The following is a 72,089-nucleotide window of genomic DNA, read 5'->3' on the forward strand; positions in this document are numbered from 1 at the left end:
GTTGTTTTCTTTCAACCATATCCATTCAGAAAGAAGTTACTAGTCACAAGGATTCGTAGCTTTAATGTTAGTGGTTGCTTGAGGCAGTCAAAAGCCACCACCAGAGCAATAACCATGAGAATATATAAGAACAAATTTTACGAGTTCCAAACCTCCAACCGAATAAGATCAAGCATGAGGATGGCAGCTGGTCTTATTAACCCTGTGATCTTAGGTGTATAATGTTTTTTTTTTTTTTTTTTTTAAGTAGCAAAATTCAAAGTAATTAGTAATTTATGGTGACAAAATTCAAAGTAATCTTTACATTGAATACATATTTCTTTAAATTATATTATTAATTGAATTTAGGAAGATACCAGCTGACAGGATCAGGAAAGTGATGTTTTGCAATTTTTTCTACTCCCCGCAGCTATGGACCATCATTATTGATGTTTTCAATGGAACCAAGTTCCGAATAAAAACATAATTAAATACATTATTTTAGTTATCTAGAAATAAAGGGCTACCTTTATTATTTTTTTTCTTTCGGATAAACGGAAACCTTTACTTAGTTCGAGGAAGATTTGAAGAAGTTACATGTTTCTACGCCATTGAATATTTCTACAGAGGTCATCAAAGAGCACAAGAGAATTATATGTATGGAGAAAAACTAACCCCCACCTAATCTCATTTGGTTACCTTGAGGCATCTCTTCCAAGGGAATTAAGTTAAAAATAACAAAATGTGGCTGTAATTCTTTCTTCTCTTTCCTTTTTTGAGAGAAAGGAAACAAGAGCATTTCTTTTCAATTCATGCTTAAAAGATACACAAGCCCTACTCTACTACAAGCCTACAAGAACAACATTCTAAGTTCTAACTTGTAACACCTAATATATTCACCGGATAAGCATTAGTGGGTGACGGGAGTGGGGGTAGGTAAGAAACCAAACAGGAAGGGAAAGTCATGTACAAGTTTTATTGGTGGTGGGCGGCGGCGGTGATAGGCGGCTGTCAACATGAGTTCCAGACAGACCAGTTGGCTGAACTACCAACACGTGGCATGCTAGTGTTCCTGGAGAATTTATCAACCTTAAAGATGGCCCCACACATGACACCTTCACTGTCCACCCTCGGCATTGCCTTCAACTTGTTCATCGGATGCTCGAAGCTCGTCAACCCTCCTTCACTGTGAAACATGCAACCTGCAACAACCACGAACCCAAACACACACTTATTATTAGGTTAAACGGAAATCAGAACCAAAAACCCTCAACTTCTGATGTCTTCTCTAACATACCAGTCGGAAAAGGTGCGAAGGATTTGTCGCAGCTTGTTTTGATGATCCCCAGATCGTCAGAAATCACAACTGAGTCATCTTCTGCGATGCCCCAATGCAACTTTACTCTTCCATCTGAACTCTGCCAAAGAAACACAAACAATTATGTTCTCTGTCATATTATTTACTTAACAAGATTCAGATCTAGAGAGAGTGGAAGAAAATTGAACATACGAGAGCCGCGAAGACGGTGCCTTCCTTGCGATCAAACACGACAAAGCCAAAGCTTCCATCGAGTTCCTTAACGACTTGATCAGCAGGGTAAGGTCCCCTGTCTCGGAGAGTGCGGTAAGCCTCAATCACCAGCATCGCCTCATTAGCATTCTTAGACAATCCGTACTGCTTGATCAGACTGCAGAGATTGTTCAAGCTCCCAAGAAACACACAGTATATCTCATCATATCCACAGAACAACCTGCAATTTCGATTTAATAAGCTGTTCGTTTTCAAATCGATCTAAACTCGAAGAAAGAAATCAAACAGAATGAATGAATGAATGATTTCAACACCTTTGGTTAGTCAGAGAGTAGACTCGATCAGGACGAACGTAAGCTAGAACCGCATCATTGTTGAAGGACATGGAGAAGGCATTATCTGGATGTGAAGAGATGAAATCCTTGAGAATCTCCTCAGGAAAATTAGGTCTTATAGCCCTCTTAGATGAAACAGGGCTGTTCAGCTCCTCTGGTGGATGTGCTACTGCCTTGTTGAAGATCGCCAACATCTTCGAATTTCTTTGATTGATTTCTAGGGCTAAAATTGGAACAATCGAATCGAAGTTCGAGGAGAAACTAAAACTGGAAACAGTAATTCTGAAATTTAAGGAAAACAAAGCAAGGATCGATGAGATGAAGGAGAAAGGAGATATGTTTAGTGTATTTATAGATGGAAAGAGGCGAGGAGGTTTTAGATTTTACTGGAAATGGAAGGAGGCACATGAAGAAGAAGATATCCAGAAATGGAAAAGTTAGTGATGGGATGACATGTCAGACATTATCCAAATACTTAGATCTCCGTGCAAGGTAAATAGATGCAAATAGATAAGATTCTAATCTATTAATTCTCCCCCTTTTGTTTTTGGTCAAAGGAAAGATTAGATGGTTCACCACTTATGAAAGATGAGCATGTGATCACCGCCCAGTTTTCCTAGATTCACATATGTCACCAATCAAATGGCTGAGAAGCCTCATAGCTGAGGAATCTGGATCTTCTTCCCGTCGGGAGCACTCTGTGCTCCCCCATGGCTTTCTGATCACAAAAACCAGTCAGTCGAGGTCGCTGATCCAGACTCCATAGCTAAGCATGTGATCATCGTACAGCTTTCCTAGATTCACGTATGTCACCAATCAAATGGCTGAGAAGCCGTTGAAACTATTTCATTATTAAATAAATTGGAGTGAAAATCCAGTGGAGTGGCTCAATTGATAAAAGCCAAACTTTTCACATAAGAGGTCAGAGTTTGAATCTTATACCTTTTCGTCATCTATCGATTAACCTTCATATAGAATAGTACACTTTTAATTATATTTTTTGCGTTAAAAAAAATAGTACTTTTAAATTAATCTTAGATTTTTTTTTTTTTTTTTATAAAAATCTTATAACTCTTTACCCTCTTAGAGATTTACGTTAACTCATAACTCTTTCCCCTCTTTTTCTATTAAAACTAAATATTGTCTAAAGAAGATGATTCTATTTCCTACAAAGAAAACTCCGAATGGATAAACATATTTTACTTTCCATTAATATATAACGTTGAGTAGAAACCTGTATCCTCTGTACCATCCTCATAATCCTGAACTTTGATATGGTGGGTCAAAGGTATCATATTCGTGTATTACCACTATTTCACACTAATAAAAGAATGTAAAAATAATATTATCCAGTATCTTGCACGTAGAGGATCTAAGCATATAATATTCGGTGAAAAGAATTAAGCCTTTTAATATATGATTTATTAAGACAAAAGGAATATATCACCTCATTAAGTGGGGTCAGAGTCCATACCTTTTAGTCAAATAATCATTTTTTTTTTTGGGAAAAAATAATCATATTTTGTAGCATATTTAATTGGAAGTTGTCAAGTTTTGGAAAGTCTAAGCTAAGGTATCTAATCAATTGATGAGAATTCGTGGTCCCACAGAATTATAGGTTATTATACTAGTGTTAGTGCCAAACAGGACCCTAGGGCAGGTGAAGACCCAAGAGTAATTTACATCCACAAAAGCACGTAGCCACGTAACGGTGGAAGAAATTAAATTTCCAACTAAGTGTAGCTGACAGTGATCCGAGTCAGCAACCCCGTGTTTTGATCTATCTACAGAGTCTAATCTAGTAGTCTTCAATCTTGGTCAAACGTGTGGATAGGATTAAACATACACATGTGCGTGACAGAGATTAGCCCACTCGACTCTCACTGTCTTCAGATGTCTCACGTGTCTCACTCACCTAATCTAATCACACCCAAAGTCTCCAAGTCTCAAACGTTGAATTCTGTTTGGGAACTTTCTACGTTAGCAGCAGCGTGTAGAACCGTTCTAGAAATCTGTTCTTGTCAGTTGTCCCTTTCTTTCAATCCGGTGGGCGTTTTGGGTAGCAGTAGCACATTGTTTTTTATTTTTATCGAAAAGTAAAAACAAAACCATGGTTTTACCGCACACGGTTCAAATCGGATATTGATCCATATAAATATCACCAACGAAAAAAATGAAAAATTACATGATTAACTATTTTTAGATTTTTCTTTACAAAAATAATTATTCAATGTTCCACTTAATAAAATCAGCTAAAACTAAGTTTAAGTTTACAAAACTAGTCAAAACAGTATTTTTTTCATTTCTTTGACATTTTTAACTCCCTAAAACTAATCAAATTAAAAAGGGAAAATCACTATTTTGTTTAAAAGGGGAAAATCATTAATATTTCATTTTCTTTGGACATTTTTACCCCATATTGGTATGATTAATTTTAGAGGTAAAAACATCTAAATGAATGAAAAATCACTATTTTGACTAGTTTTACAAATCCAAACTCAGTTTTAACTAGTTTTATTAAATGAAACTTTGAGTGGTTACTTTTGTAAATAAAAATTTAAAACTAACTAATCAAGTAATTTTCCCAAAGAAAAAAAAGGGTATTGATCTGTTCAAAACCAATAGGTTGTAACAAATTGACAGTGTCAAACAAATTTGTGTTGATTTTTTTTTTTTAATTTTTGTATATTGAGAATGGAGATATATATTACATAATATATCATGAAAGAATCAAATTCACGACTCTTTCATTAAAGAGGTGTTGGTCTTACCAACTAAGCATCCTATGATGGTACTCTTAATTTTCTTTGAAGGAGATATTCGTAGTGTTCTATAGTGTTCCTGTGGTGTCTCACATTACCATATAGATCACCTTTAAAACTATGTAGTATGATATATGATGGACCAATTCAGATACCGTGCTCATATACAAATTTTTTTTTTTTTTTTTTTTTGGGTAGAACCATGTACCCACATACATGTGAGAGTTATGGAACCTTTTTTGAAGGGTGAAATATTAACAACTTTTGGAAGTTATCCTAGTTTTGGTGTGGTTGGGTTGTCAACTAAACCCGCTTTACTCTTTTCTATACACATTTTCTTTATTCCCGTTCCTCCTTTGTCACTCGATACGTACGTGGTTGTACCTCTCTTCTATTAACCCAGTCGCTTTCTCATTTCATTTTGTCCTCCTATCTTTTTTAAACCCAGGCGCCCTCCATTCTTTCCTCTCGTTCCTGCTTCATCTGCTCTCTGATAATCATTCTTCTTCCTACGATGTCACAGGCATTTCTCTCCAAACTCTGTTTCTTCTCAATGCAACTGAAGTATCCTATATGGCTACTGCATTTGTTTTCCCAAACCTGCCAAGGAAGACCTATGTTCTGTACTATCTGGTTGTGGTTCAATAAAGGCAAATTATGCTGATTTTGGAACTTTCACCCTGTTTATAGATTCCCTTCTCTGACTTAACTTTCTCTGAGCCATCCATGGAGCGCTATAGAATGGATGGTTAGGATTAGATCCTTCTGTGGCTTTCAGGCTTGACCCCATATCTAGTTCAAACCATTGGTTAAGACCGGTCGATCCAGTGGAAACCGGGTCTTGGGTGATTTATTCACAATACGAGCCCCCAAGCTTGCTAACCAGATTGAAATCAAATTGAACCTCCGGTCAGGAGGTTTAAGTCTTTTCTCTGGTCATTTTAACTAGCCTTTGTCTTATCAGCTTTATTTATTTCTTCACTTGATTCGGGCGTCGAGAATTCTTCAATACTTGAGCTCATCTCTAGTCAAGAGAATTTATTCAAACACAAAGTTCATCTTTCAATTGAAAAAGTTCATCAAGAATTCCGAGCTCATTTTTCAACCTATAGAGCTCATCAACAACTCCAAGATCATCCTTTGACCTGATGAGTTCATCTATTGATTTATAGAGCTCATCAAGAATCCTGACCTCATCATTTGGTCGATGAAGCTCATCGGGTGTCACATCCACCCAGCCGGTACCCTACCTGGCATACCTCCCCAAGATCGGTATCGAGGAAATCAACCTCCCACATTCACAATAATATAATCAAGAACAAGACTAAATAAATGTTAACAATATTAATTAATAGATCAAAGCAAAGTAACGAAATAACATCAGAGTGCGGAAATGATACTAATATATAAGTATAGTCAAAATGTAAAGTGAGGCGGAATCTCACTCTATGAATACAGCGGAATGTAGTTCGAATGTCAAAAGAAGATTACAACAGATTCCAAAGGAAATGAAGAAATAATAAAGAAACTAAGCTAGAGTCTATTCTACTTTATAAATAACGTCTTCATAAACATAGACTTCAAAAATTAAGCTCAGACGTTCCCACTCCACGGTAGGGCTAATCATGGTACATAAAATGAGCACTCGAGGGATCATCACCGAGATCTTCATAACTGCCAACACCTTGCGTGTAGTACGCTTCTTCAGCTTGCGCTTCCTCATATTGGCCTACATAGTCTTCTATACCTGTAGAATAATCTAACAAAAGGAGTGAGTTCAAGAGAACTCAGCAAGAGAAGTCATTCCATAACAACATAAATAACATGATAACAAAAACATAATATGATGCAATATGATATGAGACAGACAATGCATGTATGAGTCTAACTCTATGTATGATGGTCTCTAAAGGCAGACATGCTTTAAGTCATAGTACCATACTTCTTTGGGAAGGTCATTTACTCACCCTCAACCATCTTGGTATCTTGGGTTCTGCCGATGGTAGTTGGGTCTTGCATCCCTCTCAGACATTCCATGGCTGGGGTTTAGGTCACCTCTCTCTCACATCACCATTGGTCTAAGTATTGGCACATGTTAGGGTAAAACCTAGCCAAACGCGAGTCATCTACTTGGTTATATCAACTCAGATCCAGATACGTCCATTCCTCGCCCCGACTGATCCTTTCCGGTATCTTTCACACTAGAGTCAGTGTATCCTATGACTACAACCAACTCGGACTACAGACTCATTAACCCTATTGGTCATCCACAAATAATAGACGGGAAGCTCTCATGTCCTCTCACGGGTTGGCTACCGGTCTTGAACGCCCATGAGCCCAAGTCTACTAAATGCGACCCTACCAATGAATGGCCTCTCACGAGAGTATCCACAATGTGATTTATATCCCCTCACGGATTGGTTACCGGTCTTGAGCGCCCATAAACCCCTATTGCTACCACGGGTTACTTAGTCTCAATACCCTTTCGAATTGGGTTTGATATAACAAGGAGTCTTAGCCAAACATTGTTAGACAAGTCCTAGGTATGACAACCAATAATCCGGGAAAGTGTCAAAGGGACCATCAAAAATATCTCATATTATTCCCACTAATGTCCAAGGACAGAAATGTCAAAAGGACATTCCCCAATCCCAAATCATACCTAAACAATCACATTCCCAATTTAGTCATATCACACACCACTGATATCTCATCAAATGAAAGAGTATATAAAAACAAGATCAAATGAATAAGCAACATACATGAGTAAGTAATCATACATGATCAAGTACATAAAGGAAATAAGAAACTAAGATCCTATTGTACTTATAGCATTCATATCATAATAGAAACTACAATATCAATAGCAAATCTAGGTGATTCCCAATTTAGAAACTAAGATTCATGCAATCTATGTTAATATGGTAACAACTATCCTTACTTTAAATAGATTCGAAGATATTCTGGACAGAAGAGAATGGATCCAAGGTTAGCAAACAAACCCTAGAATAGCATCATACAATCATTAGGAAGCAGTCCTAAAAGAATAAGCATCAAACAAATCGAAACGGACGAAGAAATCCCTTGCTGTCATGCCAGATAGATTGGCTGGGTAGATTGATCCAATCGACCCGGCAGTCTGCCCAATGAACAATACAAATCCAAAATCAAAATTTTGGTCCGAAACTTATTCTACATGATCCGGAATGCTACGAAACTTGGAGGGAATGTCTAACACAGTAATCTAAGACTTTCTAGCATATGTTAGACATCAAACGACGATAAAAACCAATACTTACTAATTTAGAATCATACTTTCTAATTTGGTAGAAAACATAGTTTTCAATGAAAACATGCTATAAATGAAAGAGATGAACTAGAGATGATGAGATCTCATTCTAGTAGACTAACACAGTAAATCAAGAGTATGAATGACCATGGAGATGCATCTATAATGCTAGAAGAAATCAAAATAAGAATATGATCATAGATGCATGTAGAAAACATAAGAATCATAGCTAGAACTGAATATGAATTGCATAAAAGAATGAATAGAGATTGTAGAAGATATGAATGCAAGGATGCAGCATCTTCTTCATAATCTCAGTTCAAAGAAGAGAATGATCATAGTAAGAGTGAATCAATAACATATTAGAGTGATTACTAACCTTTGATTGAAGAACAAGAGAGAGAACTTGAATGTTGCAAGGTTTGATCTTCTTCAACACTCTTGGAGGCTTTGAGAGGAGTTCCTTTCGTTTTCTAAGTGTTTTGGAGGCTAGGGATACTAAAAATACGAAGTCCTATGGTATATATAGCAATATAACCTAAACAGAAGATTATGCTCGAATTCTGTCTACTTATGTCGATTGGCTAGGTAGACTGACCCAGTCGACCCAGGCTGTCAGCAAAGCCTGAATCAGGGATTTGAGGGCCTTTCTCTTATCGAAATCAAATAAGATTTTAAACACATAAACTATAACTTACCTAGCATGGAGAAATGCCTTCAAATCATGCAAACCATGCGCTAAGGTCATCAATCAATCTTATCTTCATCAAGGTGTAGTCTCTTTCCCAAATCCAACAAGGTCTTCAAGTATGGGGCATCATCGTCAATCTCCATGGGTTTGGAGTTGAACACCATGTCTTCTACTGATATGGCCCATAGTTGACTTTACTTCTACTTCGGGTCTTCGAATCTACAATCAATAGAGTATTCGGGTTAAGGTTAGGGCCGGAATTCACATCGGGTATCGACAAATCCTTCTTTGAGCTGGAGAGTTCATCAATGAATATTGGATTCATCAGAGCCATCTTCTACTTTTGGAGTTAGTCATTCAATCTTGAACGATGATTCTAAAATTGTTTATCTATGTGGCAAGATCTAGATTCGTCAACATTTGAGTTTCCGAAACCACCAAATTTTATTTTTCAAAACTAGAATTTTGGCTTACAGCTTGAACTCATTTGGAAATGGATTTTCCTTGCCTTGGGAAAACACTTAATCTTTGTAATCATTTCAAAAATAAAGTTCAGCCCCCGAAATCATCTTGAATATCTAATGAAGACCTCAGCTTGTCAGCCTTTTTCCATCTACTCATAAATGCTAACCTTCATTTTCCGCAAATATGGTCTATCTTCTGGCGTACGATTTCAAGACCTTTTTCTTGACTTATCCATCTTCTCCACGTGTTCAATTGCGTTGTTCCAAAAATTAAGTGATTCGACTCAAACGTCGATTCGAATCAATTACAACCGTCGATTTGAATCATCGCATATTTTCCCTCCAAAATTTAAGAGTTTCCAATCACGTCGTTCTACCTCCTATACTTACTCCTTCTTTGTTGCCTCTTTTCTTCTTCATCTTCTTCTCAACTTTGTCTTTACGTTCTTTGTTTGTCTGCAACTTGCTTCATTATTCTGTTAAATACTTTTCGAACCTCCCATTTCATCTTCTTTCCTTTCATTCCCTCATGGATCATCCTGATAAACCTATTGGTTCCAATCTTGTTCCTGAATCGGAGACCCCTTCAAAATCCATTCCAAAAGGAGACTTTGTTGATCCTTCCTCCAGTGAAGCCCCCAACTCAAATTGGGACCCCGTTCCATACGCTCATGATGAAATAATAGTCCCTACAAACCTGTGGATACTAAGAAATAGAAGAAGAATCCAAAAACCACTGGTCCTAAGTGGTACCCTACCAAGATCAAAAAAGCCAAGCTATCCTCCTATCTGTGAGATTATCGTTTTCCTTCTGAAGTCAAGGCTTGGGCTCCTGAACTCTCTGACAGTGCTCACCAGACTGCTCCTAGTGTCATAGCCATTTACATCAAGATTTGAGAGGCCTAGTTTAGGATTCCCCTGAATCGCTGGGTTAAATCTCTTCTCAACTACAATAAAATATATCCCTGCCAATTGACCCCAAATAGTTGGAAACTTGTCAACTGTTTATGGGCATTTGTTTGGAAAATGGACGCAGTCCCTCTGTCAATCTTTTTAGGAACTATTATACTCTGAAAGTTGGAAGCGAGCATGATTTTCTACATTTTTCAAAGAGAACTGGCATCAATGCCGAATTGGATGATCGTTCTAACTTTGTTGAATCGTCCATTCCACATGACAACAAAGGCTGGAGAGAAGAAAAAAAATTGTGCTATCCGCTTTCCAAATTACCATTCCCGATGGGATTTCCATACCATCAAAACCTTGGCTCCCTTTAACCAAAGGCCTCCTCTTGATGAATATGATCACCAAACATGGACTTGTTTCCCTCAAGAGTTCAAATTGATGTAAATAAGTTCAAGACTGAAGATGGGTTAGCCCGTTATGGTCTCCTGCCATGTACATTTCCTTTCTTTTCTTTTGTGACCCTCACACCTTATTTAGGGGTCAGAATTTGGAAAGCCCCGAGCATTGCTAACATTCAGCAAGAAGTACAATCTGACATTCAACAAGAGGTACATGCTAAAAAGGAAGCCAAAATTGCATTTGAGAAGAAAAAAAGAAAGAGTGCCGAAGACAAAGAGTTTGATGAAGATGACTCTAATGAAGATCATGATCATGCCAAGTTGAACAAGAAGAGAACTAGAAGTAAGAGAATAAAATCTGTTGGAAAAGAGAAAAAAAGCTGATGAAGAAGCTAGAACTGATGAAAAAGCTGGTGATGATGTTGAGGTTGAAATTACAAGAGTGGAAGCTGATGAAAGCCTTGCTCTCAAATCAAAAAGGACAAGGACTTCGAAAAGAAAACTTTGATCAGTGGGACCTTCCTCAGGTCAAGAATTAACTTCCTCTAAAAAAAGTAAGAAAATTCAAACTCCATCTTCCTCGAAGGAGAATCTTGAGGAAAAGAATAGGAATATTGTGAAATCCCTCAGATTTATAACCCTTTAACCCATGGTTAAAAGACCGTGAACCCGAAACTTGAGTCGAAGACAATTGTGGGCCATTCGAGTCAAACCCAAAGGTTCGGTAATGGACCCAATGATTGTGGATGACCCTTGTGATGACTCAACAACTCTCCTAGAGTTTAAAAGAAGAGGGAAGATTAATCACGATGATGTAAAAAGGGCAATTTTGGCACGTCCATAGACCGGCGACGGAGAGTTTGATTGACGAGAATAAGGTATCCAAACGAAGAGCATCGAAAGACCTTTCCACCAAGCTAAAAATCACCAAAATTGGACTTTGGTTGGCCCCTCAACAAAGGTCGGTTGAACGGCCAGTTGACCGCCCCCTGCCCAATTCAGGGCAAAATCAGGCTTTTCCTCCTTAAAACCCTACTTTGAGTTCCTATTCTCTCATACTCGCATTTTAAAAGGCTAGTACGAGGCTGAGGCAAAAGGAGGAGGAGAAACCAAGGGAAGGAAAGGATTCTAACCATTCAGAAGCGTGCCAACACCCAAATCATAGTGAAATCGTTAGAAAATGTGAGAATCTTCAAACCCTTTTCTTTAAGCTTGGTTTTATGGGGTGTTCTTCACAATAAATGATAGATTTGGGTAGTTGATGCATGTTAGGTTTAATGAATGCTTGTATTTAGTTATACTTATGCTTCGTTATATTTTAGAAGTGGTTTGTGCAAATCGTTGCGAAAGATTTTGCGTTTTGACTCTCTGAGACGCCCGCGAGCGATTCGGAGAGCCAAATTTGAGGCTTTTTGATCTAGAACAAATTAGATCAAATTGAAGGTATTCAATTCGACTTCGATTCGATGGCAAAATATTGTTTTTGACCAAAACTAAGTTGAGAATGGCGGGGTCAAACCTAGTTGGCAGATTAGCCTTCTGTTGGGTGATTTTGGGAACTTTATTAAAACCCCAATTGACTTCTAATTTATGTCTATTGATCTTCTTACATGATTAGATTTATTTTGATTATACTCACCAACTCGTGAGTGTGACTTTGTGAAACTTTGGAGAGCTTATACTAACTAGAAAGGTGAGGAATATACTTAACCTTATCTTGCATGTTTAACTATGTCAATTAAAATTTATTATTGTTATATTGCCGTGCTTTAGTATTTATTATCTTATGATTATGTGTGGGACTTTGCACAAATGAAAGTTAAGAAAGTATGTTTGCTTTCATTTCAATATTCTATGAATGATGATATGAGAATGTGTGTGGGATTGGTTTTGAGACTTAGATTCTCTTATATCTATTTACCAACTAGGGTTATGGGTTCACCCATTACCCTAGTGAATTTACATGAGTATGCATCTAGACCTAAGTACATGAATGCTAGGTGTCTAGAAGTGTTTAGCTAGATAACCTCATGAATACTACTACCCTTCCGGCAGGGGTATTGAAGCTGGTTAACCTGTGATGTTAGTGACTGGGTCCTGAGTGTCAAGCAGGTGCACTATCATCATAGAGAGATAGGGTTGCATATAATAGATAATGGCTCCTAAGCGCTCAAGATCGTCAACCAACCCGTGAGAGGACATGGAGAGTATCCTGTCCATTATATGTGGATGACCATTGGGTTAAGGAATGGGGTCCAACAGATGCCTCCCGTTGAGGATTCCATTCATAGATGGGAAGGTATCAAACCAAAAGGGCACTAGGCATGAGGGGAGATATCCAGACCATATGTAGTACAAGACCGTATGACTTTGCACTGGGCTAGGATTATCCTTGACACGCACCAAATCTCATACCAAACGGTGATGTTAGAGAGTGGTGACCTATACCCCAACCATGGCTTGACAGGACTTTATCCAACAACTGCGGAGATCCCAATAGACGTCTCTTGTTGAAGGAAAGTGACTGAGACCGCCCAAGGGAGATTGGTGTACAAACTTAATGTGTGTCTACCATAGAGACCTCATGATAGAGTTAGGATCATAATATCATAATCATTCATATATCATATCATTATCATTAATTACATTATTAATATTCATGCTATATGTGTGGTGTGGAATCCTGTGAACGAATGCATGATATGATGTGGAATCTTGTGAACAAATGCATGATATGATGTGGAATCTGGTGAATGAATGCATGATATGATGTTTAGTTGACCTCACTGGGTTCTGTTGAACTCATTCTTTTTTATATGTCTGTTTCTATTAGAATATACTGTAAGTTATGAGGACTCCTTCCAAGTGGAGGATTCGTCGCCGACAAACTTTCTTGAAGGAGTGACTAAAGAAGATGTAGAGTCGCATGGAGCTTCATGCCCGTTCAAGGACTGTTCTTATGGGGTTGGATTCATTAGGGATCAATTTAATTTAAATTTCGCTGCAACAATCTATTCTTCCTTCAAACTCTAATGTCCATTTTGATTAACTTAAGATAATGGATGATTGTAACCTTTTTATAATTCAAATTTGATAATTTTATATTTGAACTTGATTTATTATTGTCCTTTTAATTATGCTATATCATGTGTTGTATGGAATTGTCACTAAACCTAGGTCTTGCGATGTATCACCCCCACGAGTATTTGGGTATGACCGAATCCGACTGGGTGGGGTGTGACAAATACGAAGGGGATAGTTAAGTCAGTCCAGCCATCCGAACACGAAGTCTCCACTCTTCCTTTCTCAATTCATCCTTCCGCCAATGAAACTGAAGTTCTAGCAATCCGCTCTTTAGAATTTTTGTCAAAAGTAAATGTGTCTGATTTTCCTCTTTTTGATGAGGTTGTTGGAGAAGATCATATTTCTACTGAAAGAAATCCCAAGCAAGAAATGAGGGAGTAGGAGATAAGAGGCGAGAACCCTTTAGTTAGTCAGATTGATCAAATCAAGAAAATGGCTAAAGAAATTGCTACTTATGGTGCAGGTGAAGTTATTGAGCAAATAGCTTATCAGCTATTTGATAAGGAAAATCTTGACCGATCACCTCTTGTTCCTAACCACATTCCAGAAGATGCTCTTGTCGATGCTCCAAACATTCTTGTTGATGTCCCAGTCATTCCTGTTGATGTCCTAGTCATTCATTATATCCCCCCCCCCCTTTCCAAATATGCAAATCTAGCCTCAAGTTCAGCCCTCCATAGCTAAAGTTGTTGACTTCCAGGTTGCTTCTAATGATGTTGTCTTAGCACTTGATCATCAAGAAGTTGTTGATGTTGCAGTTGATCATCAAACTGGTCCTGCTCTTCTTAAGGATACCTAGAGTATTGTTGATTCTGGAGATCATTTCAAGCCTGTGTGGAATATGAAAGAAAATCATACAGCTAACTGGAATTGGAAAGTTGCCCGTGAATGGGGAACTAAAGGCAGAATTCCTCGTGATAAAAGGGAAACTGCCGCCATGAATGATTTTTCTCTTTATTCTCATGCCCAGGGGTAAAAAAATCCATAAACTTTTCCTTTCTTTTTGTTAACTGATAATCCATCTTTCATTCTGATTTAACATCCCCAATTGATCTTCCAGATCTATTTTCCTTTTCCTTATGCAGATGTTTTGGTGCGGCTTTCAATGCTTTCTGAAGTTCTAGAAAGAGAATAAGTTCATTCCATTGAGAACCAAGAATTGGTCAAAGAGGAACTTTGAACTAATTCATGAGGTACAAGATCCCAAAAATAATCTAAGTATCTCAAAGAGAAGACTGGAAGCCGCCAAAATGAAAGAAAAAGAACTATATTCTGAAATTGATGGTTTGCAAGATGATTTTGTCTTGTGTTCTGACCACTGTGTTGAATTGCAAGAGGAAAATTCTAGTCTGAAATCTTCTATTCTGAAGAAAAAGAGTTGATTCAATTGGAAGCCTTGAAAAATGATGCTTTGGAGAGGGCCAAGCTTGCCACTAATGAGAGGGAAGAGAATCGTTGGAGATTGAGCAGGGCTATAGTGTGGCCAAGAAGTTTTGAAAAAGAAAGAGATGAACTGTTACTTAAATTCCACAAGATTGAGAAAGAGAATTCTAGCTTGGAGAAGGGAAATAAACGACTGTGAGAGATCGTCGATTCTCTTTCTCAAAGGAAAGCTTATCTAGAGATTGAAAGGGACAACCTATATGTTAACCTAAATAGTACTTTTCAAGAGAAGGCTGCTTTGGAGGAAGAAAAAAGCAAGTTTGAAGAAGAAAGGGAAAAACTGTGCAATGATTATGAAGATTCTGTCAAGGCCATTGCTGAAGTTATTGGCCAGGCAAAAGATAACCCTGCCTTCATCGGATTTTGCAGAAACATGTTAAAAACTTGTTGTGATGAAGTTTGGGGTGAAGTACTTAAAATTCATCCTGGATTGGACTTCAAAAAGGTTCCCCCTCGCTTTCTTCCAACAAAGACTCTCTTTTCTCTCCAAAAAATTCAACATCCTAAAGATGACAACTCTTCAAAAGAATCCGAAAGTGAAGATACCTCTAAGGATGGAAGTTCCAGCTCTGGAAGTTATGAATCTATCAATGAAGATCTTGCTAAAGAAGGAAAGAATGACGATCCCCAGCCATAAAACCATCTTTTCATGATGATACTCTCTCTTTTTTTCTTTTTCTTTTTCTTTTTCTTTTATTGAATCCATTGGAATCTTCCTTTTTATTTACTGTAATTTTGCTAAGATAACAATAATAGCTTAGTAATACTTTATTCTCCTTTGATAAATCTACAAGTATGAAAGTGTTCCTTCTTTGGAAAAATTAACTGAACATGGTTGATGAGAAGTCATTCATGAAAATTGGCTGATAAGAAGCCTTCGTGGCTGATGAAAAGCATTTTGTAAAAATTGGCTAATAAGAAGCCTTCGTGGCTGATGAGAAGCATTTTGTAAAAGTTGGCTGATAAGAAGCCTTTGTGGCTGATGAGAAGCATTTTGTAAGAATTGGATGGTTAGAAGCCTTTGTGGCTGATGAGAAGCCTTTCATAAAAATTGGCTGATAGGAAGCCTTTATGGCTAATGAGAAGCCTTTTGTAAAAATTGGCTAATAAGAAGCCTTTTGTAAAAATTGGCTAATTAGAAGCCTCTGTGGCGGTTGATGAGAAACCTTTTGTAAAAATTGGCTGATTAGAAGCCTCTGTGGCTTATAAGAAGCTTTTTATAAAAATTGGCTGATTAGAAGCCTCTGTGGCTTATAAGAAGCCTTTTGTAAAAATTGGCTAATTAGAAGCCTTTGTGACTGATGAGAAGCCTTTCTTAAAAATTGGCTGATAAGAAACCTTCGCTGGGGTTAAGAAAGAAAAACTATTTGCCCTTTTCCTCCCCCTCCCCTTCCATTGGCTATATAAACAACATGTTTGGTGTCTATATACGTTCCCTATTTACTCAGACTGATAATCCCGCAACATTGTATTAAGATATGTGTTGGTGCAGAATTTGTCGGAGCTATGAACCACAAATCACACCAAACTAACCAGATCTTGCTCAATCCGGATTTGAATCCACTCTTACCTACAAAGTTGACGAAGAACATTTAGAAATGGAGCTGATCAGCTGGATTGGTGCTCCGTCTCCAACAATTAAATCAGTGAACGTAGAAGGATTAGGGATGCAGAGCTCCAGAAAGCTCAAGAATGCTTGAATGCTTAAAGGCGAGAAAATGCAGGTAGTTTTTGAGTGAATCCGAGTGTGTTATCTTCTATCTATGCTTCCACCCTATTTATAGATTCCCATCTCTGACTTAAGCTTCTCTGAGCCATCCATTGAGCGTCGTAGAATTGACGGTTAGGATTAAATCCTTGTGTGGCCTTCAGGTTGACCCATATCTGGTTCAAACCATTGGTTAAGACCGGTCGATCCAGTGCGAACCGGGTCTTGGGTGATTTATCCACAACAATATGCTTTACAACAAGTATTCTCTAACTTCATCAACATCTACTTCTGCTTTAGGACCTAGCAACCCTGATCTAATGGTGCCATCTTCAAACACCTCTAACCAAATAATTGGGATTCCTGAAAAAAAAGTTTCTTCTAAATACTTGGGTACCTATTTGCTCAAATCCCGGTCTTGCACAAGGGGATTTTCCTTCTTGATTGACAGAATGACTTCCAGATTAGGCAATTGGAAAGCACATATTCTCTCTTATGCAAGTAGACTTGTACTAATCAAACATTGTTCTTTCTTCATTATCTACCTTCACAATGGGCTTCTTTTACTACCCATTGGTGTTTGTGACAAACTAGATAGCATAATATATAGATTTTGGTTAGGCAATATCTCCTCTTATACAAGAGGTTTTAAACCAAGAAAATCCCTTTCTTTTAAACCAGCTGAGAAGGAGGATTGGGTATCTGTCTCTAAGACTCACAATCAAGCACTTCTACTTAAACAATGTTGGGCGTTTGAGATCAAAGTTGGATTCAATCTGGGCTAGATCATTAAGAGAAAATATTTTCCGCAATCATCTGCTTTTGACCTAACACTTCGAAAAAGAAGGGATCGAGGATTTGGAACAACTTAGCTTCTAATCTCTCAAAATTAAAACCTTTTGTCACCAAAGAAATAGGAAGTGGGACACATATCTCTTTCTGGTGGAACCCTTGGTTACCTTCATTAAGGAATAATACCCTTCCTCTAACATTTCATGGACGAACTAATATTTGATGGGTTTCTCAAGTCATCTCAAATGGCACCTGGAATACCGATCTATTATTATCTTTTCTTCCAACTCACTTTGTTTCTGAGATTGTATATCACAGAATATCTGATGACGATGATACATGGCATTGCTCCCTTACTCGGGGTTCCAAATTGTCCACATGGAAAGTTGTTCTATACCTTCTTTCTCGTTCTCATCCTACTCGAGTTAAGTATATTAAGTGATGGTGTTTCTTTCATAAAAAAATTGAAATTACATCCAAGATATAAACTATGTTAATACAACCTAGAGGGGGGTGAATACGTTGCGAGTAGTGAATTTGCCCAATTTTTTTGTTTAATTTCAAATACAAGATTAAAAATGCAAATTTAAATATAATTGAGCACATTAAATTGAACTTAATCAAATATGCAAAGACACGACCCACAACACAAAGATTTTATAATGGTTTGACTATTCAAGTTTACATCAACTCCTCTGTTGGCCTCAAGAGAGATTTTCACTAGTGATTCTCTTTCAATACGATGGGTTGAAAATCAAACCCTCATAATCTTTGTTATAGGGCAAGACCACCCTTTTATAATCTTTGTTCATGGGTAACTTTCTACAATCTTTATTCATTGGCAAGAGCACCGTAAACCAATTCTAATATATCTAGACTTATAATTGAAAATAACCAAATACAATAGTATGGTTGGAGATTGCCTAACAAGGGGTGCTTGTGTGCGAGTGATGCAAATGGAGTGAATGCACATGAATCACTTGCAACAGCAATAACCTTCAAAAAGCCTTCTATCACCTCAAGTTTTGCTATAATGAGCTTGCTTAAACACCTTATTATGTTCTTCAATGGTCTAAGTAAGGATGAGAAGCAAAACACAATTGATCTCTTGTAGTTTGAGAGCTTGAGAATGTCATAGTGTGGGTGATTAATAGACAAGGTTAAAGCTCTCAAATGGGGTGAATTTGGCTTATATAGATGGCCTTCAAGTGCATTATCTCAACCCCCAACATATAGAAAACAGTCAAATTTTAGCCCAGGATAAGCGCGTCTTCTTATCAAACGGAGCATCGTCACTCAAAAACTAGCCATCAAAAAATTAGCCGTTGTAGCTCTTTTAACCAGACGGATCACCACTTGAGTTAGGCGACACGCCTTTTGATCAAGCAAATTGATCCGTTTGCCCTCTATAATCAGACAATGCGCCAGTTGGGGCTAGACGACACTCTGTCTACAACCTAAAGTGGGATTTTTAAAGGGATTTAAGTTCTCCTAACCAACCTTATGTCCACACACATTTTTCTAACATGTCATAGGTCATTTTAATGACATGATGCATATGGTTTTGATGCAAATGAGTGTAATTACATTTGTATGTGCAAAGAGGTGTCCGAGACCCTAATTTGCTAAATCTTCTTGCTTGAGTTTGAGTTGATATTCATTGATGTTCTTGAGTCTTCTTGCACTCAATCCTTCATGCTCATCTTCACTTAGATTTCATGTTCATCTTCACTTGGTCTTGACCTTGACTTAAGCTTGAGCATCCAGCATTGACTCAGATGTGGTCTACTTACTCTCATATTGAACTAAACATACACAATTCAATATCATCATTAGTAATTAATGTTTGTTACCATCAAAACTAATGGAGTCTAATGTGGCAATATTGGAATGATATTTTTCCAACAAATTGTTTCTACGGAGAGTGCTCACAAATTGTATCCCTGTTAATTCAATGATAGGAAAGTGGAGTTTAGCCCCTATCACCTACCCAGTTTGTTGAAAATATGATGAAACTACTTGGCATGTTTTCTTGAACTATAATTTTTCAAAGCATATTCTAGCTAAACGAATACTTAACATCCATTATGAACACATGGTTGAAAAAGCTAGCAGACGTTGAAATTTTCCTAAATCATCTCCACAATTATTAGGTATTTACTCTTTTTCTCTTTTGTAACAAAGGCACTTTAGTTATAGAGAAATTGGGGATGGGGATATTACATATGCTGCCAGTAAGGGTTAAACCATAACCTCTCCACTAAGAGGTGAGGTTCTCAAACACTCCACTAACACTCCATTGGCAGGTATTCACTCTTTGTTTCTCAAGGAGAAAAAAAATTCTTCTCTCTTGCAATTTTTTTACCATTCTTTCTAGAAAACCTTAAAAAATCATGACCGCATGAACCAATGGAAAATTTTTCAATTTTATTATTGAACTATTTTATTTTTTTTACATTACATTGAACTAATTATTTAAGTAATAAATATTTTCTCTCATTTTATTCTTTTAGAAAACGAGGAGATAACTTTTTATTTATTTAATTTATTATTCAACCAATTGAATTAATTATTTTTTTCTAATATTGTATATTTGTATAGTTGTACTGAACTAATTATTGAAATAATTATTCTATTAAAAAAAATTATTGAAGTAAATAAACTATTTACTTGGAAAAAAAACTGACGGTGTTGAGATATTCATTTTGCTGTTGAAGTAGATTGATTCGTTTGCTGGATGGAGGATACAACTGAGTGGTTTTGACCTATTTAATCCAATAAAGAATAACTTCACTCAATGAAATATAATGTAGAAGAAGGCAAGGAGGACGACACTGCGTATCGATATCCTCCGGTACCGACACTCCTGATGAGCCGTTGCGTTGACTTGTAGAGAAAATCGTAGCGTTGGCTCGGATCTCCCTGGGACGCTGACTTTCTTTTCCAGAGAAAACCTCGGTTGGGGCATCCTTGAACTTTCAATAGACCTCAAGCCTTCAACACATTTTAAAATTTGAACACTTAAAAGATAATGGTCAACAAGTATAGTTGGGTTTTTTATAATATTTCAAAGTTCACTAGTATGGGTCATAATTAGTTATTAATTGTCATTTTAAAATGAATGGATTGGAGAAAAGTAACTCTTACCATTTTTTCGGATGCAAGAAGACTGGGCCTTCACTTCTCTGTCTTTAGTGCTGCTCCTCCACAAAAAAAATTTTGGTGTCCTCCTGCTGCAGGTAGGGTTAAACTAAATATTTATAGGTCTTTTTTAGGCAATCCAGGAAGGTCTGACGATATAGGAGTATTTCGAAATGAAGTTATTGTAGTGGTTTTCAATTTCAGTATTTTTTTAGATGTTAAAACCAACTTTAAGGCTGAATTGGAAACTTTCATTCACGGATTACGTTAAGCAAGGCATTCACAAATTACAAAGCTTTTGGTAAAAAGTGATTCAAAAGTTGTGGTGATTTTAATACAGCAGAAGAAAATACATTGGTATATCTTTCATATGTGGAGAGAGTTACAAGAATATTTGTTGACTATAGATTGGAAGATTTCATATTGCTATCGTGAAACTAATACTGTGGCAGATTTTTTGGCAAATTGGGGGATGAACTTCGTTATTAACATTCATTGGTCAGCTTCAATCCTTAATGAACTTGATGTCTAGACGTCCTAGATTTCGTTTTATAAATTAGTTTTTTTCTAATCTGAGTAGGAACCAGTGAAGAAAGGTGTATTGGGGGTAACAGTTGTTGCGAGTAAGGGAGAATGGTTCCTTATAAGGTATTAATTAATATATTTTTAATATTTCTTCTTCGCTTGATATAATGATCATTTTAGCGGGAAAAAAAAGTTATAATTGTCATATTAATGTGTATTCGAACGTATAATTGAAAAAACAACATTTTTTCGTACATTTAACATACACTTAATGTCGTACCCGATTTTTAAACGTAATCGTATTGATTTTCTTATTAATTGTCGTTTTAATTGGTGTATTAATTGGCATATTAATTAGTTTTTTGTAGCTTTTTTAGAAGAAAAAAATTGAAAATAGGAACCCAAAATTCTATTCATTTCCATTGTTTTCTTTTTCTCTTTTCTATTTTTCCTTCACTTACAAGCGACAACTCTCAAAACCCACAACTTTTTCATCGTCAATAAATAACTTATTTCCTTTTTCATAAACTATTTATGTTAATGTTTTGGATTTTCATTCTATACCATAAACACCTTATGAATGTCAAGATAAATTAGAATGGAGGTCAAATTTAACCCCTAAATAGCATAGAACAACCACACAATGTCTTGTAAACACGTTTTGATTTACTGAATATTTAGTTGTCTTTTAAGAAAAATAGTTAGAATAAAAGAATATGCATAAGAAAAAATTTGAATAAAAGAATTAGTTACTCATGCATTCACTTTATTCTCATGATATTGATACTCCAATCTACATTCGTACTTTAAATTAACTGTCCATTATCTTTAGTATTCTTTTTACATATGATTCTACAATCATCATCTGACATAGATAATTAGATTTCTTTTTATTAGTAAAATAATATTTTGTGGTGATATGGAGAAAATATAACCGAACCTGGTTCAAACTTGGTTCAATCCTCGACTCCGGTCGGGATGAAAGGAATCGACTCGCTTCCGAGCGAACCGGGTCCGGGAGATAGCTTGCTGAGGAAGAAAACTAACTCAGTCACAAGCACGCCCTAATCTGATACGATTGGAATAGGTTAATCAACCTAAAGACGGCTAGCAGTATTCGGCGGCTGTCACTCATCGTTATCATATAGAAAACCACCAGATAATGATCGTATTATCATAGGAGTCATCTACTAGTCCAAACTAGTAGAAGTCTATCACTCAACGGATCTATCTGCTAAGATCCAACGACTATTCAAAGAAGGTTCAAATACATCCAACAAAGGAGATTCGAAGGTACACTCTATATAAGACATCACCTACTCACAAGGAGGAGGGAGATACACACATATAATCTGAATCGTATTCTCATTATTTATTACTTAGCTCTATGCTCTAGCAGAGCCATTTGTAATTAAGTTCATCAACTGACTTAGCCTTCGGAGGTGGACTCCCGATCCCAGCGGTCAGGCCATATATGACGCTTGTTTTTGCAGGTCATTCTCAAGAGATCTAAGGGCTGAGCAGATTTTAGACGCATCATGTGGATTTAAAATGTTGTCATTATGCAACAAATAATTGTTTTTCTTTCTTTAAACAATGCTTTTTAGTTATGACTTATGAGTTATGTGATAAATGTTATTTTTATATATATTTTCATTGTTTGTCTTCGATGTAAAGATCCAAAATAATGAAAAATGATCTCAAATTAAGTTTTATCTATTGTTTTTTAATTTATGTAGGCATAAGAAATTTGAATTAACAGCAAAAAATCAATTTGTATTGATTTTTGAAGAGACAAAACCCCATCCTCCCCTGAATTTTTTGCTCCTGTACTAGTCTATTAAAACACGTATTATACACATAAAATATGATTGTCGTACACGACTTATTGAGCCAATTTATTAAAAAACGTATCATTCGTTGTATGGCCTTACTATTTGCTTATGTATTCGTACTATTGCCATTCCCGAATTTACTAAATATGGTGTGGATAACATGTAATATAAGTTGGGCAACATAGAGATTGGAAAACACTCTTTTCTTTTCTTTTTTCAATTTACACGGGAAGAGTACTTGTAGAAACAAAGAAAACGTTCTACCAAAAAAAAAAAACAAAGAAAACGTAGTTAAGTACATGCAGATGATCTCTATGGGTCCTCTTGTCCTGATGAATGCTTTAGGAGCTGTTTGGTTGTCTGAATCCAAAGATTTCAAATCCCTGGATTCATGAATCAGAGATTTATACATGTTTGATTGTAAAACATTCTTAGATTCGTGAAATCCAGAGATTTCACTTTTTGTTAGCGTGAATAGTGTATTGTTTTTTTAACCCTCGGCCCCCCCCCCACACCAAAATATACAAACTTTTGGTTTTAGTGAAAAGGGGAAAAAATAAAAAAAAAGAAAAAAAATTTTACACCCCCCAGGGGGATAATTCTCGGATTCAAAACCCCAAAATTTGAAATATCTAGATTTATGTAACCAAACAGGCCCTAAGTCATTCTTGGATAGTTGGTGAAATCCATGGATTCCGCCATTAAGTATAAAATCGATTAAATTTTCGGATTCACGCGAAGTAATCCAACGGAACTCTACGAACTTCAATAGATTTGAGGCTAACCAAACAGATAATTTTTTTACAACAGCCCTTAGAACATAATAGTTCACTTCTAAATCCTATTTCTCTTGTACACCAATTGGAAGAATGATCATTAAAGCACCCGAATGCAACTGATATACACTCCATTATCCTTTTTTTTTTTTTTTTTCTTTTTCTCTTTTGGGTAATCACTCCATTATCCTTCTCTCACAAGTGTCAGTGTCTCTTCCTTCTTTTCCAGATTCCTCCAAGTAGGTCAGTATCCAAAAACCCCCCAACAAGCATCCCCTCCATTCCAAGTTTAACTTGATGTTGCCGCCAAATCCACTTCCATTGCCACCATCACCTTCTCCACCCAAAATGCATCTCCTCCTCAGTTCTCACTCTCCCCTCCCCTGCAGTCACCATTCTGGCATACCAAGCTCTCGGCATTCCCTACACAACGCCTGTTGGTCGTAGAAATAAGCTCTAACGGGACATCACACCAAACAACTGAGCCAACTCATCACCTGACCTCCCTTGCCAGAAGATAGGATCAAAATGTTCAAGACGAAAGCTTCCGCAAACTTTCGAGCAGCCCCTATAAATACCCCAGAACTGGCTGTGTCCCAAACCGCACCATTTCAGTTGAATACGACCAATTTTTCAGACTCAACGAAAAAACCATGGCTTTGTAGACATTAGATTCAAATGCATTGATGTATGTTGTTACAGATGATTGGTGTGTTAAACAAAGCACACCAATCAGGTGCGGCAAAAATGATGTACGTTTAAGGATACCACAATCATTCCTTGTCATGCAGTTGCTAGCTCTCTCTCCACATTACTGGCTCAGAGAACCTTCACCCAAAATAATGTTAAAACTCATCCCATATTACCCGTATACCTGCTACTAGGCAATAAAATATCTCAAATATGCCTTCCCAAGATTAACAGCACGATCACGACACTGCTAAAGTTTGTTACAATATTTCATCAAATGTAAAAAACAGATTTGAAAAACATAACATAGAATGATAGAATTATATTACTAACTATTACAACAAATCTTGTAATTCTGATCTTTCTAATCAACTACTAAGAGTTGACACTATACAGAGGAATTCTGAAACCATTTGGGGGGGAAAAAAGAAGAAGAAAAAAATAGAGTACCTAATCCTATTGGTCATCATAGGTCTCTATTAGAATAATTCTCTTCAGGATAATAAATGGCGACAACAGTTCTGCCTCCAAATTTCCTCCCATTAAGAGCAGCCTTGGCCTTGGCAGAACCAGCAGTGTCTGTATATTCCAAGAACACCTGAAAGGGCATCCCCAACACATAACCAAAGTATATTACCAATAAAAAACAAATTACCGAGCAGCAGACAAACATTGAACAAACAATACTGAGTGGCATTATAACAGGCCGTTAAGAACTAAGAGGTAAAATGGCCATTCAAAAACTTTGTTTTTTTGAATGAAGTAAACCTAAGCTTGCATCCCAGAACACAGTCCCTCACTCACAATCCGCGTCAAACTTTAGTGAACCCACAAATTATGGTCAACTGTAACATACAAGGGCAGATAATGCACAGTAGTGTACACTAGATTGCCCGAGGGAAATGACCAATCATCTTTTTATGTACACATTGTGCACACTAAAAGATGGAAATATTTGATAATAATACCTAGATGACTGTTAAGCCACAACTGACTTCATCAGGTATCCCTGAACACAAAACGGACGGATCTGATTTAGCTAGTTGCAATTAGGTGTCTTTTACAAACTGAAATACAATCCAACAGCAACACGACAACTTAATATTTTACTGCATGTAAAGGTTTTGTTGTTAGAGAAAGCAAGCTCAGACGGGTTCCATCAAATTGTAGCGGGGCAACAGAACCGAGCAAGAATCAGCATAGCAATATTCATCAACATCCAACACTAGTAGTTATCCATCATGTTTAGTTAACCTAATTCTCTTTTTCTCCAACAAACTTGAGTACAATGTTCGATTAGGAAATGGTAGAATTGACACCCATCAAGTTTGCAAAAAGGATCAGCCACAACAAGGCATAGCAGAAAATATCATCAGTACCTTTCCAATACCAGGGGTTGGTAGTCCACTTGGATTTGGTCGAGGGATCAGAACATTCACCAAGGACCCTGATTCATCCAGCCATTCAAAAAAAAATAAATATACAGTCAGTACTAGCAATACTAGCAATAGCAATCTCTCTTTTGTGGCTGGGGCCTAAGATAAAAACTCACAGTATTTGAAAAATGCTACTACTTCCCTAGCTTGAGAAATGGTCTTATTGGTTTAAACCATGATAATGCCAGTTCAGAGTTCAAACCTCCTCAATCTGGTCTCATTACATTTGAGAAGGATATTTTACAAGATCAAATGCAATGAACATCTAGGTAAAATAAATGGCAACGGAAGGCCATTAGCAACCCTTCTACGTCAAATACATAACATAAAGAGGCATGAAGTGAGATTTAATTTTTAGATGAGAAGAAAAGAGAAATAATCCAAGGAAAAGGTACATACCAAACTTCCCGCCTTCTTCCCTCATGTCCTCCAAAATTTCTTCATACTCTTCATCATCCCTAAGCTCATCAGCCACTACTACCTTTTTGGCATAGAAACAGAAAGCAATAACATGTAAAACTCAAGATACAAATACCACCTCATGGAGCCAATAAACCCAAATAACCCAAGTACACTGTCTTGGAAAATTCATAGCTGGGATGGGTTCATATGCAAAAAAAATCCATACTAGGATCACTACGAATACTAGTACATCAAGTAAAAATTGAAAAAAGAAAGTTCCTGTTAGTCTGTTACATTGCCATTTATTTGCCTGCCAAAAAATTCAAGCTGCAACCCCATGAGACGAATCTGGTGAATTGGGCAAACCATAGATACCACACCCAGGTGTAACAGAACTGAAACAAACACAGGTAAGGTATAAATATGATTGGAACCCTCTGGACCCCCATTTGCACCTCAACCCATGTCCCAAAAAGCAAATGAAAAAAAAGTTTAGATTGCTGTGTGTCTAACCAGTCCAGTACTCCAATTTACCTAAGTGGGGTGTTTTTTTTATGGATTTTGAGTTGAGTTGGGATTATCTTGAGGGAAGTGTATAACACTAACCCCCACCCTCTCCACCACACAATCAAGTTGGAACCCCACCTGTTGAAGCCAAGGGAAGTGTATTACACTAACCCCACCCTCTGCCACACAATCAGGTTGGACCCCCACCTCTCAAAGCTAACAAGCTGGCACCCACCTTGATTGTACAGTGGGAGAGGTTGGGGGGTTAGTGTTACATACCACCCTCAAGGGGAGCAACCAGACTCCCTTGGGTCAGCGTAGAGTACAATAAGTTGCAAACAACTTAGACGACTTCTGTAAATTAAATCAAAGAGAACAAGGAAGCTATGTAAACTGCGCAAAGCCTCTTCCCTGCAGGTCTCATCTCCTGTATCTTTATTCCCCCCACACCCTACTTCTCGTTTCCCCCTTCTTTTCCTTTAGTGTCTTCAAATGCAATACGCCCTTTCTTAATAGAAGTAAAAACAAGGGAGCTATGTAGACCAAACCAAGCCTCTTCCTGCAGATCTCAGCACTATATCTTTATTTCCTTATTTCGCTTTTAGCATCTTTGCACGCAATATGCCCCTCAGCCTAAGGCCTCAACTGAAGCCAACCCAAATTATGGGTTAGACATGTTTTGCCAGCTAAAGCATGAGTTCTGCGAGACTGGCTGACAGAAGCTACAGTAGTTCCAAAGACCCACAGAAAGTATAGATGTGGCTTGTACAGCAAAATATATTACCTCAGTCAAGCAAACTACTCTCGTTGGAGTCTCCATAGGACCCATAGGTGCCATTGCAGTTTCCGGTACATTTACGCCACCAACCTGCAAGGCTATTTTCTAGAATCCAAGACTATACATTAATTAAGAGTCCTGGAGAAAAGATATTACAGAACCCAAAAAGAACAAAATGGGAAGGTACTAGTTACTTTACATGCATAGCGAGCTGCTGCTGGGCTTGTGCTAATATAATTTCCTGATCTGGTTTTGCCTGCATGCTGCTGGAGTGAATTAAGAAGTCTCTTAGGCAATAGTATGAGTCTGAGGTTTCTATATCTCAACATAAACATGACAATATATTCCATTTCAGAGTTTTTCTTGTATCTCTAAGAAGCCAAATATCAGAATTTAGAGTCTGTCAACGAAAAGTAGCAAATACCCACCAATAACAACCTGCCAACATGTATCTCATCCTGTCTAACATGGTATACTTAAAACATTAATATATCTGCTGTGTCAGTACTACAAAGGGAGTTCAATCCTCTTGTCAACTCTTTGTTTATCAAATTCACTTTGTGGAAGCATGCACTGTCACCCACTTGAACAAGTAGCTTAACATGTTTCTAGGCCAAGTCAATATATTTCTGAAGGAAAAACTGAAAATGATGCTAGGTACTAAGCAATTAAGCATCAGTTTTTGCTTATGATAAACCCAGCTAACATGGAAAGCTACTCAGTCATGGGAAGTATTAACTCCAGGAACTTTTTCCCCCCTACAAATTCTCAACCTTTCCATGTCACAAATGCATCTCACCAAAATTAAAAGCAAAAAAATAAAAATAAAAATCTAAGTTATCTAACTTCACAAAAAAATGTCGTACACCAGTATTTCTAAACTTCCAATGAAACTTACAGTGTCCCCACAGAGAAATGGACAATTGGATATTGTGGCAGGATAATTTGATGATTCTGACACTTGGAAAAACAGGTTAAGGTTTGAATTAGCCCCAGGTCAAATTGCATAACCAAAATTAACCAAGTATCCCTTAGTTCATTGGAATAGGTTCTGCAATGTATTTTATTGATGTGTGGCCGAAACCCTAAGTGGGGCCCACAAGATGCACCGAAAAAGCCTCCATAGTCTGGCCAAACCCTCTAGGAAAGGTATTCTAGGCATTTTCGGCCCTACCTAGTTACTGGAATTAATTCCAGAAATTCAGATTTAATTCTAGAGTCCAATTTGATTAAGAAGTCTTACTTCGAGTTAGTGGTTGAGTTAATAGTTGAGTCCTAAGTTCTTTTTCAAGTGAATTTCCTTGATTAGTCTAAGTCAATTAAACTTTCAATTCAGCGTGTCTATCAGGGACCCTTAGATCTTTTAGTTTTCAGTTCAATGGTTGTGATTATTGTGGTGGGATCTTAACCTATAAAGGAATCCCACTTAGTGTCAAGTTCTTTTAGTAGGCTATAAATTAAGGCTTACTCTTTCTTCGTAAGTTAATTATGATTATTGAATGAAACATTGAAAAGTAATTGAGTTAAGGACCATGGTTCCTATTGAGGGGGCCATGGCGGATGTTAGTAAGTTTCTTCTTCAATATTCAGCACCCTCCTTCAAGCTTCATCAAGTTCTTGCATCTCTCTACAGCCTTCAACAATTTCCAGCAGCCATTGACAACCACAACAGCCTTAACAAGTACAACATCCACACACCCTGCCCACCTCCCTACCCCAATGCAAGCCCTATAAGACACCTCCCCCTCCATCGCAGCCTTCCCCCTCCCCTTCCCCTGCTGCAGTAAAGCAGCAACCTCCCCCAACTCCTTTAGACCTTCCAGCCCCTCTCCCTCATCCCTACAATCACCTCCTAACCCCCTCCCCTGTTCTGCACCACTTTAGTCCCCTCCCCTGTTCTGCACACCACTTTAGTCCCCTCCCCCCTGCTGCCGCAACACAGCAGCAGCCTCCCCAACCCCTCCGACACCCTTATCCCAGCCCTACCCCCACCTTTCCCAGGCCTTGTGGCAACCTCCATCCCATCCCCTCTCTCTCGGACTCTCTTTCCCTCACCTATCTGACTTGCAGCAGATCTGAGAAAATAGCAAAGAAGAAATAAGAAAAGGAAAAGACAACAAAAGAAAAGAAGAGAAAAGAAAAAGGAGGGAAAGAAAGGAAAAAGATCCAGTAAGATTGCCCAAAACCTTAAATTCTCCCATCTTTGGAATCATCCCCTCAAGCTACTCTAAACCTCACCCAATCATCCAAATTATCTCATTCTTCGCCCCCGTCAACAATCCTAGGGTGATTTTTGGATATCTCAAAATCCATCCCATAAAGATTTGGGAAAAATCATAATAATCCCAAACCCAACCCATGCAAAATTAGTTAATTCCTAGCTTGTCCTTAGAGCTCCACAACATCCCCAAAACCTTTCTATAGTATTTTACCATTATTTGTTGGAATATTCTGGGGAATCCTAATTCTGAGGAAATCCTCTTAGTAACCCTAGCCCTTCACATCATTTATCCACCTTTCCATATCCCTAGATTTTTAAAGTGCCATCTTGCCACTTCAATATCAGTTTAGGCCGGACCTTGGAATATAGGCGCAGGCATTTTGGGAGCTACTCTTTCGAGAAATTTGTGCTCATCCAATTTGCCGTGTGCCAGATAATGGACTATCTTGGTTCTTTTATTCTTATTTTGCTCCCAAAAAGTAAGGAAGTTTGTCTGAATTATCAAACCATGAGTTAAACAAGGTAAGCACCTACAGAATGGAAATTATTAATTAGTCTCACAAAATATGCTTTAAAAATCAAGTTGGGCTATTCACCATTTCCATGATTCCTCAAATAAGAAAACACCAACCTGGCAGTAGCACGGCGGACAGTTAGAGTCTTATCACCCATTTTTAGGCCATTAAGTGCAGCACAAGCAACATCTGTCGATTGCGGGTCCTGAATGAAAGCAAACTAGCTTATTAACATCACAAGAAATGGTCTTCCGACAATTGAAAGGACACAAGAAAGTTTAAAGGCAGAGTTCCAGTAACCAAATTAACAGATATCAGCTCCTGAATGAATACAACCTCGCTTATTAACATCACAAGAAATGGTCTTGCAATAATGGAAAGGACACAAGAAAGTATAAAGGCAGAGTTCTAGTAACCAAATTAATTATTCAGAGAATTCGTTGAATTGGTTTATTACTAATCAAAGATAGTTAAGGCAACTGACAGAATCATATCTACAATGTGGACAAAATCAGTTTAGAATTAAGGCCCTTTCAAGTCAACTAAGATACTGCCCACAGGATCCAGAACTGTTTTTGAATTGACAAAAGCTGCACCACTTCATTCCACAAACCTGGTATACACAGAAACCGTAACCTTTCGAGTTCCCAGTGTCTCTATCTTTGACAAGGTCAAATCCCCGCAACGGCCTGCAAACAAGTTGATATCATAAAGCAAGGAGTAAAAACTACAATAATTATTTTACCAAAAAAAGGAAGAAAAAAAACTACAAAAACTAAACAATCATATGAGAACCAAATTCATTGGTGCATCTGAGATGCTTGACGAGGCATTGTACAAATGACTAACAACAAGGGGAAGCCATGGATGGCAACAGGCAAGAGCCCGGAAGAAATGGGTTAGAATATCAGTAAAAAGTGCAAGGAGCTGGCTCACACCCAAATGACTCTAGCAGTTCTCTTATTTGTGCTTCTGTAAAATAATACGGTAATCCACCAACAAATATACGATCTGGTCCCTCTGCCCCACCAATTGCTCTGTCAACCACAGCCAAGTCAAAATTAAATAAGGTTGTACAGAAGGTGAACAAACACACATTAAGCTAGCTATACAAAAGGCGAAAGAAACAGAAAAAATAACTATTCAAACTGATGGAATACTCCTGCATAAGTCAAACTTAATAAGTTAATAAATCAACTTGATTAAAAATTTACAGCTCGATGATTTACAGGGCTAAATTGTTCTGTGAAAACCCAGGATAAGCCCATTAGGAGTTCAACATCTCAAATAATACATTTTCTTACTAGTTTTGGTTATCTAATACACTTCATCAAATACTTAGCAAGCCTTAAGGTGACTTACAGTTGTTCCATAGACTCAACTTTCAAAATCCAGCCCTTTTTTTCAATCACTAAGCACAATAATTACTTATCCTCCCCCCCCCCCCCCCCCCCCAAAAAAAAAAAAAAAAAGAACCACATCCAAAAGAAAAAGGAGGGGAGGTCTACAGTCTAATTTAACAAATAAATTGCAACATACCCTGGTGTAAGACCAACAGCACCCAAGTTGAGATTAGGGCTTGGATGGCTAGGTCCAAGAGCAGCAGCCAATGAAGGGTTGTAGTCAGTAGGCCTTCGAACCCGCACAGACACCCCCTAGCAAGACAGGCACCAGGAAAAATGTAAAACCACCAATTTATGTATAAAAAAATACAAAAGAAATAAATAAATAAACAGAAAAAGAAGTAGAATAAAACGCCAATTCTACAGTAAAGCTCTCTCTTAGGTGATTACCATCCAAAGACTAGCACTTTGACATTAGACTAAGAAAGAACTGAACAACAACCAGATAATGCAGACGTATTCAAAAAAGGGCAGACGTGCTTCTATCTCTACATCAGTTCTCAACAAATGTAAAAGGGCTCATCCTTTCAACTTTCACTTTTGGCCTGATATCCTCTCCTATAAAACTAAAATTCTCTATAACTCAAACAAAGAAAAGGAGGGAGGGGGGGTGGGAAGAGGAGGTTGAACTCTAGAATTGGCATACCTCAAATATGATCCCATCTAATGCCATTGCATTACTTGCCTCTTCAACAGTTCTCATCTCCACAAAAGCAAACTTCTTTTCATGATTAATGTACACATTGACCACAGCATCACCTATACATATGAGATGATGAACTTTGTCTAAGCAATACAACTCTAACATTAGTAAAAGAGGAAACAACCTAAAATGAAAAACACAAACGTGTAGATTTACAAATTCATACATTAACTGTGACCATATATACAAAATTGAACAAGTGGATTAAACAAACCTGGACCTGCAGTATTTCCACCAATAGCAGCCATAACCTGGCTAAAAAATGTTGCAATTGTCTGTTTCGGAAGAACAAAGAGGAAGTCATTTAGAAAGGTTCAAACAAGTAGAAGCTCAATGTTTAACAGTTCGTCAGATTAAAGGCCAACATTAACAATGCAAGCCAAACTCACCTTTCACGTTCCTAGTTCTTGAAGGTAACCCGTAACTAGTTGTATTTTTTACTAAAGGAGTGGAAAATCAGGGAAGGAAGGGCATTGCAAAAGGAGAGGGAAGGGGAGTTTGCAAATGGAGATGGAAGAGCAAATGACTGAATGGGTGGTGTGGGTCAACATCCCAGGAAGGGGATAAGTTTGAACAGAGTTAGTGATGAAGGCATATTGAAGGAGCGAAGTGGGTGTGTCGAGGACAAAAGGAGTTGTAGAAAGGTGTTGCAGTAAGTGAGAGTGTGTGTGGTAAAAAGGTGTTGCAGGGGGCAAAGAGGAGAAGGAAGTGGGTTGTATGGGGCATCAATTTGCCTAGGTAAGGGCAGAGGTGGGGGTTGAGTACTTGAGTTTGCTGGTACCCCAACTCAAAGTGAAAGGGGATAATAAAGGAAGATGATGAAGAACAGAAGAAAGAAAAGGAGTGAACTCACCAAAGAGAGGAATCTCAGATCTGTGCTAGAAAGAGATAAGAGGAACTAAAGTTGGACCAAGTTACATTCCATTTTGATCCACTACCAAATGCGTTGGTGACCAATATAAGTAAGAATGACCCAACATGAAAATAACTTCCAAGAAATACATCACAATATTATTTCCCAATTAAAGTCTAGCTAATCTACCAGATCCAGTACTAAAACCCAACTTGGACCCAGTTCTCTGTCAACGACTCCAAATAGTACACTCAGACTCGCATTGGACCCACAAGAATCATAGCATCACTACTAATTCATTTGGGATTAGGATTCATCATGTTGATAAGCTTTCATGTAAATCCACGAATTAAATCTTGGTTGAAAACTGACAAAGATCTCAGATTTGTCTTGGCTTCAGCCTGGTAGAAACGAAACCCAAGGTAGAAACCTCAAAATCAAATCCAAAAAATCTCAGTTCTGAACCTGACAAAAACCAAGATATTCATACTTGCACCTAGGGGTGTCAATTTATAGCCCGAACCGTTAAAACAGAACCACACCGGCCCGTTATAGCCCAAACCGAACCTTAATGGGCCGTAATTGGGTTGAGAGTTGTGGAGCCCACACCAACCCAAAACCGAACCGCAACCCGTTATAACCCGTTTTGTAATTTTACATTAAATAGTATTTGAATCATTATATTGCCATTAGGTAGTTGGTATAGACAATTAAAAAAAATTAAGCATGAATTCAAAGATCAAATAGTCATTTTACTACTTAATATCTAGGTTCTTGATTTCTATAGAATGGGTGGGTTTTTTTAATGGAAATTGACCAATAGCAACTTTGCTTTCCATATAATTTTCGCTTTTGTTGTAGGATGTTCAATTGTTTCTTGTTCTTTTTCTTACACACCATAAACCGTTAGTCAACCCGAATCTAAACCGTTAGTTAGCCTGAACCCAAACCGCACCAAACCGAAACCAGCCCGAAACCGTTATTTTGCTAATGGGTCGTTTTCGGCTAGGTGTTTTTCAGCCCCAAACCGCACCGTTGACACCCCTACTTGCACCTATCACAAAGCCACAAGGTAAGGGGAGAAAATAAAAGCTATATCCACAAATAATATTAGGATATTATCAATCAATGGAAATTTTTTAAATCCAACTGAACTCGGACACAAAGAGAAGCAATAAACTGAGGCTAATTATGACACATCCGCAAAACTAAATAGAAGTTTCATTGGTAATTAGGAGGTGAGAGACAAGAAAGGGAACACAAGGAGTACGACTTCTACCTGCTCATTTGCCATGGGAGGAAGGCCACCAACATATACTCGACGTGCATGCCTTGTGGCCTGAGTATGAAGTGGAAAAGCCATCAATAAGGAGTTCTGAAGAAATATGGAGGTATATTCTTTAATTAAAAGGGAAAGAGAAAGAAAAATTACCTGCTGCGTCATGGCTTGAATAGGCACAGGAATAGCCCCAAACTAATTCAAATATCAAATTTTGTATAAGCTTATAGCATCAACTCAAAACTCCTTAGGATAACAAAGCGAGGTCACACATTTGTGATTCCTCACACTTAGCTTGCATACCTGAGTTCCCATAGAGTACATGTTTGGGAATGTTCCAGGTGTTGTCTGAGAAACCCCTGGCAATTGCCCTGCATAATAATTATGAACATAAAATAAGTAAGTCAATATTAAAAGAATTGAGATGTGTTGCTGCTACAAGATAAGCAACAACACAACGAGAACTGAAGTTATCAACTTCTTTTCATTTTATTAGAATTCCTTCTTGATTTATTCTGTAATGAATGCAATTCAAGGAAAAGAATAAATAAATTCCATCACTGCAGATGTTGGGAGAAATTTCGTAAGACTACCAAATGACAAAAGTTGCCGGTTGAAGGCGAACAAGATCCAGCAGATCGGTGCATCGGTTCCCCGTTGAACATAAAATCTACTGTGATCACGGCCATGGGTAGCACAGTGGGACATGTAGCCCAACATTGCCTTCTTACCCCAAATGATAAACACAACACAAACAAAGAACCACACACAACAGCAACACCACAACAACGGTTCTCAGTTTCAGCTTGAAATAATTAATTAAGTACAAAAATGCTCCATAAAAGAAAAAAAATTAATCATAAATGGCTACATTAGTGATTGCAAAGATGAACATATAAAAGGGAATTACCACCATCCTACAATGTAGGGAACATGGATCAGCTAGTTAAGAAAATGCAAAGATAGGTAGGAAAAGCATAGTGCTACAAACTGACCTGTAGCAGCACTAACAGGTAGAACAGCAGTACCAGGTGGTGCCATGTCAAAACCACTTGTTCTTTTGCTGTATAGAGAAAAATACAGTTACACCACTTTGTAATTCCTCAAAACCTTTAAAAATAAATAAATAAATAAATAAAACTACCAAACAAAATTGACCCTAACAAATTTCTGAGTAACTCCAAAAGAAAAGGTGAAAATTTCCACTAAGACAAAATCCCGTATGGGGCTGTTATAATAAAGCGATCTAATAATACAAGCCCACGTGTCTGAAGAAAATTTTTATAAAAAAATGAATGTCTACAAAGTCAATGTCATGAAACTTGACGCCCACAACTGCTGACCCACAAAAAAGATTATTAAATTTAACCAGTGCAAAATGAAATAAATGGAACTAAAGAGAACTCCTTAATTAGAACCTTCTTGAACGAGATCGAGAGCGTGATCGAGATCGGTTCCTAGATCTATCTCTTGAATGAGATCTTGATCTATGTCTATGTCTCCTATCTCTATCTCGATCATAATCCTGGTGCCTGCAAAGAAAAGACACCCAAATAAATATTATTTGAATTGAGAAAATAGTCAATAAGTTAGGCTCCTTCCTCCTTACTCCATGGGAAAATTAGAAAGACCATGTAGTTTTGCTCATTGCAAAGTTTCTAAATGAAAAGTTTGTCATTTGTATGTTAGATGGCAAATCCAAGTATCTAGAAATAAATCATCTAATTTCACACCCATTTGTGAATTCAAAACATTGATGTGCCTAGTCTAGGTGGTCAACGGTTAATTCACAACACCAATTTTTCATCCATGTTAACTTGATTCTAACAAAACATGAATTGAATTTGTTCAATTTTTCAAAACTATTCTTAATAGAGAAAGATACCATTTCCCTAACTAAAAAGTCTTTTCTTTTATTCGAAACCTCAAAAAGAAATTAGAAACTGAGACAGAATAAATCTAGTATACTTGAAATCACAAATAAACCAAAACTTAAAACCAAATTATTAACTACAAGAACCATATAAACTCAATAAATTACAAAACATTCAACATGTAAAAAGTAATAAAATTAAAAGCAGCGCTACCACATAATTTTTCAGAAAACATTATGTGCCTGTCATAATCATGGCTTCGATGACAAGCATAATCATAATATTTTTTCCCTCTTTCCAAACCATTCTTAAAACAGAAAGACACCATTTCCCTAACTAAAAAGTCTTTTCTTTTATTCAAAACCTCAAAAAGAAATTAGAAACTGAGACAGAATAAATCTAGTATACTTGAAATCACAAATAAACCAAAACTTAAAACCAAATTATTAACTACATGAACCATATAAACTCAATAAATAATAGAACATTCAACATATAAAAAATAATAAAATTAAAAGCAGTGCAACCCACACAATTTTTCAGAAAACATGTACCTGTCATATTCATGGCTTCGATGACGGGCAGAATCATCATATTTATTTCTCCCTCTTTCTTCTCTCACACTTCTATCCTTGTAGTCCCTATGATGCCGGTCACGATCCTTTTCCCTATCCCGATTGCTTTCCCTAGTTCTTGATCTTTCATGATCAGATCCACGGGAAGCATACTGATACAATTTGTACAATAAGATAATTAATTTAGCTTGTAAATTCAACCATTGATGCCTATTGCAAAATTTGGGATTGGAGAGATGTGAGACACTTGTATTTCCACAGGTAGGAGCTAAGTTATCAATCAGCACGCAGCATGGAAATTAGGTACATAAAGAAAAAAATTTGATATTACAACATTCTACAGCAATGAAAAAGAGTTTAGATATTTCAAATTCAACAAAGATACAATGACAAGTATTGCAGAAACAACCTGGTGCCATAAAACAAAAAAATCACAAGATCGAATCATTGGCAAATTTTGATCAGAAGATTGTGGAAGTCAAAACTCACAATCAAGTGATAAATTCGTACACCTGAAAAAAGGTTTACTATACACCCAAAGGGACCACATTCAACTTTAGGCACAGCTAACAAAGCATTCCACTGAATTATGTTAAAGAGACAAGGTTTTCCCTCTGGGAGGGAGGATGGGAAAAAAAGCTACTCTCTACCACAATATGCCTTTTCCCCTTTCACCATTACAGGCGCCTGGATTCAGAAAGGGGAACTAACAGTTTCAGTTCCTTTAACAGTTCCCCTTGTATAAGATAATATAACAAGATTCTGTTCCAAAACGGCAGAAAATGTTCGTGTTCATGCATGTATTTAAATTTAAGGTTGTATGAGTATATAATCCAGATCCCCATCTGAAGAAAATGAGGAACCGATCATTGAAAATATCAGCGTCAACTATAAAGCACCCCTGAGAAAATAGAATAGCAGCACCCTCAAAAAGAACACCTGTTTCAATCTCCGTTCTGAGAAAAAAAATTTCCCAATTTTATTTATTATTTATAAAATCAAGATCCCATCTTCTTGATCCAAGGTTATACCAAATTCAACTAGTAATTCCTTTTCATTCCAAAACAAAATAGGACAAATATCAAAGTCAAAATCAAACCTAGCCCCAAAGAGAGAAAATGAAATAGACGTAATATCTGCGATAAGCAATAACACAAACATAACTAGAGAAACAGAACATAATGTGTGAGAATACACGAAATTAACCTTGGGTTGCGAGTCTCTATCTTCGAACACGTCGTAAGGAGAAGATCCTCCATTATCATTTCCTTTGTTCTGCCCATAAGATGCAGAAGAGTTGTACCCTTCGCCATTGTCATCATACCGACTACCGTAACCAGACATATCAGCTACTATCCGAAACCCTAACCCTAGACTTGCTTGTGCATGAGGGCTGAACTGATGAAGTTAGAGACGGAGAAAACACTAACCTACGAACCCTAATGGACTGTTTTTCCTCCCCAGGTAAACGATTGAGGTCTTCAGCAGCGACGAATCGTTAATGGAGTTCCCTGTCCGAATTACAAATCTTTAATCTCCTCCCAACGCGAACGCCGAGATTCTCATTCGGTTCGAACCGAGCTTCTGAAGTTCTGAGCGTCACGCGCCAAGTGATGCCTAGTGCTGCACTCGTTGCCCTTGCAGTATAACCACGTGGCAGAAATAGTTTCGGTAAAGACTTCAATCCTCCGCTGCCTAGAGGCCCTGCTGCTGACCGTTGAGATTGTGCTACATCAATGCAAAATACATCCAACGGTCTTGGGTGATAAGGTCTTTTTTATGCAAGGGCATGTTTCAATTAAGGGTGTCAATGCGTACAGTTTCGGTAATTCGGTTAAAGACCAACTTTGAATACCGAAAACCAGAACCGTACAGTATCGAATTTACACGGTACGGTACAGTTTCGGTATTTAGAAAAACAGTTCAATACGGTTTCAATATTAAAAATGGTTTAAACACGGTATCTAGTGTAGTATAGTTTTGGTACGAATGAACTTATGCCACTTTTGTTATTAATTCATTAAGATCTTAATGAAATTATGATCGACCAATTAATAGAATTTGATATTAACAAAGATAAAGCAAGTAAATCTAATTAATAGAGACAAAACAAGTAAATCTAAGAAGATGAGTGAATGATGAAACAAAAAACTGAAATAGGGAATTAGGGATAGGGTAAAGATAAAGTGTTTTAATTGTAAAATTATAATTTATATTCCTTAATTTGGTACAATACCAATTCGGTACGATTTCGGTACATATCAATGATATGAGTACCTAAAACCGGAACCGTACCGAATAAATTCGGCTTCAGTACATACCGTACCGAATTTTGAACGGTGTGATTTTAGACGGCACGGTTCGGTATGATTAAACGGTTTTGGTACTCAATTAACATCCTTATGTTTTATTCATAGGAATTAGGGGATAGGGATATTACACATGCCATCTACAAAGGTCGAGCACACAACCTTTTCACCAAGAGGTGTCTGTCTTATTAACTGAACAACCTTGTGTTTCCATGTTGGCATGAGGACATAAAGCAATATTGGGCAACAAAGAAATCTTGACCAATGAAAAACTATAGAGCTTCAGTCAATGCATGGTTGGTAGAGTGGTAAGATCCATACTTTTCAGTGGAGAGGTCATAGGTTCGACCCTTGCGGACGACAAGCACCCCCCTGAGGATGTAATCAAGGTGAGCGCAAGCTGGCCCAAATGAACCTCAGATACCAAAAAAAGAAAAAAACTATAGAACTTTTTACATTGCACCCACTTAAGCTGGGCCTATATTCTTGAATGCCCACTTAAGTGGAAAAATTTTAAAACTGTCCACTTTTTAATTTTTGAAAGTTTCAAGTTACTCACAATTAACTTTTCAAGCTTTAACCGTTAGTTTTTCAAATTTAAGTGGTCAACTAACCAAACTACTCATTTATTTATCAAATTACTAAAATGCCCTCTCAGTCACTTAAATGACAACCCTATTCTCTCTTCACCCATCTTCTTCCCATACCTTGCCGAAAATTGCACCACCACTGGCAACCACCGCCCCTTCATAACTCCACTCTTACTTCAATCAGTCCATTCAAATCCTTCTATTCACTAGAACGAACTTAGATCCCCCAAATCCATAAAAAAAAATGGCTCTAGTTGGACAACGTTGCAACCTTAATCTCCGCCTCTCTTCGCGAGACTCAGCTGAGCGCCGCCCTCATTTCCCCATCCCACTTCCCGCAACTCCACTTTCCTCCTCCACTACTACTACCGGACCCCAAGTCGATCATCTCTCTAATCTATAAAACTTAAAGTCCTCAAACATGGTAATAGTGGCACAGTTTATCAAATCTGTCACAAAGTGAACTTCCATGATTTATGCCCTTAAAATCGTTCAGGGAGACTGTGACACCACAGTTCGCCACCAAATCTTGTGTGAGATGGAGATCCTCTGCTATACAAATTCGACTTTCATTGTTCATTGCCATGGAATTTTTGAAAAACCCTCTGGCGACACTGCAATTCTCATGCCATGGATGGATGGAAGAATTATTGAATCTCTCCTCAAAATAAAGGGAACTTTACCAGAGTTCTCACTCTCCTCCATCACTCAGCAACTACTTAACAATCAAACTACTTTCACTAAGAGAAAACTATTCACAGAGACATCAAGCTTGTGAATCTGCTAGTGAATTAGAACATGGAGGTCAAGGGAGGGGCAATGGTCGCCGGTAGGGGAAGGGTGTGGTTGTCAGTGGTGGTGGGTTCCCTTCACTCACCTAGGGGTTGGGTCACTTAAGTGAGTGAGAGGGTATTTTAATAATTTGACAAACAGAGGGGTATTTTGGTCTGTTGACCACTTAAATTTGAAAAACTATCAGTCAAAGCTTGGAAACTTAGTGGGTAACTTGAAATTTTCAAAAAAGTGAAAAGTGGGCAGTTTGAATTTTTCCCACTTAAGTGGGCAATCAAGAATTTAGGCCCAACTTAAGTGAGTGCCCATGAAAAAAACTCAAAGCTATACAACCATTAACCATTTAATTTTTAGATTAAGAGACCTTTGTACACATATGTATGGGAACTATTAAATACATCACCAAAAAGAGTCCAACTAGTGCCTCCTTGCTAAAAGGCATTGCTCATTACTAATGTGATTCAATCTCAATGACAACAAGCGGCAGTAAGGCCTCAAGACAACAAATGATCAAGATCATTTTGTGAGAGAATAGCTGTGATCATCTCACCAATAGGTAAATTTTTGAAAATTAAATGACCAACTTTTCATAGTAAATTTCCTTGGATCGAGAGCAAAGCTCATTGTACATTTAAATAAATTATAAAGTATCCCTTGAAGAATATAATCAAGGTACACAAGAACTGTCATTGACAAACCTCAATTCCAAAAATAAAAATGAAAATATACCAAGTGAAATAAAACTCAATGCATTATGGCAAGACTAGTTCTAGTGTATGTGGTGTTGTACATGTTCGGGATTTCAACCATTGGATGGGAAGGAGGAATGGGTAAATACAGTATTATGATCCATATTGTGAAAGAAAGACCTAAGTTCTGCTTGCTAAAATGGAAGACGAATAACCCCTTAAATACCCAAAAACTCACTAACCCACTTTAGATTTTAGCAAAAGCAAGCAAAGTAGATGATGTTAAGCAATATGGGGGACATGTGGAGACACATGAATCCTTAAACAACATGGAATGTAGTTTGAATGAGATGACGGTGCCATACAGAATTTGTGAAATCCGGCCCAAACCTAGCCAGGACACCCTATTTGTTTTGGGATAAAGAAAGGCTTGTTTAATGTTAGACCTTGAAGTCGGACCTTGATTTCAATGTTCCTATCTTTGAAAGCATTAGGAAGTCATGTCCGACCTTTTCCTTAGGGTAGATCCAATGTCCCGAAGTGAAGGAAGAAGTCCGTGTGGGCCCTCTTTATTGAAGACATGGTGTTTGACCTGAAACCCATGGATTTTGAGGATAGTGCTCCATACTTGGAAGCATTGTTAGTGACTGTTAAGAAACTACACATCGAAGAGGGTTAAATTATTTGAAGTACCTAATGAACTCCCGTGTTCAATCTGAAGGTATTTCTGGAAACTAGACTTCTTGATTGATTTGTAGGAGAAAACCCCACTCAATTTGACCCCGTCAGCCCTCCGAATCCCTGTCCAAAGTTGTTGAATTATGTCTGGCCAATCTTGTTTGGTCGATCCCATTGACCAAGGCTGCCCAGCTATGAGTTAATGATTCTTTTGGAATATTCCACCCCCTATTTATTCTAGCATCGTGTTTTGAACCTTATTCTAATCATTGCAACACCTGAGAACGTGAGAAGGTTCCTCTTAGGCTCCTCCTTGGCTTGGGTGATGATCTTTTACAAGAATCATTGTCTCTCTTCTCTAATCTCTTCTACAAAGTATGTAATCTTTCACTCTCTCTCTAATCTACTTCTACCTCACCTTATTCTTGTTGTTGGGGCTATGAAAAAGGTGTTGCAACCTTGCAACCACGTCTTCTAATGTCTTTTTTGATTCTATAAACCCCCTGTTGGTGCAACCTAGAGGGGGGGTGATTAGGTTGTACCTAGTGGTTTATAACAATTTTCCTGTTTAGTTGCAATTTCAAAATGGATTGACAATTCAAGATAAAATCTAATGAAAAACAGCAATCACAAACACAGAATTTATAGTGGTTTGACTCTACGAGTCTACGTCCACTCCTCTCTTAGCCTCAAGAGAGTGTTTCCACTAACGAATCTCTTTCAATACAGTGGGTAGAGAATCAAACCCTTACAATCTTCGTTTCGGGGCAAGAGTACCCTTTACAATCTTCGTTCACGGACAAGAGTATCCAATACAATCTTCGTTCACGGACAAGAGTATCCAATACAATGAATTCTAATCAACCTAGACTAGAATTAAAATAACCAATTCACAATACGAAAAGTATTAGATATTACCTATCAAAGGAGAGTAACCCTTTACCCTTTGAGTGCAAGTGATGCAATGAATGAATCAAGAATCAATATACTTCAGCGGTTTTCAATAACTCCAGACTTTGCTTCAGTGAAAGCTTCAACTTTGGAATATCCCTCAAAGTTAACCGGAGTTGGGAGGACAACAATAATGATAAAAACACCAAAACTTTGCTTTTTCACTTGTGAGTGAATATGTGCTTGATGGGGGAGAAGGATGATTCTCAAATGGGGGTGGTTGGGCTTTTATAGACCCCAAGTTACTACCTTTCCCATTTCCCCAACGGATATAAAATCTTTGCGAGATTTTGTTCCAGACGGACGTCCGTCTGCCCAAACTGTCATCCGTCTCAAAGGTATCCGTTACAAACAGTTGTAGAAGATATTCTCTTTAAACTAGCCGTTATAGTCAAATCTCGGCCAGACGGACGTCCGTCTGCCCAGACGGTCATCCGTCTAGCCTGGACTGGCTCAGACCGGCATCCGTCTGGCCTTCTGTTGTTTCTGAGAAACAGAGTTATCAAAACAGATGGACATCCGTCTGGGCTCTATTTTTCTAAACAGTTTTGGGCTGGGATATGGCTTGGATTTTCGGATCTTTTTGACAATCCTAAGCGTTGTACACCTTACTAATATGTCCTAGGTCACTCTAGTAACATGGATTACATATTATGGATGCATTTACATGTGTGTGTATGCAAAGGTGTCCTAAGCCCTAATTTAGTCTAAGTCTTGATCTTTGACTTGATCTTGATGCTCTCCTCTTGACTTTGGTTCTTTGTCTAAGATGGTTTGATCTTGAGCTTGACTCTCCGGAAATTTCTTTGAACCGGATATTTACAACGAGATTCTCTGCAGTGATGAGCTGGACAAAACATATCTACATGGAAACATTAGTAGAGTGTTTGTCATCATCAAAACTGATTGGAGACTGATGTGGCAAATGCTGACTTGGCATTTTCCAACACCCCCATTCATTCTATCAATCATGGAACGAAAGTTCGTTCATATCGCCGAAATATCGGCGAGATATGACAGTTCACCGAAATATCTAAACTCATATATATATATATATATTCACATTACTCTTGAATCACACGTATAAAGTATACTGCAAGTCTGCAACTGCAAAGTGAAGTTTAAAATATCAATAAAATAATATAAATATCTCTGCAAAACATCAACTCACGTTTGCCACTTTGCCACTTTGCCTTAATGTTTTTTATTTTATTTCTTTTATAATTCCGTGGTGTTCCATGAACCACGTGTGTGGTTTAAAATCACAACCTAAAGTGTAAAAAACACAAAAACTTCATCACTTCGTTTTCTTCACCGAGCAGTCATCTTCTTCACAAGAAATCCGGTGACGCAAGTCACCGGTTGCAATCAGGTGCAGCAGTTCTTAATTTGAAGACCTCCATAGCAACGAATCTTGGATCGAAAATGTCTCCCACAAGTCGAACGCGAGACGGTCAAGTGTAACTCTCTCTCTCTCTCTCTCTTTTTCTGTGAACTTCTTCTGGTATAACACGAATAATGCAGCGGCTGAACAATGAGAAACCGACAGCAGTTGAGACTTGACATGAAGAAATAAAAGGGGAAGGTAAAAAGGATTTTTCCTTTAAAAAACAACTACAACCCTTCAACGATGTCAATTTTCCGGCGATTTCGCTGATTCGGCAAGAAAAAGGCGAGATATCGCCGATTTCTCGGCGATATCCCGTCCATGTCGTTTCGCCCCACCCTTTCCGTTCGCTGAGTATAGACATCAGCGAATTTCGGCGATATTTCGCCGAAACTAAGTTCCATGCTATCAATGCTATGCATCTCATATCGATTCTTAACCTTGTCTTCCTTATGAAATTCCTTCATAGCAACATGATTTCATCTCCTAAACTAATTCCTATAGTATGCTAGGTCTGATTATATGTTAGTAATCATTCCTAATCTATTTCTTATCATTCTCTTGATTGAATCCCTAATTTTCCTTACAATTGCATTTGATTTCATTATGAAACTTGATGTTTAACATATAGAACATAGGGTTTCAAATTGGGGGTTTTCAATTGGGCCATTGGATTATGATAATACTTGCTAGGTAGTGTTCTTATACTGTTATTAACAATTCCTCCAAGTTTCGGATCAATTCGAGCCCCGGAAGATCGATTTCGGACCAAAAATCCCAAAATCCACTATTCTGCCCACACTAAATTCTGTTTGGTCGATCCCATCAACCAAGGAGCATCGACTAAGCATGCTGTTGAACTTTGTTTTTCACCATTTTGACCGGTTCGACCTCCGATTTTCTCGATTTCTTCTCTAATCTTTCATTTATATTTGTCTAGGGTCTTAATACCATCATCATTGGATCATTCTTTTGTGACTTTTGGATCATCATCATCACAGCTTAAGGTAAGGACGGTTATCGCCATATAACATAGACTGTGTGACTTTTACACTGTTGTTGGCAACTTAGTAGGCTTAACTTATTAGTTGATTCTAGACATCATATGACTACTGTAGTTACCTTATGATAGTAGCACCATACTTAATTACTTTATTTATCATGTCTATTTATTCTTGTAATTTACTTATACACTTGATCATGAGATGTTATGACATATCTTTCAATATGATGATGTATCATTGATATATGATATGATGGAAATAAGCATGTGATTGCTTAGGTATAATTTGGGATTTGGGAGTGTCCTATTGATGCTTTTGTCCTTGGACATCAAAGGGAATAGTATGGGATGTTCTCCAAAGATGCCCATCGACACTTTCCCGGATTATTGGATGACATACATTGGACTGTCTAGTGGTGTGGCTAGGATGTCCTTGTCATGTCAGACCCGAATCGGAAGGGTATTGAGACCGAACGACCCGTGGTGACAGTGGGGATTTGTGGGCACTCAAGACCGGTGAAATGACCCGTGAGAGGTCATGAATCACATTGTGCAAGCCATTTATTGGTAGGGTTGCAAATGGCTAGACTTGGGCTCATGAGCACTCAAGACCGGTGAAATGATCCGTGAGGGGATGTGAGAGCTTCCCGTCTACTATTTGTGGATGACCAATAAGGTTGATGAGTCCGTAGTCCGAGAGGGAATACGCTGACTCTAGTGTGAAGGATACCGAAAACGATCCAAGATATCTTAAATGGTTGAGGAGAAATGGACATATCCGGATCTGACTTGATACGACTGAGTAGATGACTTGCATCGAGCTAGGCTTTACCGTGACATGCGCCAATACTTATACCAAATGGTGATGTGAGAGAGTGGTGACCAAATCCCCAGCCAAGGAATGTCCGAGAGGGATGCAGGACCCATAACCAACCGGCTGCCCAAGATATCTTAAATGGTTGAGGGTGTGAGCGGACCTACCCAAAAAAGTATGGTGCTATGACTTAAAGCATGTCTACCAATAGAGACCAGCATACATAGAGTTAGATTCATATTTGCATCATTTGTTTCATATCATATTGCACCATGCTATGTTTTGTATCATGTAATTTATGTTATTATGGAATAGCCTGCCTTGCTGAGTTCTTTTGAACTCACTCCTTTTTGCAATATCTTCTGTTAGACTTTTCTACAGGTACTACTACTGTTGACTATGATGGTCAACACTATGAAGACCAAATTGATGACTCACACAATACTGATCATGGTGACTACATCGGTGAAGACTATCAGTTCGAGACTAATATTTGTCAGAAGCAGATTTGGCCTGGTCTAGTTTCTTATGATTATCTTATTGAGGAAACATTGTATAAGTTATAAAAAACTGTAACTTAGTTGATTACCTTTTTCTTTCCCTTCTTTTGAGAACTGGTTGTAACCTTTACTTTATTTCGATCTACCTTCCGCGGTTGTTGTAGAATGGGTTTCCCCCTTCTTTTCACACTTTAACTATTTATTTGATTGGTATTATTTCCGCACTCTGATGTTCTTTGTGATCCTTCTAAGATCCTTTATTGACTTTTATTATTAAAGAAATTGAATACAAAGATTTGTTCTTGCTTTTGATTATATTATTGTGCTAGGTGGCTATGATCGTTCCTAAACTTGATCGGCGGGACCATAAACCACTCCCTCGGGTAATCCAGATAGGGTACCCCTTGGTGGATTTAGGGTGGATGTGACAGAATTAGACTCTAACTAATCTGTCAACAATTGTTAATGCTCATAACAGACCGAGGCCCACAAGAGGAGAAAATAGTGATGCAAATCATATGAACACTATGTGCAATCACAACATGATAATTATACAACAATAGTATGATTCAAACCCAATATGGAGTCCTCTAGTCTAGCCATGGCACTACAAGATACGTCACCATCAAGAGGTTTCAAGGAGCATTGGTCAAATAATGCACTCTCAATGCCACATAACCCTACTATCACAGGTTTAGTAATAAGTAATATAAACATATTTGTGGCTTTACATAATGATGGTGGAACCCATACATCAGTGCTTAGGGAAACGTCTACAACTCAATTGCAGTGTGAGAGAGATAGAAGCATGTGTTGATCCACGTCTATATGGAGATCATCTCCCTCACGTTTGAAAGATAAAGCTCAACGAATGGAACATCAGAGGGCTAAATGACTTCGGTAAGAGGAGGGGGTTTATTGATTGGGTATATTTGAATAAGGTGATAGTCTTCGAATTGATGGAGACGGGGGTCAAAATAGCTATATTTACCTTCTTTGTGAGATTTGTTCCAAATGTACTAGCAATTACAGTTGTTATAATTCCGAACGTATTTGGGTTTTGAGGGATCCAAACATGGTGGACATTCGGTTCATTTGATGCTCGCCGCAATTTGTACCACTAAAGTTGAAGTGTCTGCCTAAAGCAATCCTTCCTCGCCACGTTTGTTTAGGGTGCTGGCTTTGATCCTGAATAGGAGGCATTATGGATTGATATTCATCAAATTCAAGGCATCTACGTCACTCCCCTCAATTATTTTTAGGGACTTTAATACTTACAAAGACCCAGTGTTATGATACTGGTTAAGGGCTATCTTGGGATAACTGCAAAGGGATATTGGGTTGGAATGTTGATGGGTTAGTATGGTCACGGTTATTGAATATTAGGGTTAGTTTGGCAATAGAGGGATTCCTACTATAGATGTAATAGGAGTGATGTTTGGAGGAATGAAGAATGATTCTCAATTTCTTAACTCCCTCATTCTCTTTTGCGTTTCTTCTTCTTCCCAACCCCAATCTTCTAAATTCTATCCTTAGCTCTTTGCAATTCTTCTTCTTCTCTAAGCTTTAGATACGAGATTGTACCATTGGTCTGACCTGCTGGATCGGAAGGACCACAATACACGAGTGTGGAGAGCAGAACATCACGAGATCAGGGAGAAGATATTTACTCTCCTATCTTCGATGAACATCAATTCATTGCACAAAGGGGTATCGCTCCCCTACCTAAATAATTCTCACAGCCTATTATCACCGAGGTAACTATTACAGTAGCATTGTCAGTGCTTGAGTAGCATCTTCAATCTAAAACAATTCCCCTATATTCTACATGGTTTGATGGCACTTATCCATTGAGTTGGATCTTGAGGGCTGCATGGTTCTTTGATTATCGTCGTGTTACCTATGAACACTATCTTCTAATTTCCTCCCTTCATCTGGATGGCCAAGCTCTTTAATGGTTCCAGTGTATGAGGCGCAAGAATCAATTTGTTCTTGGTCTGCATTTATCACCACATGGCACTCTCGATTTGGTCCGTTGGAAGTGTGAAATCCCCCATAATTATAGCCTGAAAATCCATATTGCAGGACCGAGAACCCGGGGTGCAGGTCGAAGGCAACTGTGGGCCATCTAGATAAAGACCTTTGGATTGAGTCTGAACCAATGAAAGTGGATGGTGATGATGTTGAGTTAGGAGTATTGTTGGAATTTAGAAGGAGATCTGACTCGAACGTTGACGGGCTTGATAAATGGATCAATTGTTCCTTAATGAAACGTGTAAAAGGTCCCGAAGATCAGGTAAGACCTTTATTGATTGTGGAATAGGAGCTAGGGCAGAGCCATGGGCTTTTAGAGCCTTGAAGCTACTATTGGAACAAAGTTCCAAGGGTGGGTTGATTGGCCTGGTGACCAGCCCCAAGCGACCAATAGAAGAAGGGAATTTTTGAAAAATGAGATTTTTTAGGCCTTATTTAATGTGTTTTGGTTCTAAAATGTGTCACTATGATCCATAGCCGTCAGAACATATCAGAGAGTGCTTCGTGAAGGTGAAGGACAGTGTGGAGATCTTCTGAAAGGCTTTCCATACGGCAATTGACTTTTTCTAAGGTTAGTACTCATCCTCGTTCATTCTAACTTTCCTTTGCGATTGTTTACTCTACTGTCTAGACCTTGTAGAAGTGCTATATAGCCTAGTTCTTCTATTCTCTTTACCCTATAGTGAATCCCCATTCACTCTGGATTATCCGTGTTCTTTTGGAATGATTTCGGAAAAGACCCAACTTTTGATTTCACTAGGTTTCCGATTCATTTTGTGTTGTTGAATGCCTAAATAATGTTTGATCATGTTCTAGTAATATTTTAGAATTTTCTATGTACTTTAGATGTAGTTTGGAACCCAATCTAGAAGCCAGTTGTAGATCTGAATCGATTATGTCCATACTTGGAGACTACCTGATGTAAACTTTCCTAGTCACCCACAAGGCAACCCATTTGACCAACCACTCCCTGTAGTGTTGGGCTTTGTCTCTCTTTTGGATATAGGACTTCTAGGGTTGTTTCTAACCTTGAATCAACACGTAATTAGGACTTTTGGGGAAACGTGAGCATACCTTTTGATTGTCTTTGAAAAGTATCAAATCGATTTCAAGGTGAGGACGTTCACTTGTATATAATTATTGTTACATTCTAAATTAATATGAAACTTACATATTGATATACATGTTGTTGTTCTAAGACTTAGGCATGATGATAATGCTCTAAAATTACATAATACAAGATGATTGATTATGATACTTGTGTTTTGATTAATCTTGGGGTATTTTGGAACTGTGAATTATGAATAATGTATAGTACTTTGAATTCCTTTTGTGGGAGGTTGTTGTTGGGTGTGACTGTGAATTGGGGAATACCTGGCTTGGGATATCAGGGGTTGTGGTATGGGACATTGTCCTCTGATTCCCCCAACACTTTTCACAGTTGCAGTCTATCATGACTAGGAGGTCTAAAAGAACAAGGTTAGACACCCCGTTATGTCACGCCCTATCAGCAAGGGTATTGATGTCGAGTGACCTGTGGTAGCAATGTAGGGTGGTGAGCGATCAAGAACGATAACCAATCCATGAGAGGAAACAATCATGTTGTGTGGGTCATTCATTGGTAGGGTTGCATATAATAGGTTTGGGCTCGTCAATAGTCAAGACCGGCAACCAACCCGTGAGAGGACATAAGAGCTTCTTGCCTATTATCTGTGGATGACCAATAGGGTTAAGAGGAGGCATAGTCTGAGTTGGTTGGAGCCATATGATACGTTGACTCTAGATAAGGGAGGATACTGAACCAAGAACGTGAGATGCATGAGGAGAAGTATCTGAGCCTAGGTTGATGTGACTTAGTAGTTGACTTGCATTGAGCTAGGTATATCCTTGACATGCACCAGTACTCCTGCCAATGTTGTGGTGAGAGAGTGATGACCTAAACCCCAACCATGGTGATGATCAGAGAGGTATGATTTTAGCCTTTGCCCGAGATCTCAAGACTAGTAACCAACCTGTGAGAAATCAGAGTGATGAGACCTACCCAGAGGAGGTTGGTGTCATATCTTAATGCATGTCTACCATATAGAAACTTGCATAAGTTAAAGTATAGCAGTATTATTGCATTGTATTGTATATCATGTTACATTGATTAATATATTGACTTATACTGTGGCTTATGGTTATATGCTTGTGAACTTTTTGTTGAGTTCTTTTGAGCTCACCCCTCGGGAATTTGTTGTTTTAGATTTTATTGCATATCTTGATGCCACATGTCAAGATCACAAAGTGCAGGCGATTGATCCATATGGTGTATTGGGTTATGGGAATTAGGACACACATGGTGACAAATGTTTGTGTCACAACTCTGGATACCAGAATTAGTGACACTCATGAGTTGGTCAATAGTATTCATGATACGGGGACTTGAGAGATTCGTAGTTACCAGTTAATTAAGGAAACCTACCTGATATAATCCTTGGGAGTTTTGACTAGACTTTTCTTTCCAGTTTGATTATTTTAGTTTGACATCACTTCCGCACTCTGAATTGGTTTTGAGATCCTTCTAAGATTTTTGTTATATTTTTTTCCTCTTTATTATTATATATGATTTGATTTATTATTGTTCATGATTGGTCTATTGTGTGGAATAGTTTATGATTGTATGAGACTTGATCTTGTGATTGTGGATCACTCCCTTGGGTATTCGGGTGGTAGGATATTGGTTGGGTGGATGTGACAGGAATAGGAAAGCCCCAAAAGTACAAAAGTGGATTGTACATGCTTGGTTCATTGAAGAAGATAATCAAACCAATATCTTCTCAACACTGAAATCTGATAAATCTCAAGATCCAACTCACTTATAATTACCAAGGAAGAAGGCGAGTCTATTACCAAGCTAGAAGATATAGATGACCGACTACTACTTGGGTTCACTATGGTTATGTCACTACTAGCACCTATTAGTCTTCATTGCAAGGCGTATCCCGTCTTGTTAGAATTAACAAATATTGAGGGTGAGATTATCACAATTGATCAGCCAATAACAAAAAGGCTACAATACGAAGGCTTAATTATGGGTTTTCTAGATTATATCTTGGTTGATGGAGGAAGCATTCATGTCTTGCAAAGCCAAGGCAGCTGGTCAAATTTTTTGGACTTTGTTTTTTATCGAGGGTAGTTATATTTTGTTTGACCAAACCCATGTTGGCAGCAGGACTTTGAAGATATTATTCTTTAGAATGAGGTACCGATTCTCCCCACCACCATTTGTTTGTAAAATTCTATATGGAATTTATTTAGCCTTTTGACCTTGGTGGGAAACCTCAACTTCTATTTATGCCCTTGGAGTGTTTGAAAAAATGCTACGAGAGGATAATTGGTTAATTAGTTTGTTCTTTAAGGACTTAATGTGTTGCCAAAGATTCCACATCATTAAAGCCACTACCATATGGCTCTTATTGGTCATTGTTGTTTATAGTTATGAAAAGTTCACAGGTCAGCCCTTCACCTTAGCACATGAAAACAACTAGGTGCTAGAATTTGTCAACAGCCCATTAAAAATGTTAGAGCAATGTGAAGCAACAAGAAGGAAAAAAGGGAAATTTGAGATTAACGTGCTCAAAGTGTTTTCTAATTTCTCTACTATCATTGTTTCAAGATCAACAATCTATCCCATACTAGGCTGGCCCAATATAACAGTCATACACCAAATTGGGCCACATTAGGCATATAACATACCACCAATCTTCCGTAGTTGTTGTCCTCAATGGCTCTCCTTCAGGCAACTCATACTCTGGTGGTAGGTAGCTTTCTTTAGGTGGCTACACTCTGCTCACTCAAAAAAAAAATTTTTTTTTTTTTTTTTTTTAGAAGGGGGGCAACAGGTAGCCCTTTATTGATAACTTTCACTGTACTCCAAGTAGCCGTTTCTAGTATTTGAACCCTTGATGTAGTGCCAACTCTGATACCAAATGTTAGATACTTGACTAGTGTGCCAAAAGCTCTAACGTTGATAGAACAAGCTGAATCAAGCCCTTTAACCTATCCCATACTAGGCTAGCTCAATCTAATGCCCATACACCAAATTGTGCCACATTAGGCACATAACACCCACTAGAAAAACACGGGGTGTAGTGGCCTATAGCTGGAAATCCAATCCTATGCAGTATTGCATGGTAGATTGTGATTTGATGGAGTTACAGTGGAGGGGCAATCACATGATTTGGAATAATTTTGGCAACAATGAGAATCACATTGCTTGAAAATACCATGGTTTGCTAAGCCATAGATGGATTGATGTTTATCTCACGTCCAATGCCTTTTTCCAAGATAGGGATATTTCTTATCATTGTTCAATGGTGGTGACATTAGGATCTCTTTCAGTCTAGTGAGGTAAGTAATTTTATTTTGGTTCAAACTGGATTGAGCATCTTGACTTTCTCCCCTTGGTGCAGGGGTTTGGAATCAACATGTTTCTTGATCCCCTCTCTTTGCATTGATGGCCCGGTTATGCATCCTTAAGAATGACCTCAAGCAGTGGAGCAAAATATAGTTTTGTAATTTAGATCGCCAGATCTCTGATGTCGAAGTACCCTTATCCCACACTCATATGCCTTTACAATCACACCTCACTAATCTAGACATTATTGAACGTGAGATTGGTGAAATCTCCATCCTTCGTAGATTCTTGAATGCTCATGGATTTGAAGTACGACGAAAAACTTGTGCAAGATGGCTCAAAGATAGGGATGGAAATTTGACTTGGGTTTTGCCATCAAGAATGCACTAGGAGAATGGATCACGGATGTAGATTGCATTCGACAGAAGGCTATGAATTATTTTGAGTGCCTTCAATGGCACATCACAAGTGATTTGCCAATAACTCAATCTGACTGTTGACTGAGTCCTTACTAGAGAAGATCTGTTTGCTTGCCCGTTTACAATCGATGAGATCAAAGGTGTTATTTTTCACTTTGATGAGAACTCGACACAAGATACGGATGGATATGGTATTGTTTTCTGTAAAAAAATCTTGGAGAATCATAGGCCCATGGTTTGCATGACAATTGTTATATTTTTCCCCACTCAACATGCCATTTGAATTGAAGTTATCTAGATTCACTCTTATACCTAAAGGTGCAATTTAGAATATGTTTAGTGGTTTCCAACCCCATTATTGTTTGTAGTATCATGTATGGATTCATTGCAAAATTATTAAGCTAAAGGTTGAAGTTGGTGGTGCAGGTGGTGGGGATTAATCAAAATGCATTCAGGGGAGGCAAATCTTTGATACTATGTTAAGAAATCCTATATGATTACCATATATAGAGTGGCAAATTCTGATTTTATCTTACTATTTTCCTTGGTTTGTGTTTTAAATGCAATGATTAAATCAATCAAGGTTGAATAATCAAAATACGGTGCTACCTATCTTATTCGTAAACCGTGTGGACATTGCAGTAGTTCATTTGGCACATTTTTCTTTATTTTGAGTGTTTAGGGTGTCGGATTTTTTAGCTTGAGAACCAAGATTCTCTCCTATAATTGGTTGTTATCTCTACATTGGCATCCACTAACAGATGTTTTGTGTTAACATATCAATATTTATACAAAGATCTTTGACCTAGACAAATTAATTATCAAGACTAGGATAACAAAAAAGTTAACTTGAATGAGATCCGATAAATTATGATTTTATAGATTTAAAATCGGATATGTCTTTACTCTTTACTAGAAGAAAAAGAAGAAAAAATGATAAGAAATCTATGTAAGCATCAATGGAATTATAACCAAACTAATTATGTGTTATGGGTCCTTCATATTATTGATTAATTAAGCCCAATAAGATTATGGGCCTTCAAGGTTTGGGTTTGGTACTTTGGTTCCTCAGTATTTGATATGGGCTTCTTTTCGTTTGAAATGATAATGGTTTGAATTACTCTATATAACCCGTAGTCGCCTAGTTTGGGATTCTAATGAAAAACGGATAATCCATAAAAGGAAGGCCCCACAATAAAATAGCCCAGAAAGGAAAGCCCAAACACTCAGCCCAGTGTAGAAAGTCCTCACAGTAAAATAGCCCAGAAAAGAAAGCCCAAACACTCAGCTCAGTGTAGCAAACCGAGATAGTTAGGGTCAAAGAGCAGCAACCAGCCATACCATTATACCATAAAGTGTATATATGAGATAAATGTACTTCTAATTGGAGGCAATTTAGCAGGCCCAGGCCCATCCAACATAATAAGAGTTGAGTGTCATTTAAACGAATTTTATCTAGTCTATTTTTTGACAAAAAAATGGATCATCTATTTTCTTGTATACGTGTGACGTATATTCACAAGTCACATCAAAGGATCGTGATTGAATTAAATTTTTTTTTTTTTTTTTTTTTTGTAGCCGACAAGTTTATATTAGGGGGTATTACTAATATAAGTGTTATTGGATGGGTGCGAACCCAAGACCTTCCCATAGGAGTTTGGGCTTTTTTAATCTTGTGAACCTAACATCAATCTTTTGGTGTGGTGTAATGACACATGTCAGTATGTCACACAACAGAAATAGAATGGATTGGATAAAAATCCCCACTTAAACTCTACTTCAAGTCAAGGTAAGTGGGCATGGATCTCAATAACAGGCCCAATTTCTGAATCTACCAATCCCATACGTTCCAAAAACTTCAAGAAGAAATCTTCATTAAAACAACCGAAGCTGTGACCTCTTCACTAAGAGCTACTGGTCATTACCGACTGAGCAGGGAGCAACCCTTCAATGGTCCTTGTAAACATTTTTGATGAATCTAGTCCGGTTCTAAATCCAAATTGACGGTTCAGAATACTACCCAAAACCAAAACCAAAACCAGCCGGTTCGGTTTATCAACCATTCCGGTCAAGGTTTTCGAGCGAGTCGGTTGTCGTTTAGCGGTGACCAGTTTCTGGTTCAGAATCCTGTTAACGTGTCGATACGTACATAAGTAAGTGTACGGCGAGTCGGTTTCAGGGCTAAAACGGCTAACAGAAAAGAAAACCCCTGCAAGGCCCATGTGCGAAACTCTGAATCGCATCTGACAACTTCAGCATCCTCCTTGAAAAGTCGGAAAAATTATACTCCCTGGTCCCACCTCTCTTGGGTGGGTCTTATAGTCTTATCCATCCGAGCCGAGTTAATGAGTCATAACTTATAAGCAAACGCACAGCTCATCTTATTTTGTCGTTTTGTCTGATTCTTAGTCACGGTCAGCTATTCCACGTTGCTTTTTGTGATTCTGTCAGTCTCACTTGACAGTTCATCGATCCGTCCGTATACGAAAAAGATTCACACTAGCCGTTGATGTAACCATCACGAAACAGAACCCAACGAACATGTCCATGTGCTCTGTGCCTCTGCCGCACATTTTTGACTATTTTATTTTTATTTTTTCCGTTTATTTAATTTGGATTCTTTTAGGAATCTTCTAGATCTCAACTAACCCTATCGATCGTGATTTGTTCCTATCTATATTATTAATACTAACTGGTATTACATAAATCCCGATCTTTATCCACTCCATTATTTTATTTTTACCCCTCAGAAAAGAAAATTCTTATATAAGACACACGTGGCACCAATTCATTTCAAATAATGAGATGACACGTGGCACCAATTCATTCCAAATATTTTCGAAAGTAACAGTGTTTCATTTTTTTTTTTTTAATCCGAATTTATATATAGGGTGGGGAATTACTAATATAGGTGCCGCCAGGATGGGTGCCAACCCAGGACCTCTCCGTGGGAAGTTGGACTTTTAACCGCTCTACTAATCCACCATTGTCGACCAATCTTTCATGTCTCTAAGGATTAATGATACTATTGATTCTGCGGCGTTCTTTTCAGATCTATTTCTTAATCTAGATGAGGTGATCCGACAAGTGGATCTTATTATTGTCTATTTGTCTCTTTGTTTTTACCTACCCGAGAAGAAATATATATAATTTATTTATGATAATTTTTGATTATTCATTTCCACGTATTACCACATGATTTGAGATTATATAATAAGTCTGTAACTGCAGAGGTGTGATTGGTCAAAACATGTGGGCGAGGATTGGCTTATTATATTTTAGTAACCTAAGAATCTTAACAAACATGTGTACATGTGTACCGGCGTGCATTATTAAGCGACCGTACTGATTGCCAACCACTCTCTCTATGATTGTACATGAGATAGGTGCTCGTATTATAATACAAATTCTTAGAAAGAAAAACAAAAAAAAAATTTGATTAAGCACCCCCACAGGTTCATTTGGGAATCCCAAAGTATATTCTTTGATGTACTTGTTTTGAGAAGAAGAATGATTTAGAAGTAATGGTATATTCTTTAGGGTTAGTCTATGAATAAAATTATTATTCACAACTTACTTAGCTATGCCTTGTAAGATGAGGTCAAGATCAATGCTAGTTTAGATTAGTTGGGTTAACGATCGATTAAGGTTTGAAAAGCCCCACCTAGTTCTAAAGTCCAATTTTATACTTAATAAAGAAAGCAAATCTATGCCAATGCAGAGCTGTTCTACTGGTAAAACCAACACCTCTTAATGAAGAGGTTGTGAGTTTGACTCTTGCTGAAGTATTTTAATATCCCCATTCCTCGGCTTAATAAAGCCCTTTTGTACCAAAAAAAAAAAAAAAAAAGAAGAAGAAGAGAAGGCAAATCTGTAGAACCTTCAATTTCCACCCTATAATTTCTTGTAATTTTTATCTAAGATTGCAACAAATGGTAGTTAATTATCCAATGGTTAGAGTTATAAAGCAATTAAGAACTGAATTTAATAAACCCCTAAAATTAAGCTTCAATAAGTGGTTAAAAGCTTGGTAAATAAAAAATAAAATAGAGAAGAAATTTTAAGAGTTTATTAGATTTAATTCTTAATTGAGTCCTAATTTTGATCCTTAAATAATTAATTACTACGTATAACAATTCTACAAACAACAACAATAAGCCTTGTCCCAATCAATTCAAAGGTTTGGCTAGATTTTTTACGGTGCTGACTGCCGACCTGACGCACCAACCCTCTTCCTTTACTCGGGCTTGGGACCAGCAGCAAAACGCTGGCGTTTACGTATAACAATTCTAAATAAAATAGTAAATATTGATAGTGAGAATTGTAGAAGATGTGAATCCAAGGAAATCTATGAACCTACAATTTTTGAGTTAAAAAACAATACTTTTTATTTGACTAGTTGAAGGTTGAAGAAAGAAAGTTGAAAGTTGAAACATGGTCATTGGCATAAAAAGCTTTAATTGATTTTTTCTCTTTTCCGAGAAGACTCAAACTTTAATTGATAGCTCCATTCACCTTGCTGGGATAAATCATTTTCTAGGAAAAAGTGACCTAAATTTCCAAAAAGTTGAATTTTTTAATCATGTACTTTGGATTAAGCAGATGATTATCCTATATTTAAGATAACATATTTATACCTTTTACCGTTAAACGAGAAACAATTATTATAAAATAAGAAAGAGAATGGGAATTGCAAAGTGGGCAATCACTAATTAGATCACTATAGTTAAAGTTAATCTTCAAGATTCACTTTGATTTCTTTTAATTAATCTTTTATGAACAAAAAGCCAAAAACATTTAGAAGCCTTTGTGGGTTCATTAGGTAAAAAGTTATTACGACATAACCCACTTTTGTGATTTTATACATTTAGAGTTTTTATATTATTTTCTCCACCTGCATCATGGACATGTATGTCCCATGAAGATAATATTTTTTTTTCTTCTTCTTTTGGTATCTGAGATTCATCAAATCCAGCTTCCGCACACCTCGATTACATCATCGGGAGGAGTTTTTTTGTCCTGTAATTCATAACCTCTACATTGAGAAGTATGAATCTTACCACTCCACCAACCTTGCATTTGACAAATAGTTAGATATGTTCTCTTATAACATCTGCTCCAATAACCTGAAACTGCTAAGTGGATATGTTGGCTCGAATTATTGGCCATGTTGTGAAAAAGAAAAATTACTCATCTACCTTTTCCGTTGAAGAGTTTATCTTCGATCTAAAAACTTCATATTCTTTGTTTCATTTCGATATATTTTATATTGAAATAAACAAAAACCTAAAAAGCAAGAAGTATGCCCTCAAATGAAAAAGGAAAAAAAGCAAATCTTGTGAGTTGTAAACATCTCACTAATTATTTTGTCCAGCACAATAAAATTTCATGCGATCTCATACAACAACAACAACAACAACAATAAGCCTTGTCCCAACTAAATGGGGTTCATGATTCTTGCCCTCCAATCGGTTTTGAGCCATGCTAGATACAAGGCCTAAGCTATACATATCATTTCTCACCACTTCTCCTAAGGTTATCTTAGGTCTACCCTAGCTCTTCTAGTTCCTTCAATATGAATTATATCACTTCTCCGTGGACTTTTAGGTCTCCTTGGTGCCGTCCACCTCACGACTTTCTCTAGCTTATCCTTATGGGGACTCCCACTCTAATATGTCGTTTCTTATCTTATCCATCCTAGTTTTGCCACTCATCCATCTTAGCTCCTCATTTCTGCTGTTTATCTATATGATTCTTTTGCCTTCGTCATCTGTGTCGACCGGTCCTTTTTTCCTTTGCTTTATGGAATCGCTCTAGACCCGGCGCCCTCTCCTTCATCCACCCTATTTTAATTCTTTGGAACCTCATCTTCAAATCACCTCTTTTACTTATGATTGAACCTGGTCCTTAACAATCACTCGAATCTCTTTATCGTCAGTATCACCACCTCATCATCGCGTCATGCTGTTACAAACTGTATTTTTTGATCTACTGTTTGCCTTTTGATTTGCTATCTCCATGTTCTAATTTGGTATTAATCCCCACTCGGGTCTCATCAATCAACACAATATCATCCGCATACCCGGACCTCATCTTGATGTCTTTGGTTAATTCATCCATTACGTGCATAGATATGGCTTAAGTTACCCTTGATGTAGCCCCTTGTTTCGATTCATTACTTTGTCCCCCCCCTTTTCTAACACTAGTCACCGAACCATCATACATATCCTTAACTATATCTATATATTTATTTGCAACACTTCTTTTCTCTAGTACTTGCCAATTACGCTCTGGGACTCTATCATGCTTTTTCTAGGTCAATAATACCATATGAGATCTTTCCTCATTCTCTATACCTTTCCATAAGTCTCCTAATTAGTAAATAGCCTCCGTTGTAGATCTTCTGGCATAACCCAATTGGTTCTCCTGTCTGTAGTTAGTGTCTCAACGGGTTTCAATTATTCTCTCCCATAATTTCATCGTATGGCTCATCAATTTAATGCCCCTATAGTTATTACAACTTTGAATATCTCCTTTATTTTTGTAAATTGGAACCACAACACTTCTCCTCCAATCATCTGGCATTTTCCCTGTGCTCATAATGTTATTAAACAACTTAGTCAACCAAACTAGTCCATGGGTTCCTAAGCTCTTCCATACTTCAATTGGGATTCTATAAGGGCCTGTTTGGTTACATGAATCCAGAGATTTGAAATCTCTGGATTCATGAATTTGAGAATTATACCGTTTGGTTGTAAAAAATCTCTAGATTTATGAAATCTAGAGATTCAACTTTATACACTAAAAACGTGAATCTATAGATTTATGGCTAAGGGGTGAAATCCAAAGATTTCAAAAAAGCTATACATTTGCACATTCACAAAAATCAAGTCGATCAAATAGTTTTTTAGGATGAATCCACAAATTTCATTCCACAACCAAACATCTAATTTTATAAATTATAACTCCATAGATTTGAAATCTATAGATTTGAAATCTCTACATATTTGAAATCTCCGGACTCATGTAACCAAACAGGCCCTAACATCATGCGATCTCATATGATATGGTAAAAATGATATGTCAGTTGTCAAACAAGAGACACCACATAAATATTTGTCATACTTGGAGTGGTGCGTCTCTAGGATCAAATATCTTACTCTTGGGGACCAAATCAAACATGATTTTGTGGTTGGTGGTTCCATAGGCTCTAACAATGCACCCAAAGAGCTGAAAATAACCCTACAAACTCGAGTCACTCTCATGGGTTTTAGACTTTCCTAGACTGTGTAGGATTTTGGGGTTTACCTTGAAATATTATTTGATTATAGATTTTTTTTTCCTCAAGGACAATATGAGGACTTGGGAGAATCTTCTGTCCACCAAACGATGAACTGATTCTCATTATTTTAAATGTGTGTTTAATAATGGTTTTTTTTAAGAACAATGTTCTTTGTGATAATTGTTTTTCAGCATTTTTATCAAAGAATAGTGATATGAGAACAATTTTGAGCATTTGGTAAAATTTGTACTAAAAACACTTGTGATAGCCCGTGGAACAAATTGGTGTGTGGCAAGTTTTGTTCTTAAGAACAGTTTTAGCTATGTTTTCTTTTGACTTATATCATAACTTATGGAATAAAAGACTCACTCATGAAGGCATAAATGAGTAAGAAGTTTTGTGTGAATGAAATTTGATTCGATTGTTTCTCTTTGTACTTAATTTTGAGACATGCTTTAAGTTTTTGAGAATGACAAAACAAAACAAATCAAAGTTGTTTAACAAAAAACATTCCCAAACACTAAAACTAAGACAATTGGTTTCCTAAAAACGAAATAACAACCTATTTTACCAAATATTTTAACATTTTTTGACATTATAAGAGTGAAAATTGTTCTTTAGCCTATTACTAAACACTTTAATTATAAGATTTTGATTTTTTCTTTTTGGTTGCCAACCTCGGTTTCCAAGGTTTTGACCTGACTAATCCAATGTTTGACTCGGGTCATACTACCTGGTTGTGGTGGGTAAGTCTCCAAGCAAGGATTTTTTACATCTACAAGGTTTTGATACCGAAACTTGCTTAAGCGGATCAAGCTGCTTATCACTTGGACCAACCCTAGTTGATTAGATTTTAATCTTTTACTGGTAGACGTTGTTATATTATCAATGTCATCGATGATTGAGACTGTACAATATGATAAATTCTTGTACTTCAATGACAATAAAATATTTGGATAATTGAAGATCAAAATCTAATCTAGTACGGTAGTACCTCTATTAGAGGACTAAAATAGCCTCCATTCACAAGAGAAATTCAAATTGAATTGCAAGTCATCTACTCTAATTTTCAGTTTTGGGACCTCCATTGATTTTGACATAAAATGGAATCTAAAGAAATCCCATATCATCTTTTCCTCTTTTCCATTGGCTCATTTTAATATATGACACATGTTTTACAATTAATAGGGCCCACCAAGGCACCAACTTGACAAAAACCAACAAAAGAAGAAAACAACGACTTTGATTTTTATGTTACCGAACATTAAAAGCATATACGTACAGATGGTACGACAACGACATTCAGAAAATGTAGTTTGTGAGTTGTGACAACTGACAACGACCATTTGCCAAACAGACCTTAGCCAGCTCATCGCTCTTCCATGCATGCATATCTCTGTTCTTTCTTTTCCGTAACATGTAACATGTAACATGCATGTCTCTCTTTCTGTTCACGTTAAAGGAATCTTCTGGATCCCCACGGTGAAAAGTGACTTGTCACTACCCACCCAAATCTATATTAGATTTTCTTCTTAATAAAAGCGACCTCTCAGTCGTTGGATCAAACGAGCTAAGTGGTCCTCTTAGAGCATGTACGATTGGAATATTCTCTACCAGTTGGATATTATTGATTTGGTTTTTAGTTAATAATTAATTATGATTTTATAAGAAAAATATTTCTTTGATTTTGATAAGCCATGTTAATTACATGTACATCACATTTGTACTATAGTTTTGTACTTATCAGTAAAACCAAACTGTCCCTACCCTCATTTGAGGATCTCAACTATTTAAGAAAATCAAATTGAAATTTTGTATGATAAGCTAAATATTTGAGAAAACCAAGTTGATATTTTGTATGATAAGGTAACTGCCACATCTACACGACCACAGAAGCTGAATTCGGATTTACAGATTCATTTGGTTAGTTATAATTCTATAAAAATGTAGAATTTCTAGAACAGTTCAGCCAAGCAATTTACACGGTTCAGCCACCACCTTCCCATATTAAATTATATGCAATGTGATCCACGCAAATGTCTATTCTTAAAATAATAATAATAAAAAATTATAATAATAATGTAGAAGCCTAACTTGCCCCCGTAATTGATTTTTATTTTTGGCCAAAAACCCCTGTAATTGATGGAGTAAGAGATCTGAAAGGAGAACCCATGTACACTATTTAAGGCATTTAAATACCTTAAAAAAAGTGCCGCCCATTACTATCATGTTTCAATTATACAATTTCTTTTGTACATCACTAAATGGATGTACATAACTAAGCTTTCGACAAGAAGATTGTCTATGCCATTTGAAACAAGATAGATTTTCATAATTTAGTTTATGCTTTATTTGTCTTATATGATTATGATTATGATTGCCCACTTAACAAATAATAGCTAATATTAATAAAAGAAAAAAAAACACTGATACAACTTTACATTATGTAATAGACTTTGCCGCTTGCATCATTTCGATTAATGTCGAAAAAAAAGCAAAAGAGGCAATCTTCTAGTGTCAAAAGTATTAATTTCAGAAGATGGAATGTCTAATGTTTTTTTACCTTGACAACTAATTGAATTATTGTGAGCGGTGCGTGCTTTGAAAGAAGCGATTTCTTACCGATAAAAATATTATTTATGATTGAAATAGAGGAGGACTCCTATAATTATTTTTTAAGATTTTAAATAAATTTATTCAAATAAAAATTAAAATAAAATAATCAAATTAAAATTAGAATTAATGAAAACTTAATGGTTTTAAAAATACTGTAATAATGCCCACTCACCCTTCATTCATGTATCACACTCACAAGTCACAACCTAACCCATTAACCCGTGAAAACAAGAATTTAAGAGGTGAAACACACCCCTTTTGCTTGTTGGCTTCTCTAGTCTCACAATCGTGAACTCTTAGCCAAGTGTTATTATTATTGTTATTTTAAAAAGTGTTGTAACGTTCCGTAATAAAAGGGAAGTGACATGGAGGAGATAATAATATAATATAGCACTTGGGAGAGACATGGACCCGTGTGTCGTTGAAATATTGCTCCAAATGACCATCAATTCTTATTAAAATTATTATTAAAGTAAAAGTTTATTTTAATGAGTCAACAAAGAGAGTTTTTTTAATAATTTTTTTGACCTTTTAATCATTTTGTACTTGATCTGACATGGATATATCTTTTCCAATGTGAAGGTATGAACCAACCGTTCATTGTATAATCAAAATGTTTTTAACCACAAAACTTGGTTATAAATTTTTCTTGGACATTATTAGTTTTTAAGAGTTGACTTACATCTAAGCTTCTGAATTGCTTGGCCTTGCTTGGAGTCCGAATCATTTCCCCGTCTCCTTCAAGGCTTTCTTTGATCACAAAAACCAGTGGGTTTCACTGGTAAATTTTTTTTCTTTCAAAAAGTATTTTTCACCGTGGACCCCACTGGTTTTTGTGGTCAGGAAGCGTTGGAATCGCTGATCTAGACTCCCTTGCTTGGGCTTTGTCTTTTCGTGGAATTATTTGTCAATGTCTTCAACTTTGGGATGATTCAATCAATGCCTTTCCTCCAAGCCACTACTCAACCTATTGGACTCTCGGGGTCGAATCCCCCTGTTTGGTTGGGTTGATTGAAAACGGTGAATTCGATCTATTTGGACCGACCTGTAAGAGTGTCAATTGTATATTGAAACCGTTTAACTATATTGAACCGCGCCGTCTAAAATCGCACCGTTCAAAATTCAATACGGCCGGTATTGAAACTGAATTTCTTCCGTACGGTTATGATTTTAGGTACTCATACATATGTACTAAAACCGTACCGAATTGGTACCGTACTAAATTAAAGAATATAAATATAATTTTACAATTAAAACACTTTACGTTTACCCTATTCCTAATTCCCTGTTTGAGTTTTTCGTTTCGTCCTTGGTTCATTTTTTTAGATTTACTTATTTTGTTTCTGTTAATATCATATTCTAACGATTGTTTGATCGCAATTTCATTAGGATCTTAATGAACTAATAACAAAAGTGACATGAGTTCGTTTGTACTAAAATTGTACTGCATTAGATATCGTGTTTAAACTATTTTTCTGCACCGATTTAATACCGAAACCTATATCAAACTATTTTTGTAAATATCGAAACAATACCATATCGTATAAATTCAGTTCAGAGTTGGTACCGTATTGAATTATTGATTGACTAACATGAACAACCGACCTGGTCATTTAATGCAAAAAAAGTACTGTTGATATATCTTATAAGATCAGAGAGGCAGTCAACATCACAATGCACATTAAATAAATTATCAAAAAGAGAAAAAGACATTAAATGAGTAGGTACCAGATTTGCTGTCCCATAAAGGAGGAAAAATAAAAAACACAACAACACAGACATGGAATTAAAGTTTTAATTAATTAGCGATTGGTACAGGTTCCCAAAAGTCTGTTATAGTCACTGCAAGTCAAGATTTTTTAGGTAGACATCTAGACTGCACCATTACAAGTGGCAAGCCATTACAACCAACCACGTGGCCTTTTTTAATAAAAAATAAAAAATTCGGATTCGGAGTTTTATTAGAAGAATTCGGATCATCATCCCGTCAAGAGAGCGCAACCGATTTTACCACCACAAATTCTGTGGGACCCATAGGTAAATAATAATAACAAAAAAGGCTTCCATCACCCAACCCCTGGGTTCCCCTGTATTTATGGTGGTAAAGCCGTCTGTGCTCCTTCGACGAGTAGTTGATCCGGACTCAATTTTAGAACCCACCCTTTGATTATTAATTGTTGGATTGCTTTTATTGTATTTTTACGTCACCATCTCTCTGTCTATTTTGAGGAATTCATCTCATCAATATTGGGAGACATGAGAATGGGTGCATGTGGTGCAGCTGATCTTAAGGGTCTTTCAGCCTTTTTGGTGTCCGGCGGGTGTTTTGGAAGATAATAAGAGTTGTGGGTGAATTTTATTCTTCTCAACTTGTTTAAAAATATAGATATTTGAGAGGTGGGTTCGTCCTTTTTAATATGTGGTGGAGAGATTGATATATATGAGAATAGGTGTTTAGATTTTTCATGATGCTTTTAAACTTTACAATAGGTGTGAGTTCCATATGGAATCCATTAAGGATTCAATCTTTCTTTATTTTTTGGTAAGAAATTTCCATTAATCGAAAGAAAGAAAAAACAACCCGCGAAACAGCCTAGGCAATTGGAGAGCATAATTCCTGAAACCAAGGAATGGAAATAGGCCAAACCGTCGTATACGGAGTCGACATGGATTAAGGATTCAATTTTGTAGTTTAGAAAAGTCAAGAGAACACATTGTTTTTCCTTATCGAAGAATGGATCCATACTCGAGAAGATGGAGTTATCTTTTAATCTTTTTTTTTTCTTTTTCTTCTCTTTTTCCCCTCTCCTATCTAGTTTTTGTTTTTAGGTATTTTTCATAAAGAAAACCGTAAATTAACTTACTTGTTGGGTTCATTTCAAGTTAATTGATCAATGACTTATAGTATAAGATCAAGAAGTTGCATTCTTTTCATGCCAAGAATGAAGTCTCCACCACTACCACTACCACTACCACCACCTTACATATATATATATAAAAACTATCCCTTAATGATATAATTAAGGTGCACGAAAGCTGATCTAACAAACCTCAAATTTTGAAGAAGAAAACCTAATCTGATACCTCTAGCGTACAACAAAAACTGTCTTCATTCACAAGGGGAATTCAAATTGAATTTTAACTTCTTTTTTTGGAGGTAAAGAATTGATTTGTAAATCATCTACTTTAATTTGTCGTTTTGAACCCTATATTCATTCACACATTGACTTGTATTGGTTTTGATATGAATGGAATCTAAAGTAATCGGAATTATTAGGAATCCTCCAAAGTTGAAACCTGGGGAGGGGAGAAAAAAAAACCCATTTAACCAAAAACTATTTATGAAAATTTTAAAAATAGATTATCAGTCAATTTTTTTGTTCACAAGTGGATCAGCAAAGTCAAGTCACGAGTCTCCTGATTGGTTTGAACAAAGGGAGAGAATCTCACAAATTAGGGGTGTCAAATTGTAATTCAAATCGTTAAAATCAAACCATATCGGTCCATTTTAGCCCGAACTGGCCCATAGCTTTGAGGAGATTTGAAATCTAACCTCCGGGCTCCAACTTAGAGATGTGAGTTTTTTTTACTAAGTAAACTACCCCTTTGGATTTGTCCAAATTAACTTTCTTTGTTAATAAAAACATTTTATTGGATCAAACCAGAGTGGTCTCATAAATTAATGAGAAACGAGAATCTAGTAGATCCCACTCTTATTTGTATGGTAAAAATTATTTGGGAGCACATTGTTCTTCCCTGATAGGAAGGTCGTCGGCAACTACTCTTAAAGCATCATTGGAATGTTCTATACCATGCATATATGAATTAGTTTGTTTCTTTTTATTGATTAATATTCTAGTGATGTGTCAACTATTGACGAGTTTGCAAGGAAAATATATCTTTGATTTTGATAAGCTATATTACACCACATTTGAACTATCATGCTTGGTGTATTTGTGCTTATCAATAAAACCAAACAATCAAGGTGGTCTCCGACCACGGCAATGCAGACGAAGATCAGAGTGCAAACCCTACTCTGATCCATCTTGCTCAAACTAAAGCTCTGATCTCCGGACAGAAAGAGACAACTTAGCAAATAGAAGAATCTAGAGAGAGATTGAGAGTGAGAACGAATATGAAAAAGTCGACCGTTGGCAATATATAACCGCTAAAAGGTAAAAGTCGTGTCGCCCCCCAGCGACACGGCGATATATCACCGACACACTACACCATACTTAGAACTATGCAACTGCTTACCTACTATGGAGTGAGTGAAGTGTGCCAGTACTCAAATTTGTCTTTTTTTTTTTTTTTTTCTTTCTCAAAACTCACCTTCAAAAATGTCTTTTCTCCAGGTTTTCATATTCAAAATAGTTTGATTTTGCAAGGTTTCATGTGATCTCACACAATTTTGTAAAGTAAATTAAAATAGACCAGAAAAATTACAGACTTTTCTGGAAATATCTGGCATGGATCAACACAGTTCTGACTCTGTGGTTAGTGGTTACTATTACTCCCTTAAAAAGAAAGTGATGGCTTAGTGCACATGAAGCCACACCTCACCACAAGGAGGTGGTCCTAAGGAGTTAAGCTGGATGTGTTTAAAGTCAGTCCAGCTTATCAAAGATTCTTTTGTTCTGTTTGACAATATTCAGATTGGTCCAAAGGGGGACCGGTGTTTGGACTTGTCAAAGGTTTGGTGGTTTCATCCACCAATATGTATTGTACATTCTCCTTTTGTTCCTACTGGGAGAATATTCCCAAACTAGTTTCTTTCAAATGAATGAAGTTGTTTATGTTGGCCCAAAAAAAATAAAAATTCCATCACTACCACTTGGGGCCACTCATACAAGGGTTTGCCCATGTTTTCTTTAAGGTCTCTTTGGGTGTTAGGCCAAACATGGGACTGACAAAGGACCACAAGTGGGATCAATATTGAGCTATACTTATTATCACATTACTATGTAGTTACTACTACTAATGGATTGCCAGTACCATTTCAACAAAAGTAGGTACCCTAAATTTGATTTGAATAGAATATAACATAATTTGAATCAATTGGTGGATGTACTTCTGGCACAGCGGTGGAAGCCTTCTATATAGAGACAAATAAGTCCAAGGAGATTTCGGTTCAAACATTTGTCCCTCCACATTTCCCCCCTCCCTTCCCCCCTTTTCCATCCCTTGGGCCTATGGAACCACAGTCCTTGTGACTAATTTGATGCAGATTATAGTGTATGTCTATAAATCGGGCTAAACTAGAGAGTGGTCCCTGGGACGCCACGTCCGCCCACGCACCGACTTAACATTAAGTCGGCCGATTCCGGCGATGACGCGTCTCGCTTGGTCGGCGATACCTGCGTGCTCGAAATCTTGACTCGTGTCGATCCACCCACCACCGGCGGTGATGTTGCGAGGTCGAGAGAGGGAGAGAGAAGCACCGGGCGGCGGAGGTGACCCCGTGTCGATCCACCCACCACTTGACCACCACCGCGGTGATGTTCCGAGGTCGAGAGAGGGAGGGAGAAACACATAGACAAACGGGGGCTTCCCCCTTGATCCAATCGGAATTTTCTACCGACCGAAGCCATCCATGGCTTCCAAGTTCCACTTCCACCCAACCCAAACCCCTCCACGGCTTTAAAGAAAACGCAAACCCCGACTCTCCATCCGTCCTCTCTCGTTCTAGATTCGATCACAAAAATGAAACCCCGGATGACGATCACAAGGCCACCATCCACCGCATATGCGATCACAACACCACCATCCACCGCGACCTCGAACAACCGCCACCGGCGGAGAAGGAGGAGATCCGTGGTTTGGGATGGCTGCGCGTATCCCCGGGAAGGAGAGAAGTTGCCACCGGAGGAGGAGGGTCGGTGGGTTGGGTCTTTGGACTTTGGATGGCGGCGCGTTAACCCGAAGGAGAGAAAGTTGTAGAGAAAACCCGAGGTCTTGCCGGAAGCCGAATCAGAGCGGTATTTGGTTTATAAAAACATTCGACATTTAGGTTTTAGAAATCGGGCGACATGTAGCCCGTGTCGCCTGTGTCGCCCGTGTCGCCAGGGTGCCGCCGGCCATGTCGAACCTTGATTTGATGATGACAGAAGAAAAACAAGTTTGAATAAAGAAGATTTTACGTTTATGTCTATTAAATTGGGCTAAACTAGAGAGTGGTCCCTTTTACTCCAGCATATATTACGTTCGGAACGCCTCAACCTAACACTGTTTCAAGGGTTGCAAACTTCATGGAGAAGTGACTCTAATAAACTCAAATAAAATTAAAAAAAGAAGGGAGATTATCAAAGTGGAGTGCATCACGACGAGATTTTGCTTCCATAGATGAAGCTAAAAAAGAAGACCCAAATTTGCACCTGAATGCCTCAAAACCTCTGCTTGGCTCCCAAATCACCATGGCCCGTCCACCCGCCTTGTGGATTTTTCCACTCCTTGACTATATGAGCAACAAAATGGTGTGATTCCATGTAATGTTGTAACCATGATATGTAAAGTAACCTAACAAGATGGAGACTGCATAATTAATGGTGTATCTTGGTCCGTCTCTAGGATCAAATATCTTACTCATGGGGACCAAATCAAGCTTGATTTTGTGGTTGGTGGTTCTCTAGGCATTAATAATACACCCAAATGGTTGAAAATAACTCTAATAATTAGAGTCAATGTCTACCACTGGGACCATCCTTTTAAAGGTCCCATGGTTCTCATGGGTCCTAAGTATTTCCTGATCCTTTTAGAATTGTAAGATCTATTGTAGAATATGGAGGGAATGGTCTAAGATATGAGTCTAAATCCTTTCTATCTAGCCTACCACTCTAACGATTCTCTCACACTAACATGATGTAGTGGGACTCACACTCGTAGGTTTGCTCGTGTTAGACAGCATAGCATGGGAATTTGGGAGGATGGGTAGATGCGCAAATGGGTAGAGAAGATCTCCATTGCTAAAATACTTGGCGGTTGCTTTTTTTCCTCAAGAAACCTTACACCAATCAGTATTCCCCCCCCCCCCTAAATCACCAATCCTTGATCTGATTCCAAATATTCTGTTAGGATTTTGATATTTTGTTGTCTACTAAAATCCATATGTTGTTTTTTTCTTCTTTTCTCACTTCGCACTGCATGGGATAGCCTGCATAAGAGGTTTGATAAAGTTGCTTGGTCGGTGGTGGTCTGGGCAAAGTGAAATCACCCTTGTTATGCATTTATCACTTGGCTTGCATGTTGAGAACGCCTCTCAACCAAAAGCCAATTGCATAATTGGGGTGTAACGATGGAGACAACCTATGTCCTCTGTAATAGGTGTGAAGAGAACTTAATTAGATCATATCTTCTTCTCTTGCGATTTCTCTAGTGGAATATGGCGTCATATCTTAGAGCTAAACGGGTATGCCAGGCTGCCATTGGCTTCTTGGAAGGATGAACTCTAGTGCTAGTATAAGAGTGATGAAAACAAGGATAACCAACCCCATAATATCAACTCGTTAGTTCCAAAAAAAAAAAAATTTCTTCGATTTTGATAGGTTATTGTTACATCACATTTGTACTATCATGATTGGTGTAGTTGTACTTATCAGTAAAAACAAGTTGTTCCTCCCCCTCTCTTGAAAATCTCAACTATTTAACAAAATCAAATTAAAATTAATTTTGTAAGATAAACTAAGTTTTCCATCCACAGGACCACAACACCACTCTACTCACATCCAAAAAGAAATCTTTATATGCTTTTGGGTTTTGTTGGATTACTTTAAAATTTAATTTCTTATGATAAGCTAAGTTCCCCATCCATAGGACCACAACAACCAACACCACTTTACTCACATCCGAAAATAAATCTTTATATGCTTTTGGATTTTGCTGGATTAATTTAAAATTTAATTTTCTTCATTATTTATATTATTAATAGACTAATGTTAGAGACAAAATTTAAAGAAATATGGAATCAAATTCAATTTAGTTTTGACTTGATATTTTATGAATTTATTTATAAGAAGTATAAGTTAATATTCAATAGATTAATAACAATCTAGATATAATTTAGTATGTCAATATTAATGGGAGACATCAATTATGAAGGAGGGTCCAATCACTACATCCAACCACAAATATATAGTTTATAAAGTAAGAGTATATAAGTTTAAATATACATGAGGGTTTTGTTCTTTAATGAGAGTTTAAACAAAATATTACTTATTGTTCTTGACAGTTTTATGCCTGAGAAGATCAAACACACTATTTAGTTGGTACACCAAACTTCATATTCGATAAGGTGTGCATGTCTGCATGACCTAGTCCTTGTTTGATAGCAAACGATTCTAATTTTTCCAGAAAAAATAAAAGTTTTGATTGTGTCCTAATAGTGATAATGATTTTATCGTAAATAATACACAAAGTCCATCCTGCAGTTTTCCCGCAAGAATAATAAATTCCCATGCACATCATAATGGAAGGTGAGTTTACAACTATTAGTAGACATTTATACTAATAATATTATATGGTATGTATCAATGCACTTTTGTGTTTATCTCTCTCATTTTAATTTCTTTTCTTTTCATTTGTAAAGGATAAGCCTCTCAATTCAAATTCAAATTCACTTTAACATACTCTATCATCGATTGGTCTTATCTCCAACCGATCAGTAAGAGTTTGAATTATTGTTAAAATGTCAACAAGTTGTAGAGTTTGATCGTAAACAAGCTAGGAACAGTAGGAT

The 72,089-nt window shown here is 37.3% G+C and overlaps 2 protein-coding genes and 1 pseudogene across 5 annotated transcripts; 1 reads left to right on the plus strand and 2 right to left on the minus strand.

Moving 5' to 3' along the window:
- Nucleotides 1-764: 764 nt before the first annotated feature.
- LOC149004632 (stem-specific protein TSJT1-like) lies at nucleotides 765-2,290 on the minus strand. Its single transcript, XM_089168866.1, has 4 exons — nucleotides 1,825-2,290; nucleotides 1,490-1,730; nucleotides 1,277-1,397; nucleotides 765-1,181 (listed from the first exon to the last, which is right to left on the minus strand). The coding sequence occupies exons 1-4, from the start codon at nucleotides 2,037-2,039 to the stop codon at nucleotides 991-993; spliced, it is 768 nt and encodes a 255-aa protein (XP_089024992.1). The 5' UTR covers nucleotides 2,040-2,290; the 3' UTR covers nucleotides 765-990.
- A 21,640-nt stretch (nucleotides 2,291-23,930) lies between these two features.
- Nucleotides 23,931-38,521, minus strand: LOC149004633 (splicing factor U2af large subunit B-like). 4 transcript variants are annotated; one of them, XM_089167814.1, is made up of 18 exons: nucleotides 38,102-38,521; nucleotides 36,875-37,047; nucleotides 35,865-35,978; nucleotides 35,442-35,509; nucleotides 34,750-34,817; nucleotides 34,600-34,641; nucleotides 34,447-34,506; nucleotides 32,529-32,589; nucleotides 32,258-32,370; nucleotides 31,748-31,863; nucleotides 31,147-31,245; nucleotides 30,822-30,897; nucleotides 30,325-30,413; nucleotides 27,672-27,735; nucleotides 27,479-27,577; nucleotides 26,185-26,266; nucleotides 25,729-25,796; nucleotides 23,963-24,947 (listed from the first exon to the last, which is right to left on the minus strand). In XM_089167814.1, the coding sequence occupies exons 1-18, from the start codon at nucleotides 38,237-38,239 to the stop codon at nucleotides 24,816-24,818; spliced, it is 1,662 nt and encodes a 553-aa protein (XP_089023940.1). In that variant the 5' UTR covers nucleotides 38,240-38,521; the 3' UTR covers nucleotides 23,963-24,815. The 4 variants fall into 4 exon arrangements, with proteins under 4 accessions (XP_089023942.1, XP_089023940.1, XP_089023939.1 ...); XM_089167813.1 differs by having other exon boundaries at nucleotides 27,672-27,738; XM_089167816.1 differs by lacking the exons at nucleotides 36,875-37,047; nucleotides 38,102-38,521 and adding an exon at nucleotides 35,040-35,169 and having other exon boundaries at nucleotides 23,931-24,947; nucleotides 27,672-27,738; nucleotides 35,865-35,976.
- Nucleotides 38,522-40,038: 1,517 nt separating this feature from the next.
- On the plus strand, nucleotides 40,039-40,691 carry LOC149004634 (mitogen-activated protein kinase kinase 9 pseudogene; annotated as a pseudogene).
- Nucleotides 40,692-72,089: the final 31,398 nt, after the last annotated feature.

This window comes from Hakea prostrata, chromosome 9, assembly GCF_041222555.1.
Source record: "Hakea prostrata isolate BN-2017 chromosome 9, UWA_Hpros_2, whole genome shotgun sequence".
Classification (NCBI taxonomy): Eukaryota; Viridiplantae; Streptophyta; class Magnoliopsida; order Proteales; family Proteaceae; genus Hakea; species Hakea prostrata.

Bases quoted from the DNA above. Each gene is read 5' to 3' on its own strand.
- LOC149004633 (XM_089167813.1), bottom strand. From the start codon at position 38,239: ATGTCTGGTTACGGTAGTCGGTATGATGACAATGGCGAAGGGTACAAC. The intron at 31,864-32,257 runs GTATGCCAATTC...CTGTCTTGCTAG, and splicing joins TAGATGGGATCATATTTGAG to GGGGTGTCTGTGCGGGTTCG. The intron at 25,797-26,184 runs GTATGTACCTTT...TGGATGAATCAG, and splicing joins GGAAGAAGGCGGGAAGTTTG to GGTCCTTGGTGAATGTTCTG.
- LOC149004632 (XM_089168866.1), bottom strand. From the start codon at position 2,039: ATGTTGGCGATCTTCAACAAGGCAGTAGCACATCCACCAGAGGAGCTG. The intron at 1,398-1,489 runs GTATGTTCAATT...TTTCTTTGGCAG, and splicing joins GCACCGTCTTCGCGGCTCTC to AGTTCAGATGGAAGAGTAAA. The intron at 1,182-1,276 runs GTATGTTAGAGA...TGGTTGTTGCAG, and splicing joins CTTCGCACCTTTTCCGACTG to GTTGCATGTTTCACAGTGAA.